Genomic DNA, 72089 nt, shown 5'->3' with positions numbered 1-72089 from the left:
CTCGTGATTTTGACAGTGATTTATGGCACAATAAAATCTTATTATTCGACTTAGGCACAGTGAATTTAATGGTTTTTCCGTGAAAGTGTTCTTGGAATTTCATCGACTTAGGCGAGTATTCGACTTACAAAATTCGACTTGTGAGTGAATTATTACACGTAAGTCAATGGGGAAAAATCGGGACTTTTTAAAATCATCGACTTACGCGATTATTCGACATATGCGATGTCGACTTAGGCGAGTTTAACTGTATGTGTGCGACGATTTCCAGCGCGATCGGCCGAACAGTTTGATACCAAACTTGGCATATTTACATCAAATTTTTGACTTTTGGCAAAATATTTTCCTCCTTCGGTGTAACCATGTATTCAGTGAAGCTATCGTTCTGTTTGAGATTTGATAAGTCATATTTTTACATGATTTTAAGGTGTGAATTTGTGAAGTTGTTCGATGTGTTCGTTGGTGTGTGTGTATCAATACATGCGATATGTATGGTAGCGACATGTGGAGCGACACACATGAAGCTCAACACCACAATGCAAATTGGTCGCCATATTGTATGGTTTGTGTAGCGTTGTGTACTGATGGGAGCTCTTCAGCAAGGTCGCCGCCATTAAACCGCTACATAACACGAAGGCAAGCACGCATGTTGAGTGCAATGCATTGTGTACACCACACAGATCCATGGAGTAGTGAATCTCGCACACTGCGCTGTGCAGGGAAGCGGACGGCCGGGCGATCAGCCAATCAGCGGCCCGGCTATCTTTTCGCAGCTTTCAACGGGGGATAGTTGATCGTGGAGAATCTGGACACGTATTACTCATCACAAGCCGGCAAATTTTACTGTCACAACACACGCATATCACATCGTTTCACATAGGGTCTACTGGCACACTCGTTCACCACAGGAATGTGCCTGAGTCGCCTCCAAAAAAATCCATCTTAAATCCCATAGAACCTACTTCTATTTCGCCATCAAAAATGCAGAATTGACGCAACTTTTCCAAGCGCACACAAATTTTGTCCCATGTTAAAACCAGGGTCGCCAAAAAAGCGCTAAAAATTGAAAAATTATGCTGTTATGTTGCAAGATTTTTTTGCTTATCGCAAGCTCAGTGATCCACAAAAACACAAAAGAAAAACAAATGTCTGTACGTGCCAATGCAGTGAATAAATGTACAGGGCTGAATGCAGGTGCTAAGTCACCAGAATTCAGACATGAACAGGCGCCGCAACGTCCCTGATGATGCAACTTTGCACCAGCAAGGTACTCATTTTTCAGCGGCCTTGTATGTGTATATTGACATAGAACGCGCATTGCGCATGTCCGAATTATGGGGACTTATCAATGTGATAATATTTGGGGATTTTGTAAAATTTTATGATGTATTGAACAAAATCAATATTGAGAAAAAAGTGGTTTGGTATATTTAACATACATTGTTATGACCTTCATAGGTATAATTTTATGTGTATTATTTGAGTTGAACAAATATTGCAGAAAAGCTTAACCCGTCGAGGACGAGTCCCGAGTATACTCGGGCAGGTGTCTAGATAATCTATGGGAAATGCGTGTTGAAGCAAAATCAGTCCGTCCTCAACAGGTTAAGTGTCCGAAAACTTTTACTCTAGTAGTCTAGACTTAGAAATTTGGCAACAGTGTTATATTTTCACGTTTCAGCTTCTCTTCGATATCATTTCAATGCCAATTTGTCCGTAAATAAGGAAATTATTACAGTAATCGATAATCATTTCTGAGTGCATGCAGATTGTGTACGTGTGTACGTGCTCGGCAGAGATGCATGTTCTGCTGAAAATAGCCAGCAAATGTGATGACTTATGTTACCATCGGGGTATGCAAGTTGGCTGGATAGATATAGAGAGCGAGAATTTGTTATTGAAACATTAGCTTTGTGGATTTTTAACTTGGATGTCAATTGGTTACAGAAAAAAATGGACATTCTGCAGTAACACAAGCCACCCGTGATTCAACCACAATGCTGTTCAAAATTCGACCCCCTGCTTACATCCTATAGAAACCTATGTATTTTTGCTCTTGGTCGAACCTTGGTGTAGGTGCCGATTCTGATTTTCCGCTCTGTATCGTGATAGTGACTGGTGTCCTCTCATGCATTTTACAGTTCGCTCATTGTTGCTTCCTTTTCCTTCCCTCCCCCCTCCCCCCCCCCCCCTTAAAAGAGGCTGATACAGGAACGCTTCAAAGCTTGCAACCATGGCAACGTCGCTGTCTCTCTCTGCAAACCAGTCTGCTGCTGCGTCCTCCTCCGTCTCCCTGGAGGCCCACCCATCGGGCCGGCAGGCGGGCATCCTCCCCGTCTCGGCCCAGATGCTGGCAGCCTCCAACGGGGCCCCCTCGGGCCCGGCTCGGCAGGACACCGCCCCCAGCCGTGGTGCCGTGCCGACCTCTGGTGGTGGAGACAACGCCACCGAGGGGCCCACACAGCAGGTGAATCATCCATTCCAATATTCCATGCACTCATAAAATAACTCATGCTGACAATATTGGGTAAAAGAATATGACATACCATGAACTGTAAGTACCATATCACTTAAACCTGGATTCATTAAAAAGTTTGTTACTTAAATGGTAGTTATTGCAAACTTATTTGCTTGGTTAATGTGATAGCATTTATCATAGTACCCATTTGGGCAAGTGGGAAGTAAGTTTGTAAAGGCCTGCCACTTAATCTGGATTCGTTGTGCCTGAAGTTGAACAGATTGCTAAGTGTCTAAACGCTAGTTTTGACTGAAGAGTCCATGACCTCTCTCCCCTCCCCCAATTTTTCCCCGCAGGATCCCTCTTGCAACATGGCAAATACCAAAGAGAAGACTCCGATGTGCCTGCTGAATGAGCTGGCACGCTTCAACAAGCTGCAGCCCAAGTACGAGCTGACCAACGAGCGGGGGCCGCCCCACGAGAAGATCTTCACCGTCTGCCTGACCCTGGGCACCCAGACCTACGAAGCCTCGGGCCCGAGCATCAAGAAGGCCCAGCACGCCGCCGCGGCCCAGGCCCTCGAAAAGTGTGGCTTGCCCCATCCCATCCCCAGAGTGAGTTCTGTTGCTGGTTCTAGGACTATGACCTGTATCACTTTGCCACCCCTTTTCTTGATTGTAATTTGTCCCCTTCATGAAATTAAAGGACAAGTCCACCTTCATATACATATGGATTGAGTGAATGCAACAATATTAGTAGAACACATCAGTGAAAGTTTGGGGAAAATCCGACAATCCGTTCAGAAGTTATGAATTTTTAAAGCATCTGCGCAATTGCTGCTGAATGAGGAGACTAGTACAGTGTATGATGTCACATGCATACAACGGTATAAGGAAAATAAAAAGAGAATTTCACAAAACTTTGTTTTTTGAATAAAGTGCACATTTCTTCGACTCGTTACATATGTTAAGGGAAATATTATTCCCCTTGCCTTCTGAAAGAGAGATGTCGAGTGTTCTTTTGTTATGCGAGAAAAGTGAAAATATGTTGAATTTTCTTTATACTTTCTTTGTATCGTTGTACTCATGTGACATCACAAGCTATAGTAGTCTCCTCATCCAGCCATGACTGAGCAGAAACTTCAAAAATTCATAACTTTTGAACGGATTGTCCGATTTTCTTCAAACTCTCAGTGATGTGCTCTACTAATATTGCTGCATTCACTCAACCCACATGTCTATGAAGGTGAACTTGTCCTTTAAGAGGACACTAGTCAAAAAAGTAACCAAGTATGTCTTACTCACCAGCAAACTACTGCTGCAAACTGGCAGCAGTAACCCTTTCAGTCTTTTGCCAAGCGTGCAATTCCCAATGCATGCAGTGATACACCGACCAACAATAATGCACATTACATTCTTGTTACCACATTATGAGATGTGCAGGCACAGTTGACTTGTCTTGCATTCGCCACTGTAGCGTAGCTTAACCTCGATTCTAGACCGCCATACATCTGAAAGAAAAACTCTGTGTGTTCTGAGTGTAACAAATTGTGTGCACCATAGAAGCTCTGCTGACAATTACCTGTGTCTTACCATGTTATCGCACTTGAATCTCCCATGCAAAAACCAGTATGGTTTGAATACAAGTAGAATGTGTTACACATGTGTTTTGTGAGGTTTGTCCATTCATGGATAAACTGTAATTTCTTTGACTTGTTTTGATATTGATCTGTTAGATTTTGAAATGAAATGCAATCTAGGGATATACTTTACCATAATACTTCTCACATTGTCTCATAAAGACTTTTCCTGCAGCTGCAGCAGTAGATAGATAGAAAAATAGAGAGAGATAGTATTAGAGGTGAAGGGAAAAGAAATACTTGCATTGCCTCTCGTCTTTTATTTATCTGCAAGCAGAACAATCCCCCCAAATTCAAGAGAAGGAATATGAGCCCCAATGCCGACGCCATGACTCCCACCGTTAAGCTCAACAGCCTGGCCATGAAGACGGGCAAACACGTACACTACATCCCCCTCAACCCCCTACCCCCTCATCCCTACTATGGCGGCTACCGGGGGCCGCGCAACCAGCACCACAGGATGCCACACCCAAACCAAGGCATGCCCCGCATGGCGCCGGGGTTGCTCCCTCCGTCGTCCCAGCAGAACCAAGGGCCCCACCCCCATCCGGAGCCAGGGCCATCGTTCCATCCCCCGGGCCCACCTGCCATGGCCCCACCACCCATGCAGCAACAACAACAGCAGCATGGTAAGAGATTAGATCACTAAATCATTCATCCATTCATTCATTATCTCCGCCAAGGGAGGAGGTTATGTTTTCGTTACAGTTGGTTAGTTTGTTCGTTCGTTAGTTATTTAGTTAGTTTGTTAGTTAGTTAGTTAGTTTGTCCGTGTGCAAAATAACTCAAAAAGTAGTTAACGGATTGGGATGAAACTTGCAGGAAAGGTTGAGAATGACACAAGTAACAAACGATTAACTTTTGGTAGTGATCCTAGAATTTTGGGGGAATTTATGAAGGATTTTTGATATTTTGGCAGGTAGGGTCAATGAACTTGGGAGTTCAGGCTGCGCGTATTTGAGGTTTGCCTGCGCGCACTAAAGTGCGTGCTCTAGTTTCTGCTGGGGTGAGGCGCGCCATGCAGCTGAGGGTTTATGACGTAACAAAGGCTTCTATATTGGGAAATCAGGCAACTTTCAGCACACAATGCTATAAGTACGTATGGGTGGAAATCCATGGAAGAACAAGATCAGTGGTGAAAATGATTTGCATGCTTGGTGGAGGTCTGTGCTCTCAGAGTGCTTCTCTAGTTTATTCATTCATTCATTCATTCATTCATTCATTTATTTATCATTCACTCATTCATTCATTCATTCATTCATTTATCATCCATTTATCCATTCATTCAGTCATTTTCATTCGTTCATTGGTTTAGTCATGTTAAGAATCAAACTGGTAGAATGAAAGTTCATTCATCTGTCGGTCATTTATTTGTATGTTCATTCATTCAGTCATCCATCCATTAATCCAACCAACTATTCTGAATGTCATTCTTTTATTTATTTATTTTTTTCATTCATGGTTTCACTTAAACTGCTGAAATAAGAGCTTGCTATTCTTTATTTGATTGATCAGCAAGAGAATCAGAGTTCATCATTTCACAGGAAAATAGTGAAATGAACCTGAAGAATATGTATCATTAGAAAAGAGGGGAAAATATTTAAAATGACGCAATGTATGCATGCCATGAGTTACCTTCCCTGTTAGGTTGAGTATGATAGGCAGTCATGAACAAAAGAGTAAGCATTTTTTGTGCAAACAAAGATTGTGATGATATCTGTGTCACCGGTTTAAAACATAGGTCAGGGGTCAGCTAATGCCACACAGCCCAGGGGTTTGTCTGCCCAGGGACAGGGGGGAATGAAGGAACAGGGGCAGGTTCAGACACAGCCACCACAGCCAACTCCGCAACAAGCCCCGCAACAATCTCCGCAACAGCCACCACCACCACAGCAGCAGCAGCAGGGCGGGGCCCCGCCTGTCCAGCCTCCCAGCCCCAGTGGACTGCCGCAGCAGCCACAACAACCACAACAATCGCAGCAACTACAGCAACAGCAGCAGCAGCAGCACCAAGTCCCTCCCCACCACCAGCACCAACAAGGTGGCCACCCCTACGCCAACCACCACCACCGGCCCTACTTCCCCCGGTACGTTTAGTAGTCAGTGTAACTAACAAATAGCAACGGAACTTTGGAAGATGGATCTCAGATCCCTATGGTGACCTGCTCATGAGTGATGGTATCCCTTAGCAACAGAACACCAACTAGGGGCCATATGGCTATCATGGAAGACTGCTCTTCCGAGTGATGAGCACTTTTTAACTAAAGCTAACTTTGTTTTTCTTCAGATATTTCATGTCTTGATGGCCTTTTGACATTTGTTTTTCTCCTTACAAGTGATCTGCCATAGGTAGTGGAGGAAAATGCAGACATTTCTGCCAAATTGTGTGATTCTTAGCTTCCTCTATGATTAGGAAGACATTTGTTGTGAGACATTGAGCTGCAACTTCCATTCCTGTGAATTCCCTTCATTTGGAATATTTGTCCTTTCACTCCCATGTGAATAGATCCCTATGAATGACGTACAGCAAATGTAATGTTAGCCTCATGATTGTAGTGCTACTGCTTAAAGGGTGTGTACAGTTATGGTTGAGGCGAGAATTTAGCTTTTAACGTTTTGCGAGATATTCAGAAACCACTCTATGAGATGTCAAAGAGCATGCAATTCTAAGGGGTATCAAAAGTTTTTTTTGATGAAATTCGGTTTTGAAATGGCTGAGATATCCCAAAACAAGGTGAAACAAAGAGATCCTAATAAAAGGTGTGGCCTGTCGCCTTTTATTATTGTCACATTTTTGGGTATCTCAGCCATTTGAAAAACTATTTTTATCAAATAAACGAATTTTTCTTAAAATTACATGCTCTTTCATATTTTATAAGAGGTTTCTCATTATCTCACTTAGGAATGTTCAAAACATGAATCCCCACCTCAACCAGTACTGTACAGTCCCTTTAACCGCTGAATCTGAATCGTATGGTGATGCAACGACTGTCAAATTGTCTGTTTATTTATTCTGAATTACTGAACTGCTCAAAGAAAGAACATGGATAGTTTCTTATTGTATCATGCGCTCTATGTTGATGCAATTTACTGTTACAGATACCCGCGGCCATTCACCCACTTTGTCAAAGTCACTGTTGGTGACCGTGAGTTTGTCGGTGAAGGGAAGAACCAGAAAGCGGCCCGCCAAAATGCCGCCTTCAAGGCGCTGGGCTCCCTCGAGAATGAGCCCTCGTTGGTCAAGATTGACCAGGCCACCACGACCAACGTCCCCATCGATGGCAATGGGGACACAACCAGCGGGGACGAGAACAACGTGAAATCTGACATCAGTCTGGTCTATGAAGCGGCCAATGTCCACGACCTGAATGTCGTCTTCAAGGTAAAGCAAAATTAGAAATGTCCAGTGCACATGCCCGATAAGAATGCATTTAAAAGTCGAATTGATTTTGTGATGCAGCTTCATAAATGGAGATACTCAGCGCATCTGAGTTACAGAATAACTACTGAATGCGCCGAATATGTTGAATATTTCTAATATATTGTTACTGTCTGGACAAACCCAAGAAATTCAAAATTCAAGAGAGTTCCCCCAATATGGTATTCTGAGGCATACTTCAAAAGGATCGTATAGTTTTGATTGAGCCTTAACTTCAGGTTTTTATCATTTTTTGGTGAGATAGTGAGAAACCTCTTATGAAATATGAAAGAGCATGTAATTCCAAGAGGGATTCAATGTTTATTTGATGATAATTGTTTTTGGTTTTTTTAATGGCCGAGATATCCAAAACAGAGCGAACCTAATAAAGTGTGGGACCCACATTCTATTACGATCGTTTTGTTTTACTTTGTTTTTGGATGTATTTCATAAATGTTTTCTTGGTGTCTCGCTAAAAAATTAAAGCCCAATTTTCATCTCCACCAATAATGTACCATCCCTTTAAATCAGCCTTTTGTGAAAGTTAGTGGGATTTGTAAAGCAGGGTCACATTATGATCTGCTCCAACTGACCTCTTGTGTTTACATGCCCCATACCTCCTAACCCATTTCTTTTCCTCCACTCTTCCCCATCCCAACCCATTTCTTATCATCCCTTGACCCCCTCAAACCCATTTCCTTTCCTCCCACCTCCCCACCCATTTCCTCACCCCCCCCCCCCCACCCCACCCCCCAGGTGCTGGAGGAGAGTGGTCAGCCCCACCTCAAGATCTTCAAGATCCAGTGCTGCGTCGGCGACTTTCTCACCGAGGCCGAGGGGTCGTCCAAGAAGGCGGCCAAGCGCCGGGCCGCCGAGCTCATGATACCCAAGCTGAAGGCGCTCCCCGCGGTGCCGACCAAGGTGCCGGTGCGCCACCGCATGCACCCCCAGTGGGCCGGCCAGAGCAAGAAGAAGAAGCCCAAGTCCCTGCAGAAAACTCCCCCGCAGGACCCCAACTTTGGGGCCCCAGGATTACACCCTGTCAGCAGACTTGTCCAGATTCTCCAGGTATTCATTCAACCAAGTCATATACATGTGAATAGTAAGACAGACAGGTCAGCCGATTTAAGGAAATTGTGAGGTAGCCAGGGGACTGTGTGAAAGGTAATAGTTCAAAGGTCAAAGTTCAGTATGTGTTCCCATGTTCTTTTGAAGATAGAGAAACTTGAGAAGAGATTTTTTTTAATCAATCCTTGTACTCTCAATAGGTCTCACCTGGTGGGGACAGTGAGGAGAGATCTTTTATTTTTATTTATTTTTATTTATTTTTATTTACAACTTACCGTCCACATTGCTATCTTAGCTGTCCCCATGCTACAAGGGCAATCAGGATTTTGTGTGAGTCCTACCATTTGACACCAGAGTTCGCACATGTGCACATTATGAACACAACGGGTCACTCTTCCCTCAAATTTTGTCCCTGGACCCAACAAGCTCGGACTCAACGAGCTCAAGTCTGAGGGCAGAGTCCTGCAGCACATGACTTTGCAGGACGTAGTGTGAACTCCAGGACTAGTGTGAACTTGCAGGACCTGTGCTGCTGGACCCAGTGTGAATGCAGTGAATATGAGATGACGGTAGGAAAGAGAAGGAAATTGTGCCTTGTTTATCATCAGAATGTCAAAGTTTTCTGTTGCTGATCTCTTTCCATATTTTCGTTTTCATCTCTTCTTACTGTTCTGCCATTGTAGGCTAAGAATGAGAGGGAGCCAGAGTTTTCTGTGGTGGAGGAGCGGCCGTATAACGAGAGGGCGGGTCACCACGTGATGCGCAGACGGGAATTCACCATCCAGGTATGTCCGTCTGGACAGACACCTTATCTTCTTTCTCTTGTCTTCCTCTCATTCTGTGTTCATGAGACCTCCTAGAGTAGTTTCCATTGTAAAGAATTTCTGATCATTTCCCAATCCCAGTCACATTTTCAGCTACACATTTTCAAGCCTCTTATTTCCCAATGAAAAGTGATATATTCAAGGATTGATTCCATAACTACAAACCCACTGAGAAATCGCGAGGTCTGTTGCTGTGTTACTTGCCATGACGCGAGTCATAGTTTACTACACATTAAGTTCATCACCTTGAAAATTGACCTCGCTATGTCAGCACCAATCTTCCCTTGTTAGTTTGGTACCTTCAGTTTTGATTAACGTGTTCGAGCAAATGAGGGCCTAATGACTTAACCTCATTAGGTGATGCACTCTTGGCCTATCATCCATTTATAGAAGTTGATTGTTGGTACATTCAAGCACAATTCTCTTGAAGATGACAACAATGTTTCTGATGACTATGAGAATGATGGGTGATGACCTTGCTTAAGTCGACCTTGCATAAGTCAAAGGTCTTTTCAGTTCCTCTTTTCGAAATATTCTATTGATTTTAATCCTTCATAAGTCAAATTTTCTTGACGTCTGAGCTGTTTCTTCAGTACAGACAGATTCGACGTGTAGGCAAGGTTGACTGTAATTAGCATTTGATAACTTTTTGTGTGCTATATGTTTTTGTTGCCTAGGTGACTGCCTCCTCCAAGACGGCCACCGGTAAGGGGAAGACAAAGAAGGAAGCCAAGAAGCAGGCGGCAGAGAACATGTTGAAGGAGCTGGGGTACGCCCCCACACCGAGAGAGACCAACGGGATGCTGACATCCAACGCCCAGCCGTCCAAGTCCGCTCTCAAGACCGGTGCCAAGGTTTGTGTCCTGCTTCCTGCTGGTTTTCACAACAGATAAAAGTCCTCCATGTTTCAAATTTGAAGAGAAACCTTGTTGTTGTTGTTTGTTTGTTTGTTTGTTTGTTTGTTTGGTTTTTTTTGGGGGGGGGGGCAGAGTGGTGGTAATTGCACAGCTGACCTGGTGTGTCCACAATAGAAATTCACAGCAAAATCTTATGAAAAGTAGCAAATATGTGGTTGGCAAATATGATAACAGTGATGATGGTGATGATGGTGATGATGGTGATGATGGTGATGATGGTGGTGATGATGATGATGGTGATGATGGTGATGATGATGATGATGATGGTGATGGTTATGATGGTGATGATGGTGATGATTATGATGATGGTGATGGTAATGATGATGGTGATGATGATGGTAATGGTGATGATGATGATGATGATGATTGTAAAATGATGATAGTAAGGGTAATAATGATAATAATTAGTATGGTGGTAGTGATTATTTTGATGGAATCATATGAGTGAAGGTAGTTATGTTACAGTCCATCAAAGAAAATCATAAATGTATGATAAAAGTGCATGTACTCTAATAAATCTATCATCAAATGGAAAGACCATGCAGTGTTCAGTATCAATAGATTTTGCAGGGAAAGTTCAGAGATGGTTATGTGTCTTTTTTGTTCTTGTTTGATCTGCACAGATAACTGAAGAATCTGACAGGAAAGTCACCTTCAAGGAAGATAAGCAGAAACAAGGTAAGGAAGGTACTCTCACCTAACAGTCCTTGCGAAAGAAGGATGAAGGCATGTTGGACTATTAATAATTGTTTGCATGCAAGCAGTCCAACCAATCTATTCAAAGTTTACTATGACAATGTGCTTTTATCAGGAATACCAGATTGTAGGCATTAGTCTGAATTCAGGCCCTGGTAGATTTACATTTCATACCTTTTCATGTACAAAACACTTCGTTGTAGGTGATTCTCAGGTCTTGTCTTTCATTGTATCTTTTTTTGTGTAAATGTAGGTTTTAGTTTTGATAGAAGAAAAGTTGTTTTGTTTTGTTTTTTCCAGGATGAACTGAACAGAATTGATGTAATATGAAAGGAAAAGTTGTGAAGAGGATTTATCTGTGAAGGAATTCACATTTTTTCCATGTCAACAGAGTATATAATTTTCACAAATGAAAAATTCTCTTGTGCTTTTGTTTTCACAAACACCACCAAAAAACAAACAAACAAGCAAACAAATAAACACACAAACAAATAAGCAAACACAAGCATTTGCTGATATCCACGTGACTACAAGACATGTCATTCATGTCCATCTTTTTGCGATCTTCTACAGCATCAAAGAAGGAAGAAATCAAGGAGGCCAGCCAGCCGACCAGTAACAACGCTGGAGGCAAACTCGGGCCGGGCCTGCTGCCCATGATGCCAGGCATGAACCAGTCATCTCAGATGTTCCCTGCCAACTCTACCCAGCCCGGAGGCCACAAGCTGCCAGCACAGAGTTAGTCTCTCTACCTCGCTCTCTTGTTTTATAAACCATCAAATACCGTAACCCTCATTTTGTTTGTTTTGCTGCGGTGTCTGTATAGTGTGAAATTTACTACAGGGTAATCTTGTTATAAGGAGAACATGAAAACCATGAAAATCAACTTGATATATTAGGTTTCTCATTATATCACAGTACTGAAACAAAAATACATTTAAGTAAGGAATTTGGACTTGCAGTATCACGTTGTTATGAGAGGTTCTGTAGTATCCAGCCTCTTTATAACGAGGTTCAATTGTACTTGTTGGTTTTCTGTCATTAAATAAGAGTAGATCATATCTCTCTGTCATTTGACCTTGTCACTTTTCAGAAAGTGTTTCTGTTGGTTGCAAAATGATTACATCCTCTTAATTTGCTGAATCTGTAACTGATTTATAGTTGGCTACACAAGATAGAAGAAGATAAAAGGTCCCTTTTTTTTTTTTTTTTTTTTTTTTTTTAGTATGCAAAGTTTTGTGAATTTCTTTCTGATTTTGTACACATGTCATGAATTTGGCCAGTTCCATCTAATTAGTATATTGCAGAGTGCATTACAGTGGACTCCCGTTGTAATGAAGTTCTCGGGACCAGTAGTTTTCTTTCGTTATATATTGAAATTTTGTTATAACTAACAAGTAAACAATAAATAACATAGAGCTGATAATGTTGGAGCCTAAATTTTTAATTTGTCGTAACCGGAATTTTGTTATAACCGTGTTCCCATGACAACGGGAGTGCATTGTACCAGCTGTGTTCACTAGCACCCTTTACATTTGTAAATCTCTCAGCATGTGATCCATCCATCCCCAGGTCTGAACCGAGCCCCGGGAGCCCCCGTGATCGGCACCAACCTGAAGGTGTCGCCGAAGAGCCAGGCCCTCACTGACATCGCCCGAGACCTGCTGAGCCTGGGCCACTCGCCCACGGCCGAGGCCCTGCTGAAGGGCACGGCTGGCTCCCACGCCATCCCCATGCTGTCCCGGCCCACCAAGCAGCTGGAGTACCTGGCCAAAGTCAACTCCCTCAGCATCAAGTTCGTCGACTACCCCAAGGTCAGTAGTCAAACCAATAGTTATTGAAGGGATAGTAAAGTATTGGTGGAAATGAGAATTGGGCATTTAAGGTTTTTGCAAAATTCCAAGAAACCACTTATGAAATGCTACAGAACATGCCATTCTAAGACAAATTTGAAGTTTATTGAATGAAAATCAGGTTTTGGAATGGCTGAGACATCCAAAAACGAAGTAACACAAAGCAATCCTAATGAAAGGGGGTCCCACCTTAAGTTTTATTAGGATTGCTCTGTTTTGGATATCTCAGCCATTTCAAAAACAATTTTCATCAGGTAAATGTGGAATCCCTCTTGGATTGACATGTTCTTTCATATTTCACAAGAGTTTTCTCATTATCTCACCTGAAAATGCTAGAAACCTGAAGTTTGGTCTCAACCAAAACTATGCCATGCCTTTAATAAAGGACAAGTTCACCTTCATTAACATAAGGATTGAGAGAATGCAACAATATTAGTAGAACACATCAGTGAAAGTTTGAGGAAAATTGGACAATTGATGCAAAAGATATGAATTTTTAAAATTTTTGTTTTGGAACCGCTGGATGAGGAAACTACTACAGCTTGTGAGTCATATGCGTACAACAGTATAAAGAAAATGTAAAGAAAATTCAACATTTTTTCACTTTTTCGCATAATAAAAGAGCACTTGACTTACCTCTTTCTAAAGGCAGGAGGAATAATATTTCCCATAACATTTGTCGGTAACGAGTCGGGGGAATGTGTACTTTTTTCAAAAGATGAAATTTTGTGAAATTCTCTTTATATTTTCCTTATATTGTTGTACGGATGTGACATCTAAGTTATTCACACACTGCAGTAGTCTTCTCATCCAGCGGTTACTGCACAAAAACTTCAAAAATTCATAACTTTTGAACGGATTGTCCGATTTCAATGATGTGTTCTTTCAATGATGTGTTCTACTAATATTGCTACATTCTCTCAATCCTTATGTTTATGGAGGTGAACTTGTCCTTTAACCTAGAGTTTGATAACCCAGGGCAATTACACCTAGTACTTTATAGAGGTAATGAAGGAGGGTTTGGCTTGTAGTTCTATACAGATTACATGATGAAGTTTCCATGGAGTTTACAGTGAAAAATTCTTATAGAGATTGCTGGAGTATTTCGTTAGAAATTACATTGATTACTTCTCAGGGAGGTTTCATGTAGGCGTTCCCAGTGAAATTATACCGAGTAGTTACCAGGTTGGTTACACCCAGTTGTTCCTAGTCAAATTTCTCCGAACACTTTCTGTGGATAATTCGCTGAATAGTTCTGTCAAAGTTACTGACAAGTGTCCTGAGGAAGGTTTCACCTACAAGTTAATATGTTATTTTTGTGAACATTGTTCTTTTTATGGTCAAATGCTTTTCAAAGTGTGGGAGTTTGATTTTATAATGATGGTTCATGGAAAAGCTTGTTTGGACTGCCTTACTTACCGCAGAAACTCTCTCACTATTTAACTGCTTAAAGCTAAAAGATTGCATTGTCCTTTCATTAACCTTGTCAAACTGGTACAGAAGTTTTCTTTACCCAGGAGATCAGAGGGATTTCAAGTACTTTAACCCTCTCAGAGCCACCATCCCAAAATCCTATTGGTATTGTATAGAAGTATGTGCCGGGGGGGGGGGGGGGGGGGGTTCATAAAGCTGTTCTTAAAGTTACGAACGACTTAGGAACGACTGGTGATCAGTTCTTGTGCTGAATTATGGAAATTCTGATAAGTATAGCACATCAGAACTGATTACCAGTCATTCTTAAGTCGTTCATAACTTTACAAACAGCTTTATGAAACAGGGCCCTGGAAGACTGAGAGAGTCAAGTACTGGTCATGCCTGCCTCACCCTCATGGCCCTTGTGTGTGTTCGATCCCCAGGGTAACAAGGCGGAGTTCCAGAGCATCGTCTCTGTCTTCACAGAGCCCCACTCGGTCTTCAAGGCCTACGGCGCGACGGTCGAGGTGGCCCGCGACAACGCAGCCATCATCGCTCTGCGATCTTTCGCCGGCATCGCGGACGGCAGCGATGGAGGAAAGAAGGGCGGTCAGTAGGGGGCGCACTGCAGCTGCTGACGCACGTTTTCTCTCTCTTTCTTCCATCCCTCCGACTTCTGACACATCGGAAAAAAGAACAAGAAACCGCCACTAAAGATGGCGTGTAGTTGATTTCCCCATGTGGATTGAAGTATTCTACAAAGTGTTTTAATTGGTTCAAATTGATGATTTTATTAACATTTAGAATTGCACTACATTTTACTTTTGTTCCCCCTTTTTAGTGTAAATGCTTTATGAAGAATTTTGCATGCAAGCATTAGAAAGCAGTGGACAGATGACATCAAAATCAGATGTCATTTCTTCCTTTGCTGTAGATGATAAATGTGTAGTCTTAAAGCCGAACCCAAGGACACAGATTGTGCCGATTCGGTGAATTGGAGTGACTGCTACAATTTGAAATCGCGCTGAGGGATTTGCGGAGAAACGCAAATTGAGGGGGAAAAAGGTGTGCGACCATTTGGACCGAGCAGTAGTCTACTGTTTGCATGTGACTTCGTAGCTATTTACAAATCTAGTAAAGCATCTGTGTAGTGTGGTATTGTGAATATTGTGAGGACGAAAACCTTTGTAGTTCAAAAAAAGGCGCAAAACTGGATGGTCAATGGATGTTGTAGACATGATAACATAGAATCAGGTATGTTATGTTGGGGTTTCTTTGCGAGAGTGATGTCACTGTGGCAGCCTACGTTTGCATCACCTACCGTTGGACATCGCTAAAGATTAGATGAGATGTTGGGTGCACATGAATATTATACTCATTTTATGGCTGGAGTACGTAGAAGTTTATTAGCATACGACTTTCAGAATTGGATGTGAATTCCAGTGCTTAGTGGTTGTACAAAAATAGTTCAAGGAACAAGAGATTGAAAGTTGAATCCAACTAGTGTACAGTAGAAGTGTTACGACCATGTAAGCCATTCTTACTGTTTGATGTTTTTGATTTTCAAACTTCATTGTTGGTCTTTAGCGGATAGTGCTGAAAAGTAAGCAGGGTGATTTGATTAGGCTAAAGATCAATCTTGAATACGTTTTTGAAAACTTTTGGGATGGTCTTTTGATCCTTGTCCTATTTATGAAAAAAAAAAAAAAACCAGAAAGAGACAGAATGATATGTTGTCTGTTGTTGCTTCTAGAATTTTATTCTCAGCAAACTTGCTTGTTCCTAGACTTTGGCATGATGTCACCAAAAGAGCAGCAGTAAGTGCTTGTAAGTTTAACAAGTAGGGAGCCAAAGTGTGAATATAGCATTAAAGTTATGTTCATCTGTCGCTCTCTACAAAAGCAGGACCTTAGCCAGGCAAACCTATTGTGTGCACACTGTCAGAATGCACACGTGATAGTTCTAAGGACCTTGTCATTGACATATTCACATTACCACACTTGCTTTTAAATCTGAGGTTTTAAGTAAAATGTACTGAAGAGGCGGCTTTGGGAAAAATAAAATACAAAAAGCTGTTGCAGGATCTATAAATGCAAGGAGAGGGCCCTGCCATTGCTTTTTTATTTTCCTTTTAATGATTTTCTTTTTTAATTTACATTTTTATTAATGTGAGGGAAGAATTAACCTTTGTTCCATTTTGTAAAAATACATTAATCTCTTTCAATGAAATAGAAAAACAAGTAAACAAGTTTCCTGCTCAAATTTAGTTGCGCATGCATGCAAGACCATGTCTTGATGGAGACTTGATGTCTTTGGAGAAATGTGGAAAATCATTTCTCAGATAGAACTGAAGGTTAAACTAGTATTCTTGTGGATCAAGCAAAGTTGGGTAGTATCTCTATTTCTCTTCAACTGTAGTAAGTAATGAAAAATCTACAAATTTAATTTCTGAGAGAGAAGTAATAACCAAAGTGAAGCAAAGGTTAGTAAGGTGTGATAAAATCATCAATTTGCTTTGTGACAGAGATATATAATGTGTTATGGATTACTATAAGTGCTCTGTCAATGAGTGTATTATGAGCTCTTATTGTAGTTTCCTTCCCAATAAGCATTATTTCTTGTTCAATGGGATTTGGTGCTTGTTTTTTTTTTTTTTTGTTACTAAGCCAAAGGTTATGAGTATAAATGTGGTAGAGCTGTATATTGTGAAAGATTATCGCTGGTAGACAAGGAAAGAGAAACTGCACTTTGAGCTTACTGTGTTGGAAACAAGCACCAAATGTGATTTGGAAGCAGTAAATGTCTTTACAGTATGAAATATTTTTGTACGTTTCATCTTGTGCGCGAATATCAGGGCGAATGTGTCACCCACTCGCGCGCGCACGCTCAGAACAAGCTGTGATTGCAACTCAGAAAATTGCAAAAAATAATGATTTTGTTTTTCATCATTTTGTAGCATCTGCTGTTCAAACCAGTATAATTTTGATGGGAGGAGAGTCTGTTTTCATGTTGTTTTGGTGATTTTACTCAGTCCGAATTATTGCTACTCTGCGTTTCTGAGAAAGACCTTACAGCAAGGTAACAGGTAAATGATATAAACCATTTATCAAAGAACTGGATAGGACAGAAGTTCAGTCTTTTAAGCTACCATTATAGTAATTTCTTCAGTGTTTTCTGTGGCGTGATTTGGGACTGGAGTTTATTAAGTCATGCTAGGCTTGCCAGCATTTCAAACTGAGGTTCAACTGTATCTTTGAAATGTCCCCCCTGCCACCCCACCACATAATGACGTGTGACTCTGTTTATAATTAACCCCCTCAAACCCATATAAGAATAATGGATCATCATCGACATTGCGTACAAGATTCCCAACAAGATTACCAAATACTTTTGAGGGAGTTAAGTATTCCACGGCTGCCCAATGTGAATGACCCTCACCACTGCACTCTAGGCATGGATGTGGTTAAGATTTTTCATTCATTGTTGCATTAAAGGTAAAATGTGGCTGCCAAGGAGTTATGTGGGTTGCGGCTCAGCCGATCACCTTTCCTTTAAAAAAAAAACAAGAAGAAGTTGGAAATGGTTATTATGCACCTTGTCACCCATCATTATATTTCTTAATGCCTTGCGGCAAGATCTGTACTATATTAGACATATCAGTTTTGTTATTGAACCGTCCCATTTCTTTTATATGCCTGCCTGCGAATTTACTCTTTGGAACAAAAAAAAAAACAAACAAAAAAAGATCTTTTCTTCAGCTCACAGAGAGAGTATAACACTGATGAGAGTTTATTGAACACTGATTTCATTCTGTATTTTGTGAATTTTGTGTCCCAGGCTCTCCTCTTTTCTTTTCTTTTTTTCATGTAGGAATTCATTTGCAAGTTTCCTACATACTCTTTTAGAGGTACTTGCCGCTTTTCTCAACCTTTTCATATGTGTTTTATATTTCCTTCCGATACATTGCCGAGGGTAGGAATTGTAGCGCATTGTGTCACCAAGATTTAATGTTTAAAGTTCTGCATTCATTTGCTTCAGTTTGTAGATGTCTACATTTAGTCATTATGAAGGTGATTCAAATTTATTGAGGCAGAAGAGGTATTTGTTACCAGTATTTAAGATCATTTGTGATCTGTCTTGAACATGGAAACTTGATTTGTGTTAGGACAGCTTGACGTATTTATAGCAATCTTGTGTTTACAGTGCCATTATGTTCTCTTAAAGTTCATGTTGGTATTGGATCCTTGCATTTCTGTCAGTATTTGAACAAAATAAAGATTGCTACTTGGAGAGAAACTCTTCAAAAGTACAAAATAATGGCTTCTGGTTGCTCTCTGTGCAAGATTCCTGTGAGAAATTTGTTTTATGACGCTGGAAAGAAGTCACAATTTTCCACTGATACACTATGATAAACAAAACATTAAAGGACAAGTTCACCTTCATAAACATAAGGATTGAGAGAATACAACAATATTAGTAGAACACATCAGTGAAAGTTTGAGGAAAATTGGACAATTGATGCAAAAGTTATGAATTTTTAAAATTTTTGTGGTCGAACCGCTGGATGAGGAGACAACTACAGCTTGCGAGTCATATGCGTACAACAGTATAAAGAAAATGTAAAGAAAATTCAACATATTTTCACTTTTTTAGCATAATAAAAGAGCACTTGACTTGCCTCTTTCTAAAGGCAGGGGGAATAATATTACCCATAACATTTGTCGGTAACGAGTCGTGGGAATGTGTACTTTTTTCAAAAGATGAAATTTTGTGAAATTCTCTTTGTATTTTCCTTATATTGTTGTACGCATGTGACATCTAAGTTATTCACACACTGCAGTAGTCTTCTCATCCAGCGGTGACTGCACAAAAACTTCAAACATTCATAACTTTTGAACGGATTGTCCGATTTTCCTCAAACTTTCAATGATGTGTTCTACTAATATTGCTACATTCTCTCAATCCTTATGTTTATGAAGGTGAACTTGTCCTTTAACTTGAAGTAGTGATGCACTGGTGAAAAACCACAAAACTACTTTCAACAACAACAGATGAACATGTATGTCTTCATCATCCCAGCATATTTGTTCCAACAGAGAATTCACAGCTTAACGGAAGTAAGACCACAGATTCTGTAAAATGTGGATGACACAAGGCACAAATCTGGATTCCTCTGATAAATTCGTTCTGACACTAGAAAGTTGTCACAATTTGGAACTTGGAATTTGGACTTGGGAATGTGATACAGCAGATTTTCCAGTGAATGTGACAGTTATGAGTTTCCTATACAAATGCTTTTGCACACAAAGGCATACACACACACACACACACACACACACACACGCTCCCTCTCTCTCTCTGACACACACACATACACACAAGCATCACATGAAATGCCATCTGCAGAACCTACAAGAACAGACCCAATCAATAAAACAAGACCCACACAATATCATGCATTTGAACCCATACATAGGTACCATTTTAATAGAATGCTTTCCAATATACATACTAGAGATTCCGTTGCAGCCATGATAATTGAAAATGAGGTATCAAAATTCTGTACATGAGACAGAGTTCTTCTCTCCTCCAGAAATAACATGTCCCTGAAGACAAAACATGAACTAAATCTCATTTTCAGTTGTTTTAAAATACTACTGAGCAGGTGCCCAAAGTTTCATCCACAAAGTGGTATTCTGCCATTGGTGTGGGCACTTTTCTGATCACCTATTTTGAAGAAAGGGATGTTCCGTAAAATGACACAATTTGCTTTCATAAAGTGTCAACTGAAGAGATTATTTTAAATGACTGGTTGATGGTATAGCAGAGATGGCCAAATCACCAAATTTATTAAGCAGACGTTTCTATTTGTAGTTCATTTTCTTTCTTTTTTTTGTGATTGGTAATAACATGGGTAAAGTACATTCACACATTTCACCTGATTATACTATAATCATGCTCCATAATGTCTCCTCAGCATTTTTAATGGGATGGTATAGTATTGGTTGAGGTAAGGATTCAGCCTTTAACTTTTTGCAGGATAGAAACCACATTATGAAATTTTTGAGAGTATAGGCTCCTACAATTCTAGAGGAATTCACAGTTCATTTGATGAAAATCAGTTTTGAAATGGCCGAGACATCCAAAAACAAATTAAAACAAAACAATCCTCCCAAAAGGTGGGATGAGGTGGGTCCCACATTTTATGAGAATTGCTTTGTTTTTGATATCTCAGTCATTTCAAAACTAATCTTCATCAAATAAACTTTTAATTCCTCTCCAGAATTTTATGCTCTCTCATATTTTATAAGTCTCTAATTGTCTAGAAAAATTATCAAAAAACATTGAAAACCTCAATCTTCGTCTCAACTGAAACTGTACCATCCCTTTAAGCACATTAAAACCAACCCTACGTCTAAATGTAACCATTCAAAAGCTCTTAAGTCGAGTCTATTGAGTTGGGTCAATGAAATGCATGATGCCCATGTATGTAACAGAGGTATCAGCTTTTCCATTTCACAATGAAGATCATTTCAAATGCGGTTCAGTTTTGCTGTATCGAGATGAACTTCGTCCCCTGCTATAGCGATGCATGTTTGCTTGAATCAGAAATCTTTCACGGATTTGCTGCACTCCAAATTGCACTACAAATTAATTACCTTTGTTACATAGACATCATAATTCCTATAACTTTGGCAATGAATTATCCAGTCACATTGACAAACCAATCACTTTAACAAATATTGGTATTGATGAGGCATTTCTAGTACTCTCCATTAACAGCTACATACTTTGATATGTTTTGTACATCCCAAGAAGTATTTTCTCGAATTCACATATCCACTATGATTGGCACATAATATCGTATTTCAAGATGTTTTTTTTTTTCTTCAATCTGATGCCTGATGGTACAATTTTTGAGATGGAAAAAAAAGACTGCAAAGTGGTAGGTAGTTGGATGTACATGTAAATTTTTGATTCAATATACAATATATTATCTTTAATACACACTTCACTTATTTGCTGTTTGTGCGACAAATTTCCATACACTGTGATTTTCATTACATATTCACATTAGCCCTACATAAACCAAAACATTACAAAGTTAAATGTAACTGAAACCAGAAAACAGAACACAGGTTGGTCACCAAACAAAACAAAGAAATTCAAGTCACAAGGCAGAATCATTATATTGTGGCCAATGTGGCACACACAATGTATCCCCTACTGGGACAGGTCATACTCGTGAAGATCTCATTATGCTGGAAGAAATGGTAAAACAAAACAGGACAGGAACTTTAATTTGGCATAACAGGCATGTAAAGCTATCTGAATATTCAGTGCTGAAAATCAGAAATGGCAGTCTCATAGTCTGAAATTTCCGATACCACTTTCACAAATTTCCAAGGCAGAAGACACCAGTTGCCAGGTCATTCAAAGTACAGTGGAAACTCAGTATAACAAGATTCTTGGGACCAAGACAATTTGTTCTTCGTATCAGATACTTTGTTATATGATCAATAGACAATAATCAATACAAGACAAAGGAAATAAATTCATTACGACCGGAAAAAATTTGTTTGCTATATCAGGAATTTTGTCACATCAGATCTCTTTATATGGAGTTCCCACTGTAATGATAAAACTACATAAATTCACACAAGTCTGTTCGGCACTTGGATTGCAGCATATAATGGTCTGCTCACAACACAACACAAATTTTACCTTGGGTACAAGTGTGTTTACATTGATATATTTTCCACCTTGTTGCAGCAAACAAGACAAGAAGTGTTCCTACTGCACTGCCTTCCTGATATGCTAAAGAGGAAAAAACAACTACTGGTATAAAGCATTTCATTGCAAAGTTGGTTCAATACACTGGGAGTCAAATTTGACAGTTTCTTCAAATTTGACAGTTTCTTCAAACAAACTTAGTTAGATGCTACTTATGATAGTTACGATATTTTGAAGTTTTACGGAAGTTTTTATCCATCATAAAATTACTTCCATTCTCCCCATCTGATTTTATGCTATTTAGATTCTACTTGGAAGCAGAATAGCACTTGAAGGCACTGTATAATACTTAATCTCCATTGAGAATGACAAGGGCGTTGACTACATGTTCGGCCTATAGCTCATCATCCTTATCAGCTGCGATGGTTAATAACTAAACAACAACCGTACCATTCTCACTGGACAAGATTGATGAATATAGATTATTCTTCAACATCAAAATAGTATCTGCAGTTAATGTGTGTTCTGCTTTTGAAACCGATTTCATTTCATGCCTTGCAACATGAATTGAATACGTACAATACTATTTCAGGAGCATTATTTTCAGCACATCACAGATATAAATGATACTAGCTGCATAATTTTAGAATAATTTCAGTTTCAATTTTATCATGATGGACTTTCAATGAAAAATAGGTGATTGTTAGGCCTTCCCAAAGTCCAGTGGTGTTAGATTTTGCCATTCTTACATTCACAAGCTATGTTATCATTCCACAGGATTTTTTGATCCCTTCCAGTTTTCTGCACAATAGAAATGTCCTTTATTGTTATTATTATTATTATTATTTTTATTATTATTATTATTATTATTATTATTATTATTATTATTATTATTATTATTATTATTATTATTATTATTATTATTATTATTATTATTATGATTCTTTGCTCTGCAGGAAAGACAATACAGTGCTCACCCATTAATCGGAAACCGATTTAGCGGGAACCCTGCTTAAGTGCAACACAACTTGATGCAACAAAATTTTCACACATTATTTCCACACTTACTCAGAACCAGGAACCACTTTATTCGGGACAAATCAGGCTGAAACACTTCCACTGTCCGTTCATAAATGTCTAAAAATGATAAGTAACTCCTTAGAAATAATTGCAGGGATTTCATTTCCTTACAGAAGGATTATTTTTTTAACCAGTTCCCATTAGATTATGCTGACTGCAGACTAAACATTAAGCAGTGATGAGCATTGTACTCCTATTTACATTACATCTCAAGTAGTATACTACATTATATATCAGATACAGATATCTGAATTCTATGAAAGAGTTACTGTGACAAGTACCCCCCCCCCCCCCCCCCCCCCCCCCGGGCCTATTAACATTGCTCTGTTCAAAAATTCTTTGCATTTGCTGACGATCCACAATGTCAATGAAATTATCATACATCATCGGCTGTAAGAGCATATTCTTTAGGAGGATGACACGAAAGAAAATAAAGGAAGGAAAAAAGAAAAACAAAAAAAAAAACTTTGCTCAGCCTAGTCTTCCTTCAAGGCAGAGATTGATGCTAGATAGGCTGTGCGCTGGGGTTTGTCATCAGCAGGACGGTTGTAGGGCGTCCACACTGGCTCCCCAACAAAGAGCCGCTTGGCCAAGACATAGTTCTGCAAAATCAAGAGAAAAAGATGGTAACTGTAGAAGAAACATTTGTAAAGATATAAAAGGCATTATTTACCATTTGCACATGAAACAAAAACCTAGCTTCAGTGCTTCAAAATAGCTCTAAAGTGTGAATTAGAGATAGAAACAACCAATGTAAAAGTTTATAATCAATGTTAAGTATGGCTAAATATACAAAATGTGAATGATAGTTATGATAAAAGTGTTTCTAGACTGAACAGTCTGCAGTTATGGTTTAGTAAGGAAAATAGTTATACCTCCTTATATTTCAGGCTTTACTGCCAAATTTTTATATGGTAGAATGTTTTGTGATGCAGCTGACCTACACATATATGCATCAATGTGATAAGTCAAACATTTTTTTTTTTAAATCACTGCTCCTAATGGTAAACTGTACCTTTAAACACTTAAAATTTTATTCTCTTTGATTATAGATAAAGAAACAAATCTGTGTGTGTGTATTATATCCTAATATACTGCATATTACACACATACATTGCTCCATGGGGGGGGGGGGGGGGTCTCAAATGGGATAGAATCACTAAAAAAAAAAAGCACCCACAATATTACCATGGCAACCTGAACTCAGCATCAATTTGACTGAACCACAGTAGGTTTGTATTGTCTAATCCACTCTTTTCTTTTCATATAAATGCTTTGTAGTAATTGCTGCAACTTTTTTTTCTTTTTCTTTTTTTTTGGGGGGGGGGTGCAGGGAGGTGATAAGTTGCATTTTTATCAATTTGGTATCAGTGATATTGTTAGTGTTATAAATTCAACATTTATCAGACATCCAGGAAAAACTGTTTCTGGAAGAGCTAATGCACTGTTTTGGTAAAGACTAAAAGACTGACAAATTGATGCATCCAACAATAAAGGTGATGAACAAATGAACAAAAGAATATATGCCGATGCTTTATGACTACATAAGCAATTAGGAATTATGAGATGGAAAAAAAAAATAACTACAAAGAAATAAACAAATACAAAATACAAATGAAAGAATGTATGCATGTATATATATGTAGGTATACAGGTGTGTACTGTATGTATGTATGTACATATGCATGTATGCATGCATGTAGGTATACAGGTGCATACTGTATGTCATGTACATAGATATATATGTATACATTAGGCAGGTATGCATGCATGTATCCATTCATATCAATAGATAAATGATAAACTAGTTAAGCTAAGCAGCTCATTGCTACCCATACACACATGCTTAAACTTGCCCACTTTCCCAATATATGTCTACGTCTACGTCATCAGCTTCAAGCTGCACGGCACCTCGTGTGAGTACAGCACGCGCTTCAGTGCGCAGATGCCAACCTCAAATACAAGCAATTTGAACTCCCAAGTTTATTGGCAACCCTATATCTGCTCAAAGATAAACAAGGCAAGTGCCAAAATGTGTCTTGCCCATTCGTGTAGAAGAAATTAATGTTTTTTCTAACTCCCGGAAGTTCATTGACCCCACCTATGACCTCTGACCTTGTGGTGACCTTCAACTCCCCAAGGGACATTTACCAGCCAAGTTTGGTCACAAACGGACATATGGATCAAAAGTTATGAGCCATAATCGAAACGCGCCATAACTTAACATTTGGCCCTAAAGTTCATTGATCCCTGTCTGTGACCTTTGACCTTGTGATGACCTTCAACTCCGCGAGGGACATCTACCATCCAAGTTTGGTAACAAACAGACATAGGGATCAAAAGTTATGAGCCATAATCAAAACGCCCCGTTGACCCCTGTGTGACCTTTGACCTTGTGGTGAACTTCAACTCCCCAAGGGACATCTACCATCCAAGTTTGGTCACAAACGGACATTGTATACTTCAAAAGTTATGAGCCATAATCGAAACGTGTCGTAAAAACTTAACATTGGGCCCTTAAGTTCATTGACCCCTGCCTGTGACCTTTGACCTTGAGGTGACCTTCATGTTTGGTTAAATGTGTAACTTTGTATAACCACTCTTCCCGCCAAGTTTGATTGAAATTGAAGTCCTCAGTAGAGAGTTATTAAAGTTTTTGTAGCGTTATGGACGGACGACGGACGGACAGACGACGGACGACGGACGACGGACGGACAGACGACGGACGGACAGACGGACGGACAGACGCCACAGGTGATTCCTTAGTCTCCCCGCACCTCCGGTGGGCTCAACAAAAATCCTTCAAAACTTTATAGAAATTCCTGGATCACTCCGAAAATTTAGTCATCTGTTCTTTGTGTCAGAACCAACCTTATATCTGTAAGATTCATCCCAATCCATTCACAACTTTTTGAGTTATTTTGCACACAGACTATTAACAAACAAATGCTGACATAAAAACATGACGTCCTTGGCGGACGTAACAAAGTAAATGAATCATCACTCAAATTCAGCCGCCAACTCACATTGGTGTCAAGTGTGAAGCGGTGGTAGATGCCGGCCGGCAGAACAAAGAGATCTCCCTTGGTGAACGCAATGCGCACCCAGCGCTCCTTGAAGTCGCGGAAGTCGAAGTAGCCGCTGCCATCAACGCAGAACCGGATCTCCTCATCAAGGTGGAGGTGTTCCTTGAAGAAAGCCTTGATCTGGGAGAGACGAGTGGGGTACCTCATTTGATTTTTGGCACTGAATCAACTCCTCCAATTACTATGATCATATTGAAGATGATTGAATCGAGAAGGATATTCAGACTTTAGAGAGAATGAAAACAAAGAGAAGATTTCATTTAATCTAATTCATTCATTCATTCATTCATTCATTCATTCATTCATTCATTCATTCATTCATTCATTCATTCATTCATTCATTCATTCATTCATTCATTCATTCATTCATTCATTCATTCATTCATTCATTCATTCATTCATTCATTCATTCATTCATTCATTCATTCATTCATTCATTCATTCATTCATTCATTCAAGGAGAATGAAAACCAAGTACATAAATGAGTGAACACAGCAATATTTGTTTAACACATCAGTCAAGGACATACCTATGAATCTTTAAAGTTTTGATGCTGTCATTGCGGATGAGAGGACTTCAGTGCATTGTGAGCTTGTTTATGGTAAAATGATGTAAAGAAAATTCAACATATTTTCACTTTTCTAGCATAATGAGAGCATTTGACTTACCTCCTCCAAAAATTAGGGAGAATAACATTATCTGCAATATGCCAGTAACAAATGGAGGGAATGTGTACTTATGATAATAGTCACATTTTGTGGAATTAAATTGTTCTGTATATAATTTTCTTTATATTTAACTTTCTTAATAACAAGTAGTCTTATCATCCAGCAATGGCTGCACCAAAGCTGTAAAAAATGTGTAACTTAATTTGCACAAACTGATTTTCCTCAAGCTTTCACTGATGTGTTCTACTTGTATTGCTGCCTTCAATGAATCCACACTTGTATATCAGGGTTTCATTCTCCTCAAACACTAATTCCCATTATCACCATCACATTACATCTAGGACAACTGAATCAAGTCAGATATTCAGACTTAAAAAAAAAACAAAAAAAAAAACAAAACAATACTGAAGCAAGCAGCCGACTGGATTGTTTTGGTCTGCTCTTGAAAAAAAAACTTTCAGACACACACATCACATCATCTACCTACAAATTGTATAGCGTACAATTTCTCCCCTTGCTATCAACTATACATACAATTCAATATACATTTATCTTGCTCAAGGTAGTTTTGGCCAAAGCATGGTTTCCTCTACACCTTGAAAAATTGCAGTCATATCCACTCTATCTGTGCATTTTGACGTCACCTTCTCATATATCTAATAGAATTATGTGAGCCGGACATCCATAAAATCTGCCAAACGGTGTTTCCTAGAATGGGTTTTATGTAACAAGGTCTAGAGCAGGAGGGACGGTCAGGTGAAGTGGTCAAACGTAAAAGGTTGATTATCCCCTGAGAAGGACAACCAGTAAAAATACATGAAAGCAGAAAGTATGAAATTTTCACTTCGTCATGTGCCCCGCATCTGTGGGGTAGTTGGGTAACCATCAGGCGAAGCTGGTCTGAAGTCTGAAGTGGACAACGGAGGGAGGAAAGTGGAATTTGAAAGTATGATGGGCTTCCATGCATTCATTACCTTTTCCTCGTAGTTTGGTAGCTTTTCCTTGGAGATGCAGACCTCATCTTCGTAGGTGTACCCACGCTCCTTCTTCAACTGATTGTACGTCTCATTCTTTTCATAGTTGTCTGTTTCCAGCTGAAAGGAGAATTGGAAATACAAGGGAACTTCATTATAACAAGCTGCTTGGGATCCCAAGAATTGTCCTCATTGTATCCAGTGCCTCGATATTGGAGGGATACATGTAAAAAGCAATAGACTACAGAAGCACTCTGAGATCACAGACCTCCGCCAAACAGCTAATTTCTACTACTGATCTTATTTTTCCATAAGAGATCAGTGATTTCCATCCACATGTATGTGTGCTGAAAGTCGCCCGATTTCCCAATATAGCTGCACGGTGTGCCTCACCCTAGCAGAAACTAGAGCACACACTTTAGTGCGTGTATGAAAACCTAAAAATTATGTTTAGTCCATGTATAAAAACCTAAAAGTTATGCAGCTTGAACTCCAAAGTTCATTGAACCTACCTGCCAAAATATTGAAAATCCTTCATAAAATCCACAAAAACTGCCGGATCACTACCAAAATCTAATCATCTGTTACTTGTGTCATTCTCAACCTTTCCTGTAAGTTTCATCCAAATCCGTTCACAACTTTTTGAGTTATTTTGCACACGGACAAACCAACGTCGAAGAAAACATGACCTCCTCCCTTGTCAGACGTAAATATGAAAGACATGGGACCACATCCTACCTCAAGCAAGATGCCCCTCTCTCCTCGTTTGTGGTTAACACCACATACCAAAGTAGGGATTGACAGTAACTTTTTTTTTTCTCAGGTGGCCCATCAAGGCCAAGCCAAAAACATCTTTATATGTGGCCTGAAAACGAAATGTAGCAGCCTAAAATACTATAAAAAAAAAAACCCCTAAATTTCACATTCCATTTTATTTGCCTGATTGGGCCAAACAGAGATAACCTCTATTTGAAGTTTGATGGCCCATCATCAATTTTTAGTGGCACCAGGCCACAGGGCAACTGCTAATGTTGAGCTGTGCTAAATAGGTTTTGTATCATTCCTCCTACGTGGCCACTCTCATTTTGGGAACTCTTGCCACTGTAGTAAACTAGTTAGAATTAGTCAGAAAAGTAAAGGTAAAAATCTTGAGAGGCGATGACATCATCAACTCACTCAGTTGCATTATATTCAGAATGTTCAAGAACTGTTTTTTTAACGTCAATGGTAAAACTTAACGGCTTCACAACTTCTGTAATGTTTATCATATTTTGATCAAATTTTCACTGTTGGGGTTTTGAAGGGGAGCTAAATCTGGAAGCTATTTTCTTAGATGTGCATACAATATCATGGTCTTGCCAAGTTAATCTTTAGTCAAGTATCACACCAATGTATTTCACAGTCTGAACCTGATTAATTTGTACACTGTCCACCATAATGTTACCTTTGGGTGTGTTAAGGGCAGGCCGTAGGGGAGAGACAAGTGAAAACTGTGTTTTGTTAATTTTCAAAGAAAGATTATTTTCACTCAACAAATTCTTTGCTTTTGATGGGTTTTTGCTTTTAATAATAATAAGGTCTTATCTACCCAGGGTAACCTCTTCAGTGTTGCCACTGCTCTACCAGAGGGCCCTGCCATTATTATTACCCCAGCATTGCCAGGTACCCATTTATACACCTGGGTCGAGAGGGGCATGGTGGGTAAAACATCTTGTCCAAGGACGTAAGCGCTGGGCGGGATTCGAACTCGGGTCCTCCGATAGGGAGTCGGGAGTCTCATCCACTATGCCACAGCGCTCCCACATGGAGACCTCCAAATGATTTTCAGACTTTAGCACTTGAACAACCATAAACTAGTTATACTGAGTGCTGAGTTTCAGAATTTATGATAGGCATGAAGAATAAGAATGTTTTCAAAATTTATTTACACATTGCTATGAACAAAGATGATGACATGGCATCCTCACTATAAGAATGCACGAGTTGGGACTCACGGAAGCAGAACAAAAGAAGAAAGCATGCATAGATTATACATAGGCGGATTTGTTAAAATCAAGCGGTATTGTAGTGGAATTACACTATTACATAAATTTCTGAAATATGTGAGCCTCCTACACATCACATTATCATTGTTCAGTGTAATTTGTTTTTAAAGGTTTTTCAAAGTATTGTTTCTCTGCTCAAGGATCACAATAAATTCCACAAATCTATACATGGAGCTGTCGATTTATGCACTACATGATGTGAAATTATGAAAATCGTCTAGAATGCCCCTTTAATTACACTTGGGTCTGAAGTGAGCATATTTACATTGTACATGACTGTCTCACTTAACATCACGAATCAACATCATGCACTATACATTGCCCCCAATGAGGGTGACATTGACACAACCATGTGACATACTCTGTTGTGAATGGCAAATATTCCTTTTTTTCTGCTTTTCTGTGGGGGGAGGGCCTGGAAACGCCACGATATGCATGATGATGCAATATCACGACTACCCAATTTTACCATGTTCTCAGCTAACACATGGAGGCCCTCGTACAGCTGAAAGTTAAATGTTTGTAATTCTGTCCTATTTATTCAGCTGTAACTTCACACCAGAAATATGGGTTATGTGTGGGCACTCTTAAAGAAGAGCTTACCACAAGCACATCATGGAGAACCTAGTTTCATGACATGGCAGCCTTTGTATAATTTAAAGGGAATAAACAATGAATATGTGGATTATGCAAATCGGCAATACAATAGAACACAAAGTTTTGCAAAGTGTGAGAAAAAAAAAATCCATTCAAAAGCTTTAAATAGCTATCAAGAGTTTTGGTGCTGCAATTACTAGATATGACGGCTCAATAGTTTTCATGTCAGAAGTGGAAATATAGATACATTGTAATTCTACTTTATATTTTCAATTTTCTAGCAAAATGAAAGAAAACTTGTCTTTCCCCCATCAGATGGCAGGGGAAATCATATTATCATTAACACAATTTGTTACAAGTCTAATTAGACTTGTGTACTTTTCAGAGAGAATGAAATTCTCTTTATATAATATCTATATCATTCCTTGAATACAGGTGTGTACAAATGTACATGTACATGTATTACAAAACAAATTGTTGCAACCTATTCATCACTTTTATGGCAAATTTGTACAAATTATATAAAACAAATAAAAAATTCATAACTTTGGAATGGATCGTTCCCTAATTTTCCCCAGACTTCACTGTTGTGTGCTACTAAACCTGCATTTACCGAACCCACACAGTTGTAATATATGTTTAGGGGTAAATTCCCCTTTAATATTGTATGAGTTGGTGTGATTCCCTATTGTTATCCTACCATCCCTATGCCTTGCCTTCCCCCGTACAGTAAGTACAAAGAGCAAGGTGCATCTCTTACATTCATTTGATAAAAGAAAAACCCCTCCAATTCTTCAGACCATTATCTTGCTTTGTAGTTCAGTCCTATTACAAAGCAAAATGTAAAATAAACAAAGCAAAAAATTCAAAACCTTTGACTGTAACTGGGGCAATGCAACTGCACCTCCACAAAAAATCTCGGTCACTGTGACACAGCAACTTTTCTAGCATGAAAAGCTTTGCCTGTCAAGTACAAGTGGAATGTTAGTTGTGTAATGACAGCCTTGTTGACACGTCTTTCCAAACCACACTGTATACTCCCTTATCTGTAGAAGAGTTAATATACACATGTATATATATTTTTCTTTTTGGCAATGTGTTGTGTGGCTCTGAGTGTTTCTTCTTCTTCTTCTTCTTTTCGGAAAAAAAAAATTAAGAAGGTGTGTGCCCTTACTGTTTATAAAATGTGCATTTATTTTTTTTTTTCTTTTTGTATTCATATGACAATTTGTAGCATTATAACCGTAATAGTTGTGTTATACAGAATGTTTGAATGTAATGTAATTTTTTTTTTACATACGCTTTTGTATATGTTATTATCCTGTCTATTTTACTGTATAATCTTTGTATATCTGTGTAATTCGACTTTTAGTCGCCGACTCAGATTTTATTTGAATAAAGACCTTTTAATCAATCAATCAATCAATCAATCAATCAATCAATCAATCAATCAATCAATCAACCAATCAATCAATCAATCAAGTGATGCATTTAGAAAATTTGCATCTAAAAAAAAAAAGAACAAAATGTAAAAACTGGCCCTCAATTCGGTTCCCACCCACCCCTTGGATCCACCACGGATAAATAACACTTGGAAGCACATCTTCAATATGTGCAGGTCTCTCTGACCCGACTTTTATTTGAAATGTGTTTGTTCTGGTCAAATCTACTCATGGTCAGGAAAGGAAAAAACTCATTGCAGGCTGGTCTGACCTGACCTCTTTTTGAAATGTGTTTGTTTCATTACAAAGGAGATTGGGGGGGGGGGGCCCTGGGGGCCCCCTGGGTAGGGCATGGTGCCCATTTTAATAAAATGAGATCCTAACCCCCTAGGGATGCTACCTGCCAGGTTTGGTAAAAAATCGGACTTGGGGTTTTCAAGAAGAAGATGAAAATGTAAAAAGTTTACACACGACGACGTACATCGCACGACTGACGACGCATGACGGACAACGGACGCCGGACGAAGAGCGATCGCAATAGCTCACTTGAGCCTTCGGCTCAGGTGAGCTAAAAAAAAAAAACTGCATGTGATTAGCTGACCCATATAATATACAAACATGCATACCTTTAAGTAGATTATGAATTATGTCAGTTACTGTAAGTTAACAAATCAGGACAATTTTGAACAAAAAGAAGGTATGAACAATAACAATACAAACAAGAGACCCGCGGGTCTAGCGCTCACCTGAGTATCGCAGGTTCACCTTTCACGCAGTCACTAATCTAAATTACACACAGCTCTACCAAAATTTGACCAGGCATTCCCAAATTCGGACCCCCCCCCCCCCCCACTCATACAATGTAGTATCAATTTTAGCTCTATCATTTCTGGTTCTATTGAAGAGCACTTTTTTCAAGATTCCTTAATTCCCTGGTGGAGCATGGTGCCCATTTTAACAAATTGAGATCCCAACCCCCTAGGGATGCTACATTGTACCTGCCAAGTTTGGTGAACATCCATCACAAGGTTTTCAAGAAGAAGATAGAAATGTACAATTTAGGCCCCAATTTGGACCCCCCCCCCCCCCGCCCGCAAAAGGGGGGGGGGGGGGGCACCCCTGGATCTGCTATGAACAAACATGAAACTACAGTCATTAATGTACTAACTCATAGTATTAACTTAGCTCTATCACTTCTGATTCTAGAGAAGATTTTTAAAGATTCCTTCATTTTGGGAGGTTTTGATCCCTTGGGGCCCTCCAGGTGGGACATGGTGCCCATTTGAAGAATTTGAGATCCTACGCCCCTTATGATGCTACCTGCCAAGTTTGGTAAAAATGGGTCATGGGGATCTCAAGAAGAAGATAAAGATGTACAATTTAGGCCCCATTAGGACCCCTCCACACCCCCTCCCCTGGGTCCCAAGGGGGCACTCCTGATTCCACCACGAACAAGCTTGAAACTACAGTCATCGATGTACTAACTCATAACATTAACTTAGCTTTACTTCTGGTTCTAGAGAAGAAGATTTTTAAAGATTCCTTCATTTTTTAGGGGGGGGGGTGGGCCCCCTGGGTGTGGCATGGTGCCCATTTTATAAAATTGAGATCCTAACCACCTAGGGATACTACCTGCCAAGTTTGGTGAAAATTGGTCTTGGGGTTTTCAAGAAGAAGATGAAAATGTAAAAAGTTTACGCACGATGCACCACTGACGCCGGACGAAGACCGATCGCAATAGCTCACTTGAGCCTATGGCTCAGGTGAGCTAAAAACCCATTTGCCTTGAATCAGCTATGTGTCACATAGTCTTCCAAAAGGAGTTTTTTTTATATTTGAATTCAAAATTATTCATGAATTTTAACATTAGGGATCAAATACCAAGCATACAGACCCTAATATAGAACTGAAGTTTTAAAAATTTACTTTTTTAATTGTCCAAACTGGATTTGGGAAGAGTGTTTGTTTTGGAATTCATCACAGATTCGTAGATAAAGTGGGTATGATTTATTTTCTGTGGTAAGTACAGTGTAGTAAACTATTGAATTTAAAATCTTAACTTTTCCAAAGTCTTTTTTTTTTTCTTTAGCTTGAGCAGAGAACCTTCTCTTTCTAAGTTTTCATCAGGCCCCATTATGCCTCAAAACTGAGCAACAACTGCATTATACTTGATTATCTCTCTCTATATATATATACACTGTACAATGTATATATATATATATATATATATATATATATATATATATATATATATATATATTTATATATCAGTCAGATTTACTGGTCAATATCCCAATAGAAATTTAGCTTCCATTCTTTTTTAGCTTGTTACATTATATCACATGGAGATGCATATATATATATATATATATATATATATATATATATACACACATATTATATTCACAGGCGCGGTGGAGCACCCCAATTTGCATCTCATTATCGCCCCGTTCTATTTGAATTCCCAACGGGCATCCACGGCTGCCCGAAACTGTGTGCATGAAAAAGTCAAATCTTTACCTTCTCCTTGTGCAGCTATGCGTGCCGCTAGTGAACTCAAACTTCCCACACTATCTAAGTTTTTAAAAACCTTCCTTTTGATGAAAAAATTATGCAATTTGCTGCACTAGAACTTGAGATATCAAAGCGTTTTGAAAATCACCTCTCGCAAAACATGCTCTCTGTTTTTTTCCGACTGGACTATGGCCGGGCTCCAATGTGTCCGAAATTGGCAACATAAGTTTATCAGGCCTCAATCCATATATGGTGAAAGTTTTCGCTTGGTTCCACCTGTACTTTTTGAGAAATCAACTTGTTTCTACAGGGTTTGGAATAGAAAATTGTAGTCAGTGAAACAATTGAAAATGACGTCATTTCTTTTCCCGTAATATTGGGCATGCGTGTTACGTGAGATTCAGGATTTCGTGCTCATTGTTGGTTTGCATGTGACGCAGTCAATTTTGCTGAGTGTCGCACGGCGGTGTGACTGCTGAGCTGCTGCCGCGCACGCTGCATGCAGCAAAGCGTTGTGTGTGCTGTGACATGCAACGCTACAGTCACGTGATTATATATACATGGGACCGACCTGTACGCTTTGCGTTCGTGTCATTTTTGACATCACCTTCTGTTTTTTTCCGACACAACCATGGCCGGGAATATTGCGGTATGACATTTAAAATGCAAGCAGATAAATAAATTTCGGTGTACTTTGTTCGAATGGCGCTTTGATTCCGCAATCACACTTCGTGAATTTTAGGATGATTTTCGAGGCATATTTTTGGTAATTTTGCTCGCCAGGTTTTCGCTAAAATATCACATTTTATCATTGTCAAATCCTTTAATATGTTATATGTGCATATTCGGACATGTTTTCAAATTCAAACTAACTCAATTTTAATCCGAAAATAGGTTTCCTTAAATTGTTATTAGCTTGAGAAGTTGTTTACTTTTTCTCAACTACGCGAGTACATGTTGTTAACTTTATGCAAATGAGGCTCGGCTGCCGATGGATTTCTGCGAGATAATTGGGGTGCTCCACCGCGCCTGTTCAAAGAGGAAAAATACACTATTTGTATAAAAATAGTGTACAATGTATAGAAAGCGAAAAGAAAATCCCTACACAATGTTCCAAAAACAAAAACAAAAATCAGATAAGAAATATATGTTAGATAAATGACATTTTGAAATTTCTCATTTTTTTTTCCAGAAAACATTTGACCTGTCCTTGGAATGTCAAAGGAGTGTGTTGATGATGTCATTTACACGTACGGTATATACAGTGCGTAAAATGAAATTCAGAAAAAAAAGCAAATACAGGTAATATTATATTCCCAGACCAAAATATATCAAAGTTAACATTTTATCTTGTTATTTTGGATGGTATTTTATATTTTATACAGTTGAAATGAGAGATTTTTGTTATTTTTGTATATGAGATGAATACAAAATGGTGAGAGCATCCCATCATCAACTTGCACGCTGATTTGAATATTTGTAATGACTGGTCAAGAAGTGTTAAAAAAAGAGGAAATTTCAGAATGTCATAATGTCTCATTTGTTATCCAATATTGACCGTTTCCTGTACTGGTCTTTCGGGATTTTTTTTTCTCTTTCCTATGAAATCGATAACCATAATTCTAGAGTTCTTTGACAAAAAATACATTTGCAATTTTTTTCTCTCTCATGAAATGAATTTACGAAATAATTAGATAATTCTGAACCATTGACAGAACACAGGACATGCATGAAACATAAATCTATTCTCTAATTTTTTTTTTCATTATGTGCATCATTCTTTTATTCCAGTGATTTAACAATTTTAACATGGGTTTAAATGAAAAAAAAAAACAACAAATCATCGAACATCATGCATTCTTTCGTACAGTGTACTACAGTGTACGTTGAATGAACTCATTGAATGAATATGTATTGTAACTTCTCAGCTTGAATTTTCCCCTTTTTTTCCATACAGAAGATATGCTTGTATAATAATGTGTGCTACGTTTTATTCACACTTTCAAGTCAGTCTATAGGTATATGCTTGTACATTACCATCGCTATAATACATAAATAAAGGGTGTAATCATAACACTTTTATGTAAGTAACAATTTCAATATGAAGCTATAATTGAATGAATGAGTCTTATTAATTAATTAAAGTGTTAATAATGAGTGTTTTAACAAACCACTTTACCTTTTGAAAATGCCATGGGGAGCACTGGAATAAACCCCAATGACCATATGGATGGAACTGAAAGGGTTAATTCTAGTTTTTCATTAACCAATCCGTTATGCCTTAAAGAAGAAAGTTACTCTAATATTCTATCAATTCATGAGGATGAAAAAGAAAAATCCAGCAGAACAGCGCAAAAAATCATCAAAACAAGATAAAAGATATGGAAGTTACGACATTCATAGATTTCAAAAATTTTCAGAAATACTTCTTGACCAATCATTATGAATGAATGAATGAATGAATGAATGAATGAAAATGAACGAATATTCAGAGTAGTCAAATGTATTGGTCTGTATGCTAATGCATAGAAATTTAGCTTTTATTTTTTTGAAGTGAAAACATAGTTCTGGTAAGGGTTTGAGAACCAGTCTTGCACCATTTCATATTCGCTTGCAATATATCGAAAGAGTCTACCAAGAATTAAACTTATACCTGGCTGACACGATTTGCCGGGATGATGAGTTGTATCGCAGTATTTTGAGATAAAAAATAAAAGTCTGTATACCCGTACCGACTTTTATCCCAGACGGATCTATATCAACTTGGTCTCAGGGACAACTCAGCCCTATAATTTCAGACAATTTATACGCAGTTTGTGATCGCCATATTCTATACAAAGGGGCATGTTCATTTTGTAGGCACACCACAGAGGTTCTTTGATGCGCGCGTTGTATCAACTCGGCACATTTAACTGCGACCAGTAAGAACGCGAAGCGCTCCCATAGTACAACACTGGAGCTGTACAATCCAGCCGCAGAGGGACAACTCATCCTGGCCGCCATCAAAGTGAGGCCGTTGTCCACGAGTCCGAGTTAGCCTGACCCCGATCGGGTAAGTTCTGAGATGCGAACCTTTTTGGTTAATATTTTGCATTTTCGTCGTTACCCAATGATCGAATATCTTCTTTAATAAATATTCCACACATTTCTCAGGCATACGGGTACAATTTGGAGCAAAATTTGACAATTTTGCAGGCGTACCAGAACTATGTTTTGCCTTTAACTTGTTATACACAATTATTATTATTTACACACACACACAATCGAACAGTAACTTTAAGCAAGTGATATGACTGAAAGAAATAGAAAGACAGGAGGAATTTGCCATTTTAAAGAAAAAAAAAAGTATCTTTGAAAGTTTAAATTAACAATAATTTTGAACCAGGCATTGACAGTGCACAGCACAGGGCATGCATGAAACAGAATTATACCCTCCCTCATGAATTTCATTTTAGGCTCGCAATTCCGTAATTCCTTTATTCCAAATAGGCCTCTAATGTAATGAACATTCGACATACTAAGTATTCGAATATCGTGCATTTTACTACTCTAAGCCTGTTTAACATCGGCTCATGAATATCCATATCGGGTATCTAGAATTCACAAATTTTCCATACGCATAAAACTGTATTATCATATGTGCTACGTTTTACCATTCCCGATCACAACAAGGTTGTTGGCGCATGCGCTTTATGCGCTGTAAAAAGCACTACGCTACGGCAATGCATACAAAGTTCGCCGCGAGGACCGAAAAACTCAAACACAATCTTTCACTGGACTCTTACAGAAAATCATATTGTAAATCAATGCCCGCGCTAATGATTGTAAGTATATCGGCTAACAGACTGGCTCCAAATTTTAGCGTAAAACCATGTATTTTGGTCTCTGGTCTCCCGGACACTAAGCCATATAACACTAAACAGACGAGTCCTCGAAAGCTAGCCTTGCGACCCCGACAAGTACGCGGGTAGCCCTGACCATGGCGAACGAACATCGCATAATCGTCAACATAAATTTCCACCCCTCACGAGCGAGCGATCCACTTACATTCCAGAAAAGAATACCGTGTTTCTCCAAAAACTCGGCCGTGACGTATTCCGGAGGATTCTTATGGTGTGTCTCACGCTGATCGGCGTCCGAATCATCCATGAACCAGGCTTTGACACCCATTTTGTTAAATACTCTCTGGTACGACTTGCCACGTTCACTGCGTACAACTCGTGTTATGTTTCGGATGTTCTCGTAGAAAAGTACATGTAGTGTATGGACAAGCTGCATGGATACTGGAGTATGATGCGCGATCAATGAGTACTGTACCTGCCAGTTGTTGCTTTGGGGTCAAGGTTTACACGTTACACACAAAAAAATACACGCAGTTACCAAAGAGATCTTTCTCCTACACTCCTATCGATAGGATATGGATCATGACTTGCGCCCCCGCGGGTGTAAGGATTGTAATGAGATGTACACAAGTGCATTATGCGTACATTGTACTGCCGAACCTACCTAAGCGACCACCTGTCTATGGCGTCCACCTGCCCCAAACGGCCACTAAACAAATTCATGAGAGAAGAAAACCCATGAGAATGTTAAAGACCCGGGTCCAGTTCTATCAAAAGATAAAATCGATTTTAAATTTCCTTACCACACAGGCTGCCATAGACTTACAGTTGAAATCAACTATATAATCAATTTTAACTGTTCATAAAACAGGGCCCCGGTCTCAGGGGTCACGGCACCATAGGGTTTTGGGGTGTGAAAAAAAAACAAAAACAAAAACGGGGGAAATTGGGCGAAAAAAAAATCGGATAAAAATCACAACACCAAGACTTCAAGGTTCCATCCTTATAGATTCTTTCAAACAGGAGGGATACCATTGACCTTGTTGACTTCTAGCCCTCCTCCCCAACCCCCCCTCCCCATCCCCGTCCGGAGGGCCCCCCTCCATGCACTTGTCGATAGGCTTATTCCCCCCCCCCCCCCTTCTCCCTTACTGATGCATGACCGCTGCAGTTAGATTTGATTGCAGGACTTTGCAGGACTTTCAGGAGTATTTCAAGATTGTAACTGGATGGTTTTCAGCAATGCCGCATTCTCAGCACACTGGCGTACCTTTCACGCTCAACAACCACACGATGACACTTTGAAGAACTTCAAAGCAGACAGTGATGTACAATGTACAAAGATGGTCATTTATTGTCTTATATGAAGTTCACAAGTTCACAAGCGCGGTACAAGAGAGTGGGTATCTCCCACTCAATGAGTGACCGATGAATACACGAATGCTCGAATCAACTAACTTCAAAGAACAAAATCATTCTATCTATAATGATTCTGAGGGTGCAGCACATGGTGCTATGGAAAATTTTGTCTAACACCACCTAGCAACAACATAATGAATATAATAGCACTTGCATGCTCCACCTCTTAATAATTTATGCAAACCATCATCCAATCAGTTGTCGGTTACATGGCTTTAGGCCATGATCATGCATGTTCAAAAGTGACCACCAGGCTGACCACTATAAGACTATAGTCTACTTTGTCTTAACGACTGTCCACTACCACCTGGCTGGTCATGATGGAAAATCCTATATATGAGTATGTGTGGTGCTTCTCCCTCCTCCCTGGGACTAGCATCCTTCCCAAAACTTTCCATATATTGAAGTTTCCCCAGACTCGACATTTCTTATATATTTACTTGTAACAGTTTGTACTGGGGGAAACAGCCGAAACTTTCCACAAATTTCCAAAGACTCAACATTTTCTTTGTTGTTCTTTATATTATTGTTTGCGAACTCAACATTTTCTTTGTAGTTCTTTATATTATAGTTTGCGAACTCAACAATTTCTTTGTATCTCTTCATAATGGTTTGCAAAGGAGAAGACAGTTTTCTGCTGAATGATCACCTTTTATACCACAGAGCCAATATGGCGGCTGCAATATTGATGCACTAACTATATGCTGTACAATAATTAAATGACATCCTTTCAAATGGCCGATATTCAATATTATCAATTTGTGATGAATGTGTAACACAGGATTGATCCACTTGCTCTGTCACAAAGATTAAGATACTTATTGCAGGGAGGTGACTTCCGTCTCCTTGCTAATAACTGGATGATATTATGATCCATTACACTCGGCTCTAATATAGGTACATGTCTCAAGATCGACAACGTAATTCTTCATCGAATGAATGCTCGCTGCGTTGGCCTACAATACATAATAAAGGCCTATACAATTAGGAACATTTTTAAGTACAATACAATCTTACTATGTAGAGTTATGAGATTCTTATTTCCTGGTAAGGTGAAGACAATCAATGCATAGGTGATATGAACCGAACTCACAAAAAGAAATCAAGAAATGTAGATTTACACACCATTCTATCAGCGTGCGGAAGTTACAATTTGTGGGTCAGTGCACTGAGTGTTTTACATTATACACGTATCATCAGGAATCTATACGAGAACAAGAAAGACGAATCTTTTCATTTCAGTAGCAATCATAATACTTTTTAAAAGCATGCAGAGCGGAACTATAGCTGGTAGAAAAATGGGTGGAAATCAGAGATAAAGAATTTTCACCGCTAGTTTGAATGGTCGGTGAGATACGAGGGTCAGACCAACGTATTATGTTCCTTGTCTGCCGAAATAAAGACCTCAATCATGCCTATTCATTCGAGAATTATTCAAATACTGGGAGAAGGTAGCATTTGACTCTGAGTACAATGTCATTGTGCTATGTACGTTGTGTGCGTTTTTTTTTTTTTTTTAACTCTACCACGTCCTCGTCCCCTTTTGTATCTACAATGTATTTTGCTTAAGGAAAATTTGTAGCCCATCAGTTATATCAATATTATGATCCATAGGGAGGCTTAGTCGTATCAACTCGTTGTGACGAATGATATAAAGTAAAGTAGAGGACAAAGTTAAATATACAACACATAAAGATTCGTTATTTTTGTGCTGTTTGTTTGTTTGTTTTTATTTCCGTCATCATATAAAAATACACACATTACAAGTTGCATATACATTGCATATGCTTACAGAAGAAACGGGGGATTGCCTGTTCAGTCATATTATCAAAATATGTGTGTGTGTGTGTGTGTTTTAAATGCATCACACTTTCATGGATATCAATTATCGTAATCTATATTAGATTTGTCAGGTTTCTTTGCCTCAAGTCATGTGACAGCGTTTCAACTCTCAGACTATAGGCTTACTGAACATAGAGCACTGGAAGCTAAGGGTTTGGGATATTTTACTTCCGGCGAGTGATGTCCGGTAGGTCTTTATAGTGTATGCACCTTATGACACTGCCTAATTGGTATAGGCGCGGTCTCTCCCTCTCTTTTTTCAATTATTGATGGCTATAGGGAGGTGATGACTGTCTTTATTCGGAACCTGTCAGATGTATGCAATTGTTTCCACAAAGACAGGGAGAGTGTGCAGTAAAAAGCTCAATATCAAGACACACAGAACAATATTCTCTCTCACCGGGTCTTCCTCTCTCTCTCTCTCTCTCTCTCTCCCTCTCATTTTCTGCGGACAAAGCAAAGTCTGTTCTCTTTCTGTTCGAAGTATGTTCAATGTACATTAAGTTTGCTACACACGGCATTAGATTTAATCTACAGCTTATCTATACGAGTTGAGTATACTGTACATAATATATTGTTATAATTTTTCCCTCGTGATTCTTTTCGCTACTTCGACGATGTACATGTTTATTGCATTTGACCGGTAGATGGCGCTAATTCACGAAGCTGTCACGACGAAAGAGATAACTTTGCGGACACCGTCAATTTACTATCTTATACAAAATGTAGTAGTACACTAACTTTGTACTGATTCGCAGCGTATCTCATGAAGTTAATATTGCCACTGGTTTCAAGTTGACTTTCAAATCATATCTAGTCGCACATTCGCCAATTCCCCAACTGCCTGCATGCTAAACACATTTACCCAGCCGCTGATCAAAAATCATAAACGAATTATCATTTTCATTGTTACATTATCAACATCAAACGACTGTTGAGGGAAATGGTGTATAAAAACTAAACCAAATCAAGCAAAACAATTGAATTGATTTGATTTTTACCCGTTACAGTCACCGATTGTGGAGTGTTTACTCACTATAGACCCTTTGTAGACTTTTGCCGCAACGAAATCATAATTCATCTTTGTGGTATATGCATAGGAGTTTAAATACAAAGCAGGTATATCTCTTTTTATCAGCCTGGTATTTATTAGATTGACTCTGCTGAAAAACAAAGAAAATCATCAAAGTATTTGCTAACATGGATTTTGTTGTGTAAGAGGTGCAGTGTCATTGAGAAGATTGGTTTTTCATGTAATCATCTTTCTTTAAAGAATGCGAAAATGGCGTTATAAGAGAGAGCGAGAAAGAAAGAGACAGACAGATTATGATGTAACAATTCAGAGTGTTTTAGAATGTTAAGTGGAACTCATTGGTAAAAAGTGGCCGAGAGAAGAAATTATAAAGAAGACGAGTCTTTGAAAGCGCGGTTAGATTGTATAATTTGTTTAATTTATGAACTATATGCAAGACATTTCAGATAAAACACATCGCTTGAATATAAACTAAATGATTACAAAGAATACAATATTCACCAATTACAAGCGAAAATATAAATACATGGAAAGTAAAAAACAAAAGTGAGTATATTACCAACAATTTTGTCTCTCTTAATCAAACCTGAATGCGTCTGTTGAAACTGAAGCTTGAAGTAGAAGTATAAAGAATATACTAAGAAATATAAAATAACATCAGTTTGTAACCAATTGTACAAAAATCTGAATCGATTTGAAGTATGTCATTTTTCTTATTTCAGTATGCACTAGTGGACCAACCAAGGATCGCTTCGAAGCCCTCTTCGATAAAACTTATCGATGTGTATGTTGGTGCGTTTATTTTCATAATATTTTGCATTTCACGATATCACGCCTATATTGATTTTAATCTGATATCCATTGTCTTATTGAAGACATAGCTACTGGATTTGTTGAAGTCAGTTCGGTACATCAGTTTCAGGGGCGGATCCAGGAATTCCGTGAAGAGGGGCGCCTTTACAAAATTAAAGGGGGTGCACGCACCCCTCCCCCTTTTTTATTTTTATTGTCGGGACTCATGAAGTGGCCCCAATTCATTCGCTTCCCTTTGGGGTACGCGTGAAAATCGCGGATAGCACCGGCCAGCGAAAACAGTAATATGTAATAATTATTATAATATAGGAGCCGCGTATATAACGCTCTGGGCATTTACATGGTCAATGCAGGGAGGTGGCCAGGGCCTCGTTTTATCAAAAGATAAAATCTATTTCAAATTTCCTTACCACACAGGCTGCCATAGACTTAGAGTTGAAATGAACTATAATAATCAATTTAAACTCTTCATAAACCAGGGCCCCGGTCAATGCGAGGCACTGTGTCATGTTAATGTGCAATGGTCAAGTTTATAATAATCACACATTAAGAAATATGATCCGCTGGAATGGCTTTTGCATACTCGTCACAGCAATAATGTATTATTCAATAAGGGAATCAGTTATGATAGGTTGATGATGATACACGAAAGTGATTCGACAAGACACAGGCCTACGCTCCTGATAAACCTGTCAAAAGCGCAGTTTAGCCTGCACGATAACGGTGAATAGCGAGATTCTTCTGTGGAATTATAGTTTGTGTGCTTTGTTTTTTAAGAAAATCCCCAACAAGCCTAAACACAAACGGATCATGACACTTATTCACCGATGGAATCCCTCTCATTTACTCACTTGTACTATCGATTAATCAAACAATACTTTTGATAAAGTCACATAGTTCTTCCTCCCTCATCCATCTATTCATCTATTCGATCGTTCTTTCAGTCACTCCTATAGCTTTGTTGAAATTTTGTTTACAATTTTGTCTGTCAACCCGCCATATTCAAGGTACTTACAGCCATGTCTTTAATCGTAATTATTCCGAAATCATCCCTAGGTCTTACTGCCAACGACGATGGAGACAAAGTCCTCGTAGGCGATGTTGATCACGCCAGTTTTTGTCTTATCCCTCCGCCGAAACTCGTCCGTGAGGTACCTGATGAGCGCGCTGATCTGCATGTAGCCGTCCAGCTTCAACTCGGAGTGGTTGACGGGGTCGAATCGCGCCACGGCCATCTGGCAGAAGGCGGGTGAGAAGCGGTACCCCTGCTGGTTCAGAGCTGAGAGTTGCAAAGGGGAAACCAGATAAATCCGTCAGTAGTACATCTTTCACATGCCCTCAATTAACTATAATACGGATATAAACACCCCCAGTCATCTACAGTAGTAAACATTATTACAACAATAGGCCTTCGGAGAAGTTCGCATTAGAAATTTTGCAACAAATGCACTCCAATAGACATGATACAGGTCAATTTGGGTGACCGATAGATAACCTTTCACAACGGCATTTTCTTTAAAATCACTATTAATCTTTAAACACATGTATGTTTTAAAACGTGGGAAACTTTTCTCTTCTGTATCCTTCCGATGTATATGAATGCCGATTTCGCCTCGCGCAATGACGTATTAGTTCCGCATTGACGGTCCGACGGATGTCGGCCTATATTGTATATAACATTTTTCCGTCCATAGAATGTTCATTATAATTATCAAAAACATAAGGGTGTGGTTCATGTTTTATGCGTTTAGAGATATAGTTAACTCAGTGATGAGGGTTTGTCTTATGAAATATGAACAATGTGAACTATCTAATGTATGTATGTATGTATGTATAGGCGGAAACAGAAAAAAACAATGAAACGGGGCAAAGAAAGATAGACATTTGCATTACACGAGAACGAGACACTTGACTGTCTCATCATTTTAAAGGCAACGTATGAGTTTATATAGAAGAACAAAATATCATGAATTATTCATTTTTTTTTTCTAAAGCTAAAATCATCAGTGTCATCTGAATTGTTTGATACACTCATCATCACCGAGTACAGTTTTTTTTTTTTTCATATAGAGCTTCAACAGGATGGCTGAATTACAACTTGTTTGTAATTTTTGCCAACCACAAGTACTCAATGCAATTTTCAGTTTTACGGAAGCACAAAGAAGACTGTATATGGACGTAACAATCAAGTCACTTTTGATGCTGAATGTAGTATTGTCGGACGTACTGTATTTTCTTGATGATGAATTTATATATTTATAATCATGCATGCTTGTGAGAATGTTAGCTTGCCTTTATTTTCATTTCATTTTTCCATTAACGGAAATCAAACAAACGAACAAGCAAGAGTCATTGATGCATGCGTAGTAGCCTGTGAACACTTTACCCATTATATCGCTGAAAAAAAAATCATCTGATTGGAATGACAGCTGCATGGATAAGATTTCATTTTGTCACAATAAGTTGCAATTTACCTGTTAGATTAGACTTTCGCCTACTGGATCTATAGGCTTCTTCAGATCGCTGTGAGAGAGTTGATTTCCAACAACTCTCTCACAACGATCGATCTGAATAAGCCTACACAGATTCAGTAGGCGAAAGTCTAATCTAACAGGTAAATTGCCACTGATTGTGACAGATGAACTTTTACCCAATTAGCCATTATACCTTGTTGGAATTCCGTCGCATTTATGCCACCAGATTTGTCCGCGTCGAATCCCTCGAACACTCGCTTCCATTGCTGGATGTAGTTCCAGAGGGCGGCAAACTCGCTCATGTTGATTGTTCCGGTTTTGTCTTGATCAAAGATGCCTTTATGAATTTAATACGATAGAATATGATTAGAATGATACAAACTATGTTCCGATTTTAGAATTCATTCATATTTCCAGTTTCCAGCTTGGGTGTATCCCGAGTCCCGCCCTCTCTAATGCCGTTTAACTGCCCGTGGCGAGAAATTTTGTTTTCCGGACATTGTCCTGACTCGGTCGGGGTAAATAAGGTCTGTTAAAACACGACTTTAGATGGAAGAGGACTCTGGATGCCAAGTCAAAGAGGTGATTTTTTTTAAAAACCACCCATGTGTCGGGGACTTTTGATAGTATGCACAATACTGTGGGGTTTTCTGCCAATCTGCCCTCAAGACACACAAAGGGTTAAAGGTATATATCATGAATCATCACCTATCATGTGTCTACAGGTTGCCTCGTCGAACGTGGTCCAGTTGGCATTCGTCAGGGCCTGCTGCAACTCCTTAGCCGTCACTTGCCCGGAGTTATCCTGGTCCACGGCCGTGAACCACGAGCAGAGCTCCGGGTCCATGCCCGGAGGAACTCCACCCGGAGCTCCCGGTGCGCCTCCTGGAGCCCCATGGGCGGGGTGGTAGGCCCCAGGGGGTGCGGCTCCGGGGGCGCCCTGCTGGTACGCACCTGGTGGCTGAGCAGCGCCCGCTGCGCCGTAGCCTGTCAACGTATCAGGAAAGTATAGAATCATACAGACTTTAGTCGGAAAACGAGTTAACTCCACTGTTGTTTATTTGAGATACACGTATTTGCAATTAAATCTGCTAAACACAGAAAATGAGAAGAAAATATGGGATATTTCTATTCATAATTTCAATGATAGTCCTTGTATAAGTAACAAGTTAGTGAAGTAAATAGACCTATTACTGGAAATTAATGTTTTATTCTGCTCTACCCGGTAATGGACTCACCTTAAAATGTTTGAAAATGATGCCTTCACCCTTTTTAGAAAGTATTATAGGCCCTACATTTAGGTCCAAACGTCTACTATATATAAGAGACATATTAGAACCCTTTTGCCAAGGTCTCGTGTCACTTTTGATTATTTAGTTTATTTAATATAATTATATTATATTATTATATCCTATTAGCAGCAGCAAACTAATAGCTTGCGATTTTGCAGTAAACAGTGAAGCAGGCGTGATCACGAGGTGCCGATAAGCCTGATGAAATGTGAGGCCTTTGCAAAAGGCTAATACTACAATTAATATTCAATGAGCCACAAGCTTATAAGGAAGGTCATGAACATACAATGTAACTCATTTTATAACTCTAGCGGATTAAGTAAAGTATAATAAATGAAAAACAGTCACTGATATCTTGAACATCGTGTAACAGCACTAAAAGAGAGAGAGAAAAAAAAAAGAGGAGATAACAGATCGGTTTAAAACGCCGACGATGCTCGAAAATTATTAATAATCACTCTTCGATGCGTGTTGTATCTACTCATCTCAGTAGGCCCACATTATTTGAAATCCCCTTTGTTACACACTAATCGCAGTATCAGGCCAGACTTAGTTTCCTACACCCAGGATATAGCGATTACATCACAGTGCTTTCTGCAAAGTTACAGCATGGAGCTAAGGATCGAGGTATAGTATCTCCATACATGGTTGCAGATGGAATCTAACCTGATATAATAATAGTCAATCCTGCCATGTGTATATACACACAACGCGTTCTTGTAACTAGATGTTCGCACATTCTGTGATAGTTTAATTAACAATGAAGCAGTACATGTGCACACTATCAATTAGACATGACGCGAGGGCATGTTAATCATTAACGTATGGTCCATAATCGCATTCAGACACTGTTTACACAAAACTCCAATGGCGTCGCTGTATACACCATGTGTGTACTAAGAAATTAAATGTGAGCAAAATTCTGATGTTGATTTCTAGTCGGCCCCACAAACTGCAATCTTAACGCACCTGTCTAGGAGGTGGCGAGTATGGGGAAATCGTGCAAGTATGCATGTCTACTCTAAACATTTTGCTAATGTTCCGCCTCACGTCACTTTCAGAACGTCAGCCAAAATAACCTTAATGTAGCTCTGCGCTCCACACTTCTTTTTTTGAGTTAAAGAAGAAATAAGCACGTCCTTCTCTGCGTAAAGAAACATGATGCGATTCTCATATTTCTGATAGTTTTATGGATAGTACACTGAGGTATCTTTACACTCACTCCCATCCCCATCCCCAGTGATTACAATGTACACAGGGATTAATATCTACCACTATATGAAATTACCGGCATTAAACTCACCTGGTTGTTGCCCATACGGTTGCTGTGGTGGAGGAGCATGGCCGGGGTAACCTTGACCTGGTGCAGGTGCCTGGCCCCCGTACCCCTGGGGCGTTTGACCAGCGTATGCTGGATTGGGCGCTTGTTGGCCGGGAAAGCCTTGTCCCTGAGGTGGGGGCGCCTGTCCCTGAGGCGGCGGGAACTGTCCCGGATAGCCCTGTCCCGCTGGTGCACCAGGATACCCCTGAGGTGGTGCACTTGCTCCCGGTGCTGGCCCGCCCATGGGAGGTGCCCCGGGCCCTTGACCGTACTGGAGGGGCATCATATAACTATCATTTAATATTATGACATCGCTGATGTTATTTACAGAGGCCGATCCTCTACTTTGTAACTTTAGCCATTAATTAACATGAAAATAATGGTGTCGACGCTAATGAAGAATGCTTGAACAATGATTAAGACGATAATCGTATAACCACAATCATAATATGATAATAGCAATGCTCATCATCCACATTAATGTTATTCATAATTACTGATATTCCATTATCAATTTTTCGGGCTATTTTTTCCACCAATTGTCTGCTATTCCAGTATACGATTACGGAGAAAAGAACCATAATAGGCATGTTAGGCAATTAGGTAGCCATGATTCCCGACGTAAATTACCTGAAAATGAATCAAGACTTCCTCAAGAAACGCATATCTATATCCCGTAAATTTAGTGATACTTGCCTGCCCGGGTGCTCCTGGATAAGCCATAATGATTCCGAATTTCCTCCTTTCTTTCCAGATAAAATTACGCTCAATGTTGTCCTCAGAGAACACAGTTTGAGAGACGAAATGCTCTTCGCCGCGAACAACACGAAAGCGTCAAGTGGGGCGCACACCACGGACTCAGCGACTATAAATGTACCGTTGTGAAGTCCAAAGTTCAAGCCGCGAGATGACTTCCAGCGGTGGAAGTATAATAATTCCTGCCTAATTTATGTCTACGAGAGAAGAGACGTCAGACCTGATGTGGACAGAATAATTATACAAAATATTCCGAGAAGGTACACAAACGTCAGAGTTTGTTCGAATCTCAAACTAGCATACGCTATCGTGTCATAAGCGTCACGTCTAATTTTAGCACCGAGTATAGGTGGCAGCCCAACAGTAAGAGATAAACATACAGCATAATCAATCTTAATCCTGCATAGAGTTATTTCCGATATGTACGATGTACTTACGTTTTTCCTTGTGAGTTCTGAGAATTGCAGTCAGAAAATGAGAACAGTCATGGTAATACCAATTTGTGCTAATAATGATACTCCTAAGAATATCATTACAGCATTGAAGATAGAACAATCTTGGAAATCAGCAATATTCTAAAATGTTAAAGTTTATGAGAATTTTGAAGACCCTCTGCTCGTTGACGAAAAATGCTAGTATTGCGCTAAATATTCCCTATTTTCCTATATTAACAAAAGATATAGCTTTTGTCTTTTGTGGATGTAAATGCATACAGCGAGATATATGAAGACGTTTACAAAACATCTAGTCACCTTGCTAGTTATTCTGTACTTCTTTCATAAATTACTACGACTAGAAACGGCTGTAGGCCTATACTAGCAATAAATGGCAATTTGGAATTCATCAAGTTCAAATAACATCAATGAAAGAAATAAAAGATATCAATACAAAATACAAATATACATATATGTATTCTCTTGAAGTATATGAAGTATTAGTTCAAATAGTTATTTGACGCAATGAACATAAAAATGCAATGACGTGAAAATCTTACAAAGTGGACGTCATTACTGTCATATATAATTATACATTCCCTGACGTCTCAAAGTTCAAGAGAATTCCATTTATGTATACTCGGGGTCTAGCCTTTGACCTTATACAAAACGCAGACCAATAAGTGTGTCAAGGACAAAACAAGCAAACCATCTCACGAACAAGAAGAAAACCGAAACATAATCGGTAAATATATTTGAGAAAACGCGTGATCTCTAATCCAAAGTTGGTACATAACAACACACTTACTATGCAGGTGAGACTGTGCCAACGATGTGGATTCGGACGTGATGACGTCACATTCAAACTTCTCCGCACGGTAAATCATTATCACTTCCGTTTTCGCCCGAGGTTTCGAGGAAAAGCTACAGTACAATATACTATACCAACCCTCCTTTGAGAAGGGATGCCTAATTTACACTTTGTAGGACCTATCGACATGCTAATAATTTTCTTGCAGAAGACAAAGTTAATATAGAAAATCTTTTGCGTAGCATAATATCAGATATATTGAATTCCTGGGTGCTGGTATAAACTGGGGAAGGATAGTGTTTCAGGGTTTTTCTTCCCCCTTCATTTTGACGTACACGGACAAAGACTACCCTCTCCCAATTTTCTCCGTTATCAGGACAATAACCATAATCTCCATGATATATCTAGGGTTGCAAATTGGACGAGAAATTAAAGAAGACTGCAGTGCAAGACATTTGTATATGAATTTGGAACAGTGCACTCCCGTTATACCGATCACGGATATGCTGAAATTCCGTAACAAAGAAGTAAAAAATCAGGTCCCAAAATAATAATCTACAACCGTAAATATCTTGGTTCGATACTTCATTGTTTGGTTATGACAACATTTCGATGTAACGAAAGAAAATCGCCAGTCTCGACGATTTCGTCATAACGGGAGTGCACTGTACATGGTCTGTTTCTCAAACATTGCAGGAATCCCAAAATGTATGTACAGTAGGCCTACATATTGCATTATACACATGTAGTCCTGAAATGGACGATATGATTCAATTTGCCTGCATGGTGATTCTCATGTTAAACAGCTGGCCAAATTAGCGTAATGATTGCACATTACACTGACAGTATACTCGTGACAGTGAATTCGTTATGAAGATGTTAACAATGCACTCCAGTTATAATGAACACGGTTATAACAAAATTTCGGTTACAACCAAGTAAAATTAGGGCCGCAACGTTATCCACTCTATGTATTTTCATTGTTTATTTGTTCGGTTATAACAAAATTTTGATATCATGAAACAAAACTGTGGGTCCCGAGAACTTCCTATAACGGGAGTCCACTGTACCATCAACAATACTGTATTTGCTTTTGAATAATCTGTACGGGGTATCAAATACCAGGTTTCAAATGACCCTTTGGAACTTCTGGCTCCTTCCAATTTCTGACTGATTTTATTGTATCTATTTCGTCAAATTCTTATATTGTACACAATGCATGTATTACTCTTTTTATTACTACACACACACACACACACACACACACACACACACACAAAACAATGAATAAATCAAACAAAGAAATTAGAATAACAGAGTGTGTCACAAGTTGAATATTATAATTTCAAAGTTTTGTATGTATGAACAATTTCCTACATACAGTTGTATCATCACTCGATCACAATATGGAGCTAAGTAGACAGAGAAACAATGACAACATTCTTACAAATCCATGGTGCTGTTTTAATAATGTCATATTTGTATCTTTGTCTTTTTTTTACAGTGTAATAGAAAATACACTGTATACAGTCAAACCTCTCCTATCCGGCCTCCCTTTATCTGGATCTCTCTATTATCCGGGTGCGATCTTGCTGTGATTTTTTTTTTCTTCAATTCAATTATTATTGAGGAAAGAAGGATTTCGAACTCAAAACAAAATTCCTACAAAAACTCACATGAATTACACATTACATATTATTCCCAACATAATCAGCATACATTCACATCAAATTTTCATTGAAATAACATGCATTCTAGAAAAAAAAATAACATCAGTGCATTGCTACAATTGGGTAGGTAGCTGCGTGTACCAAACATTGAGTCTTCCATATCTGGCCAAATCCCTTATCCGGCTGAGTGCCGGTCCCAACGAGAGGTCGGACTGTATTGTGTTTTCTTCAAGGAAGACATGTGCTGACATAATGATTTGTATAACTCACACTGAGCTCATTTTCTGGGTTATGAGACAAGAAAAGTTGAAATCCATCAAAGTTTCAATTAATCATAGCTTTAAGTCTTGATGGCTGAGTGCCGGTCCCAACGAGAGGTCGGACTGTATTGTGTTTTCTAACAAGGAAGACATGTGCTGACATGATGATTTGTATAACCCACACTGAGCTCATTTTCTGGGTTATATGAGACCAGAAAAGTTGAAATCCATCAAAGTTTCAATTAGTTGCTCATTTTCTGGGTTATGAGTTTCAATCAGTTGCTCATTTTCTGGGTTATGAGACCAGAAAAGTTGAAATCCATCAAAGTTTCAATTAATCATAGCTTCAAGTCTTGATGGCGCTGCTACATTCTCTTACCATAGCTACAAGTGTTGCTCTGTATGTGAGGACAACATTGACATATTGCACATGAGACCCCAAGTGGGATATGACAAGGAATTTTGGTGTTGAAGTTATCATTGCAAACAGAACCAGGGAGGATGATTATGCTGGTATAGCAGATATGGAAGCCAGAGCTTGATCAAAATTTTATCCTCGACATTACAATCTTCTTGTTTCAGTTTACAGTTTAAGTTTAGAGGATTTAGCAATGGAATAAAACATATACTCACATATATAATTTATTACATAAAGAGACAGCTCAGAGAGAGCCAAAAGATATCATTAGACTAACGAAACAGTTGCATAATTTTCTGCTCCCCCTTTGTCTTCTCGAAAACCAAACAACTTGACAACAAAGAAGAGACAAAATTGTACATGCTCATACACACACATACAAATACAGCATACATAGATACACATATAAAGGACCCTATTGTACAAAATATCCAATACATTGTATATATACAAATGTACAGAGAGACTATCACTCGTATAGTACATGATACCCATTTCCAATATGTACATGCACACACAAAAAGTCATGTATACTGTCCCGTTGGACATGACATCTCCAACTGCGCTTTCTCGATTGTCATCTTCAGACATGCCTCCGTAGACAGCATACATACGTACTTCAGAATAAGAACACTTTGGATGATATATACGCAAGTCTCACATAAGCTGACATGCACAGGACTGAAGAAAGTCTATTGACTCATGCAGAAGTCAACAAAGTAAAAACATAAGAGAGGAGTAATATCCTAAACTTTTTCACTGCGTCACTTTAAACTCAATATGGTGGTTCACATGACAACTTCAATGAGGTACCATATTTCTATAATCTGCAACATTTTTATTGTTGTTGTTGTTGTTTTTTGTAATGAGGTTTTGTTGAATCAGCGTTGAAGTGACACTGCACTAGCTCTTTATATATATCATGACTGGTGTCTATAACAATTTCAGCCATTCTTGTGGTCTCTTCCTTTCAAGCATGTTTTTGTTGTCTCTGCTTTCTGCCATTATCAGTTGCTAAAAGTGAGTCCATTGTGTTCTTGAAGAGGAGAGAAATAATTTGGTTTAAAATGACTCATGAGAACACACATACATGGTGTGAAATGTAGATTTATATAATTGTCATACTACAGGATTCTTAGTGAAGACAGGCTGGAAATATCATTACTCTGTATTTCGTTTTATACACACAGCATGAAATGTGCATTAGCCAGAAATGTGTTCTGCTTTTTGTACGCATCTTGACTGTCACGAACTACAGCATAGAACGATGACGCTTTTCCTGAGGTATAGACATGTCTCCAACCAAGTCCTCTTCATGAAAACTGTCATTCAGCTCCTCTCTCTTCTGCACAGCATAATCGCCAAGTGCTGAAAGATATGCAGAATGTGCAAGCATCAAGAGTTTTGCGCTTGCGGATGACCTCTGTCCGCTCACTGTATCGATTGAAATCTTCCTGACAGTTTTAAAACTAAATGTTGTCTTTTGTTGATGACCGTCAGTCAAACTCATCATCGCTACTGGAGTCTCCACCGGCCATAGCTGGCAGCTGAGAAGTCTTGTCAGATGAGCAACCAGGCACATTGTCCTCCTCCTCCTCCTCTTCCTCCTCCTCCTCTTTGGCTGCATCCTCCTGGAGTGTACTCCTGATCTCCGTTGGCTGCTCCCCGTCGTCCATCATCTGACAGAAGTTCTTGTACTGTCGGAACAAAAGCAATGTAACACCATGTTTACAATAAAAATATATCAATGACAATATCAACTAGAAATGTCGCTTTGGCGACTGGTATGCCTCCGCCATAATGCATGATTTTCCCAATAGGTCTAGATAGTACATGTGGACAATGTGTAATTACATTTTCACAAAATTGGCAAAATATTGAAATGACAAGTTTGTCACAAATGTGTTGAATGTTCACCTTCCTTGACCTAGGTTTAATTGGATGAACAGGAGAGCATGTATCTAGGGATTTAAGGACTTTAACTCGACTTTGACCCATTCATACATTTAGGCATTGAGTAATTTTCAAGGTACAGGTGTGGAGAAAAAGTGCAATTTCTGAATTGAATAGTAAATTGTTATCATTTTCATCTGGCCCTTGACCCTAAAATTCATAAGATAATCACTTTCAGGTAGAACATGCATAATATGTACTAAGTTTCAAGATAACTTGAGCCACTTCCGAGATATGGAGGAAAAAGTTAGTTCAGCACTTTCACTTGATCTTTGACCTTTTGACCTTTGAGGCAAAAAAAGAAGACAAAAAAACTTTCCAGAGAATTTCTATTAGGTTACACATGTATGCATACACCAAGTGTAAAAAAAAATAACCCTGCTGGCATTGCATGATAGGAGGGAAATAGTAAAATTTTGAAGTGTTGCACTTGACCTTTGACCCCTGACCTTTGACTCCATGAACCCTACATTCTCTAGATAATCACTTCCAGTCAGTATATGTATATGCTATGTTCCATGAAGATACCTTGAACAATTTTCCAAGGTATTGAGAAAAAAAACAGTTTTAATATTTTTACTTGACCTTTTGACCTTTGACCTCATGACCCAAACTTTCACCAGAGAATCTTAATTGGGTAATACATGTATACACTAAGTTTCAAGAAAATATCTTCAGGCATTCAATAGATATGGTGGAAATAGTGAAATTTTATGTATTTGACCCTGACCTTTTGACCTTTGACCTTTGACCTCATGACCCAAACTTTTACCAGAGAATCTTAATTGGGTAATACATGTATACACTAAGTTTCAAGAAAATATCTTCAGGCATTCAATAGATATGGTGGAAATAGTGAAATTTTATGTATTTGACCTTGACCTTTTGACCTTTGACCTTGAGCATGTGCACCCAAAAGTTGATAGGCACAACTTCACCCCCTAATACACATACATGCCAAGTTTCATTAGGATACCTCAACGAGTTTTGATAGTTACCTTGTCCACAAAATTCATTACAGACGGACGGAAGGACGGACGGACGGACGGAAGGACGGACGGACGGACGGACGGAAGGACGGACGGACGGACGGACGGACGGACGGACAACCCGAAAACATAATGCCTCCGGCACCACTTCGTGGCGGAGGCATAAAAATATCACAGTTACACACACGCAAAAAAAGCAGAATAACTGCTGCAGCAGAATCCTTTGAATTATCACAACCACAGCTCCCATAGCTGACTTAGTAGTCTATGGCCATACACTTGCTCTTGACAAAATTACATCAGACTTGTTGATTACTTTGGAAATCAACACAAAATTTTTAAATGTCATTCTCCTATAAAACATTCTCTTATTTCATTCTTTATAATGTTCAACAGATAACTGAATTTCCCCTTTTCTTCATTAAAGTGCAGTCCTACTTGAGATGCGTAAAAAGACTAGTTAGAAGGCATGATACAGTACATGTTGTTGGGTTTGTCAACAACTGTAGCTTCTGGTAAGAGCACACTTATTATACTTGGAAGAGGTATGTAGGTAGCTGTACAACTTATTTTCCCACAATGATGTTGTATAGCACAGAATCAAGTTCTTCATCATGGCAGTGGTATGTACCATGTTGACTTTGGTATTGCATGTTTTAGGGTTTGCCCAAGCACAATGTATAGAAACATGAAAAGTCACCCTAAGTGTGATATGATCTGTCGAGTATATTGCAAAAGCAAACACGATTCATGTATTTAATCATTTCAAGTGGGCTATGGGCAATGAGATTTATATTAAAAAATCTTACCAGTAATGACAGCTAATTTTCAGGAACAAAAGATTCCATTCCAAAGTATGAGGCACAAACATTTTGCCAAAAGATTGTATTTTGGTGGTCAGAAAAAGAAAAAAATATTGTTATGCCATTTACAACGATTTTATATCAAGATAAAAATAGATATATCAGGATATTAACAGTTCAATGTATATATAACGTTGGTGTAACAACGTCTTTTCCGTGTCAGAAGCCATTACTAGTCATTGCAGCATAGAGATCTATTTACCTGTTCCAGCTTTTCGCGCAGCCGCAAGATTTGCTTTTCCTTAGCTGCCACTGTTTCTTCCAGGAGTTGGTACTTCTGCTTCTTACGCGCCCGACACTCCCTTGCACTCTGTCTGCTCCTCTCCAGCTTGGCATTCCTGTCAACCCTAGAGGGCCTCCTTCCTCGCTTGCCACCCGCTGACTGAATCCGCCGCAGACGCCCGCTGCTCCTCCCAGGCTGGTCAACTCCCTAAAAAAGAAAAATGTCACATTACAATGTATATCAATATGCAGGAAGGCTTTTCTTACTCTCTTGTTTAGCTGGGCTGGGGTAGGCCAACATCAACAAAGCAAATATCATGCATTTAGTGTGGGCTACAATGTACACTGTACTACTATTACAAAACTTAGTGCAGTGTTAGAATAGATTTTCTCACACCATGCCATCCCAAAAGATCCATGCACATGCGTATACTAACACAGCCCTGTCGCTGTTGCACGGCGTCTGGTCGGGCACCGGGCTCACCGGCCAACCTAGCCCCGGAGGCGTGATTCTTTTAGACGGCACAGATTGGGGAAACTAAAAATCTATCGGGGACCCTATCCCTAAACCTAACCCTAATCCTAATCCTAACGCGCCCCGGAGACCCGCCGCTCTACACGTTGGGGCTGGTTGCAGTTACGGCCAACCATGCATGAAATACACACAGACCAACGTACACAGTGTACAACGCAACAGTGCAAACTAAACAGTCACAAACACACAAACACAGGAGTCATATGATTACACTTGTACTACGCTACATCATTAGTTGCAATATGTGGGACCATGCTTTACGGATTTGACGTTGAAGACTTCTACGAAACGCGTCGACGAACAAGCAGAAGGTGAAACTTACTTCCTCTTGGTTTTTCTTCGAAGCGTCGCCACCCCCGTCGTCTAACGAATATTCTGGTTTAGTCATAATGACTTACTTTGCTGAAATACAACGGAGGAAACTTGAGTCGGTATGAAAGGAGATTAGTTTCCGGTCAATGTTTGTAAACATTCCGTGACGCATACATCCGATCAATACACCGATACCGCCGGAACAAGTTATCGATAGTTTTAATGAATCGGTACGCGTGACTCGATCATGCATGCAGAACTTTGGCGGGCAAGGAAGACTTATGTTTGGGGAGCCCGGCTTGCGTAAGGGTCAGGTTGTATTGAACAACCCATGTCTCCTATGAAGTTTGATATGTACGCATTGTATGATGTGTATCGGTATGACATTTGTAATGAACGCAAGTTTCTTATCTGTTTTATGCAGTGACAATACGCACGGTATACAAATAGATGGAAGATTAATTCGGTCTCTGATTTAAGACATTTCTAAGTTAATGCCCCCAGTTGTGGAATGTCCTTTCATGTATTTCGAGTTTCATCATGTCCGGGCGTGTCGTCCTATGTGTGAGTCCGGTTATTATAGTTTGTGGGTTTATGCTATTACGTTAATCAGTTATGTTTTGTGCTGGATTTAGGGGCGTAGGGAGATAGCATGGAGGAAAATGTAGGTGGTAATAATAAGCACACCTTTGTGCAAGGGAGGCGTGGTTTTATGGACTTGGATTTTTTTTTTTTTTTTTTTTTTTAATTTGTGCGAGTGTATAAGGTTTAGGTTTAGTGTATACGACACACGGGTAGTGGGGACATTATGCACATCGGTGAGTAGGGTGATGATTAGTTTTGGGTTGTGGTTATTGTTTTTAAGCTGTAGGGATAATGCTGGCATGTGATGAAGGGCATTATAAATAAGTTTTGAGAGGATTTTTTTTTTCTCTTCTTTCTTTTTTTTTTTCTTGTTGGTAAGAATTTAAAATATGAATGGAGGGGTTTTTTTTAACGTAATGTAGTGCGGGGGAGGAGGAGAGGCTGCTGGAGGGTACTGAGCTTCATTGGTGTCAGTACGTGGATTGTAGGGTTATATTTCTTTTTATTGGGGAGCCAGGTGGGAATTGGTTAGATAGGGTAGGTTTTGCTGGGTAGGTATAAGGGTTAGGGACGAGTGCGGTTTTTTTTTCTCTTCTTCGTTTGTGGGGTTTTTATCACTCTTTGGTTACCAGGGGGCATTTCGTGGTGGATGGTGAAATGCACATCAAATTCTCCCGTCAGTAATCTGAGATTCACTTTTTTGTGTGTATATGGCGCATAATAGAGAGGGGAAAAGTAGTTATGTTTCTTTAAATGTAAAGGGATTAAGAGAAAAGGGTAAAAGGCAGAGAATTTTTGCTTGGTGTAAGGAGAAAGGGGCAGATTTTGTATTTTTACAAGAAACATATAGTACAAGAGATGTAGAAGATAAATGGACATCGGAATGGAACGGTCAATGTGTTTATAGTCATGGAACCTCCCATAGTAAAGGAGTTTTGATTTTGGTTAATTCGTTAGTAAAATTGGAAATGAAAAAGGTGGTAAGTGATGTAGAAGGTAGATATATATTGATGTATTGTAATTTGAAAGGGTTAAGATTGATTTTATGTAATGTGTATTTTCCTGTTAGGGGAAAAGAAAAAGAGCAAATACAAATGATAAAGAAGTTAGAGGGACAATTGAGGGAAATGAATAGAGAGGGTGTATCTGTTATAATGGGAGGGGATTTTAATATGATCCGTAATGAAGAGTGTGATTATGTTGGTAGAAATAAGTCAATTTGTCAGAGTAGGTTTAATTTGGAAATGGATAATTTTATGGAAGTATGGAATTTAGTAGATATTTGGAGGAAGAGAAATCCAACAAAAAAGCAATTTACATATAGACAGAAAGTACCATTTATGCAAAGTCGATTGGATTATTGGTTAATTTCAGAAGATTTAGTAGACTTTGTGGTTAAATGTGAAATTATGTCTTCAATTGCTCCGGACCATTCTGCAATAGGGTTAGGGTTTTTGGATATCCGGGAAAATCAAATAAGAAATAGAAGTTCTTACTGGAAATTTAATAACAGTTTATGTAATGATATGGTTTATGTTCAGCAAATGAAGGAAGAAATTTTGAAATTAAAGAGAGATTTACAGGAAGAGATTCAGGATAAAAGAGTACTTTGGGATTTTTTGAAATGGAAAATTCGTCAATTTACACAAACGTACTCTAAGAAAATGTCTAAAAATAGAAAGGAAAGTAGAGAAAAATTGGAAAGAGAGGTAGCAGAGTTGGAGGATAGTTTGATTTCTCAGCCAAATCAAGAAGTATGTAAGAGACTTGAAGAAAAAAAAGGGAATTACAGGTTAGTTATGATTATGATAAGGAAGGAGTTAAGATTCGCTCCCGCGCCTCTTGGTATGAAGGAGGAGAAAGAGATGTGAGATATTTTACGCAATTAATGGAGTCAAATAGAAGAAAAACTAATATACAAAAATTGATTAATGAAAAGGGGGATATCATTTATGATGAAACTGGTATAATTAATGAAATTAAGGATTTTTATAGTAGATTGTATGCTAAATCAGATGTAGTTTTGAATTCAGATCATGTGTTTTTTTCTGAGGACTTGCCCAGGTTATCTGAGGAGTCCAAAGATTATTGTGAAGGGTTAATAGTAGAAAGGGAGTGTATACAAGTGTTGGAAAAAATGAAACTGAATAAATCACCAGGGAATGATGGGCTAACGGTTGAATTTTATAGAATATTTTGGCCGGTTATCGGACAATTAGTAGTAGAAGCTTTAAATGAAGCGTATCATAATGGGGAATTATCGGCTTCCCAAAGACAAGCAATGATTATTTTAATTGCAAAAGAAGGTAAAGATGTTTTGCAGATTAAGAATTATAGACCTATTTCTTTATTAAATGTGGATTATAAAATTCTTTCTAAAGTTTTAACAATGAGAATTACAGAGGTTTTAGAGGAAATTATAATGGAAGATCAATTGGGATTTTTGAAAGGTAGATATATAGGGGAAGCAATACGTATTATTGATGACATGATTTTCCATACTTCCCACTTTAAGTTACCAGGCTATTTGGTTGCAATTGATTTCGAAAAAGCCTTTGATTCCGTTGCTCACAGTTTTTTACAACAGGCCTTGTTATATTTTGGTTTTGGACCTGTATTCCGAAAATGGATTTCTACTCTTTATAATAATGCTCTTAGCTGTGTTTTTAACGGGGGTAAGTCGACAGGGTATTTTAAGATAGAAAAGGGGGTTCGACAAGGGGATCCACTGTCACCCTATCTGTTTATTTTATGTATAGAAGTGTTAGCGCATTCGATAAGAAAAGACAAGGAGATTTCAGGGTTATGTTTTGGAGGGAATGAAGTTAGACAAGTGCTTTATGCGGATGATATTACATTTTTGGTACAAGATCTTGAGTCAATCAAGAGGATCGAATTTATTTTTGATTGTTTTCAACGGGTCTCTGGACTTAAACTTAATAAAGATAAGATAAAAGTGTTGGAATTGGGAAGTAGTAAAGATAGTGCTTATGATTTTTCTTTTGGACAAAAAGTGACGGAGTTAAAGATTTTAGGGGTATATTTTACTTTGGATCCAGAGGTGAAAGAAAAATTGAATTATAAAGAAATACTTAGTAAAATAAAGAAATTATTAATATGGTGGAAGCAACGAGATTTGACATTAGTTGGTAAAATTCAGTTATTGAAGACTTTTATTTATTCTAAATTGATATATGTGGGGTCTTTAACTCCTTTGCCAGAATGGGTATATAAAGAACTGGATTTGGTTGTTTGGGAATTTATTTGGCAAGGGAAACCAAAAATTAAAAAAACTGTGTTGGTATTAGATTATGAACGCGGGGGAGTAAAATTTATGCATTTTTCATCATTAATCGACGCTCAAAGAGTAATGTGGGTTAAAAGGTTATTTTATGGTAAACAAGAAATGAAATGGAAACAATATTTTCAGTTTGTTACTAAACATATTGGAGGTAAATTTATATTTTGTTGTAACTATTTTATTTATCTTTTGAATTTGTCTATACCGGAATTTTACAGGGATCTGTTGAAAACATGGGTGAAAACAAGGGATTTCAGAGGTAATTATAATCAAATAAGGAAGGAAGTTTTGTTTAATAATAAAATGATTCGTATTGAGGGAAAATGCAGTTTTGATGAAAAATTGTTTGCAACTGATTGACAAATTGCCCTACAATTGTTTTTGAAAAAATGTTTTAGATTGGAACATATAATGGATAGGAATGGTAAATTATTTTCGGTTGAATATTTTTATAATAAAGGATTTAATTATTTGAATATTTTGAGTATTCAAAAGATATATGATGCGCTTCCGGTTGGTTGGAAAAGGAATACAGAGAACACAGAGATAGAGAAGAATACAAATGTAGATGAAATGACTTTTATAAGAAACGGGAAGGAAATTCCTCTGGAAAAGATTACCTCTAAGGACATTTATGTTGAATTAGTGAAGAAAGTAAGTGATGATTCTTCGGTGATAGAAAAAATGAGAAATTTATATTTTTGTGATTTTTCTAATAGAGATATAAAATGTATTTTTAGTAGGATAAGAAGTAGCACTTTGAGTTCTGCTTTGAGGGATTTCCAATATAGATTATTGCATGGAATAGTATACACAAATCATCAATTATTTCAGTTTAAGTTCGTAAATGATAATTTATGTTCTTTTTGTCATAATGAGGAAGAGACGTATAATCATATATTTTATACATGTGATTTTGCTAGGAAAGTTTGGGGAAAATGTAGTACTTTCTTTGAATATGTGGATCTGCAACAGTTGAGTTGGGAAGAGATCTTTTTTGGTATAGAGCTACCAGATAAAGGAAAAGCTCAGTTAGTTAACCATGTTATAATTTTGGTGAAGAAATTGCTTTTTTTAGGAAGGGAAAATAAGACACCCCCAACGGAATATTTCATTAAAAGGTCTATAGAGCAGGATAGGTTAGAAGAAGAAAAATTAGCAGTTATACGTAATACGTTGTCAATACATTTACGAAAGTGGGAAAACTGGAAAAAGAATTGAGAATTTGCTTTACGTTTTAACAGAGTATGGTCTGCCGCACATCCACCACGAAAGGCCTTTTCCACGCACTCGTATTAAGTGTTATAATCTAAGTCAGGACACTCAGGTTTCAGTTGCTTTTGAGGTTTAGTTGTGATGGGGGTTCTGGAAGGGGGAGGGGGGATGGGGTGGGTAAGTAAGAGGGAGAATGGACGGGGGTATTGAGTAGGGGGGTGGCTAGGGGGGTTGTTTTTGTTTTGTTTTTTTAACAAAAAACTTCAATCAATGGATATTGATAATGTAGGTTGGATTGTATGAAAGCTGAAAAGAAATATTTTTGGGGTATTTGATTCAGTTAATAGAAATTACTATGTAATGAAAGAAAAACATTGTTAAGAGATTGATAGAATTAGTAATGTAAAATTAGAAAAGAAGAGATGTTTATATGGATTGTATATATTGATTGTGAAAAAAAATGTACCAGAGTGTATCAAAACATGTTAAACCGATGTAAAGTTTTGGTATCAGTGTTGCATCCAAGGTTGAAAAGGACTATAAAATTGGTCCGGAGATTTTTGTATCAATTTATTTGTATATTATGTTTCCATTGATGAAGAATAAAATATTCTTTAAAACAAAAAGAACTCCGGATGATTTCAGACTTGGTCTTTGACATTTAAAGAACTATTCTTTTTTCAAAATGTATAACAAATCGGCGCTAGTGTACTTTCGCACCTGTTTGTCAAATGACCTCCAAACATGCACACACTCACCCTAGTTATTCAGTAACCTAAATACTTGCATCTGAGTGAGATTCAAGTCCAATAGAATTTCACTATTTTTGTCACTTATCTACTTCTCGGAATAATCTCAATCGCAGCTACTCGCTCGGCGATAACTGCGTTGCACAGGAGCACTACCGAGCAGACAGCGCAGCACGATGTACAAAACACACGTACAGCAGCAAGCACCGCGATTTATCTGAAAGTAGCTATCTCACAGTGACCACGGCAAGTTCTTCTATGGTGTCTTTAAAAAGAAAATACTTTTTCCACCTTTCTCTTGGCTTAGTTCAAATGAGTCGCGGTATAGCGATTAGGATTGCGGTTGGTCATATCGTGTGTGTGTGTTTGTGTGTGTGCTTTGTGTTATATACAAAATTCTTGATTTATGTTAATTTACCGTGATGTTGAATCAGGGTAAATCAAGAATTTTGTATTTGATATTGACAATGTAGAATTTATGTTGCTATAAATTAGTATAATTATTAGTGTTATTTTGCAAAGAAATAATTTGTATATTGTTTCTATGAAAAAGAAAGAAAAATAAAAGATTAACAAAGACAAAAAAGTGTGTGTGTGTGTATGTATGTTAATTGGTGTGAATGAAAGAAGATTTTGAAAATGTGGTGATAAGACAAGGGTGAAGAATATAAGGGAAAGGCTATTAGAAATGGGGGAAAGGAAATAAAAGAGAAGATACACTGTATTCAAAGAGTTAAACCAAAAAAAAAAATGAAACAAAAGGTTTACAAAATAGAGTGTTCAATAAAAGATGGAAGCTTCCATCTTTTATTGAACACTCTATTTTGAGAAGAAAGAAGAGAAACTTGCATCATAAAGGAAAGCAAGGGAGAGATGGATAAGTTTGAAAAGAAAAGAGGAAAGCAATTACTATACAGAAATACAAATTGAATACAACAAAAAAGATGAATCAATCCTGGATGAAAGCAAAGATGAATATGAAGGCAAGAAAGAATTATACTGATTGAAGAGGAAATAAAGGGAAAAAAGAATCATAAGAACGACATGTAAGGAAAAGATTGGAGAGGATAGAAAAGAAAGACCCTTGTAATTGGAGGGAAAATTAAGCCATGAAGGAAACAAAAAATAGGCAGAAAGTAGATCTATACAGTTAAAAAGAAATTGAAAAAGATAGAGAAGAGAGAAATAAAAAAGAAATGATTGCTAGGATTGAAGGGGAATATTAAAATTCTACCTGAAAATAAAAGAAGAAAAGAAAGAGAAAGATACAAGTGGCAGCATACACTCGCGCACACACTCAACCGCTGCCATATTAATTAAAGCTACAACCGCTAACGGAAAACTTGGCCGAGGACAAGGAAAAAAAATAGCTTTTCAACGACACCATAGAAAAAGCCGCTGTGTTGCTACATTCAGACCAATTCGTAACTGTGCTTGTGCACAGAGTAGCAATTCCAGCGATAGCGATCAATATTTTGCAACGATTTTCCGACACTTGTAAACGTTAAAAGTGTAAAAACTTGATTTATATTCGACTTTGGAGACTCAGATGGAAGTAATCTAGGTTACTGAATAACCAGGGTGAGTTTGTGCTTGTTTGGAGGTCGTTTGACAAACAGGTGCGAAAGTACACTAGCGCCAACAAATCATAACGAGACATGAAAACTCGTCACATTGAGGACGAGTTAGGTGATACGCTTGTGGTCATCAGATGGCGGTCATCTGTGATCGACAAGAAACGAATGTGATATAGGCACCTTGAAGTTATATTGAGCGTGCATGCGAAACTGTTTCTGTAACCACTCGGCCACGGGTCATCCACGGAAATGGTAAGACAAAAAACAACAACAATGTATAGATATAACAGGGGGAAAGTCAATGCCCACTCAACACAAAAAAGAGGGATATGGCGTGTGTGTGTGTGTCTGTGTGTGTGTATAGGTGCGTTTATATACGAACGTGATTTTTACATAGACGAATATGTAATACAAAATTGAAGAAAAAAAAAAACAGTAAAATAGCTAAGTATATTGTTTCGTGATCTTGTGAGGTTCGAACCCGCAACCTTACGTCTCTGAGACGTCGCCTTTAACCACTCGGCCATACGTCTCGACGAGAAAATATGGGGAACGTTATGGACTTGAAAGACAGTTGTTCAATATATAACACATTCATCGTACGTTGTCAGTTTGCTATTGACATGACGATCTATCGTACGAATATGAGGCAGATATTAGTACCTGTATGAAATTATTATAGGCATGGTTATCAAATTCCCCTAAAATTTCCTTATAATTGCCTTATTTTTACACACAGTTATGCTATCCCTTTAAACTCGTCACAGTTTAATTAGAATCATTAACATCATACATCAGTACCATATTCAGTTCCATAGCTGATCACGTTTGCTAATTAATTAAGATTATTTGTCTAGAATGTGTCATATGGCCAACCTGTATACACACGTATATACACACACAATGCTAAATGCATGTATCAAACATCTGTAACACAACTTTGAACTAACCGTAGGAATTATCGCTGCACTTATCATCCATACTTTTTATCACTATCTGAAACTCCACAAAAACCACTAATTGACAAATAATCATCAATACAGAAGACTGACTTAAAGGAACAATGCAAATACCTTTTTTACAATGTATAGCTTGTTACATGTGTAAATCAGCACAAAGTAACCACGACTACATTGTGTTACTGAATTGGTATGAACAAATTTCATTTTGTTACAATATACTATATCAGTTTAAAAAGCCCAGCCTCCAAAATTTTGCAGCAGTCGAAGTAATGCAGTCTCCAACGCAAAACAAAGGTATACTGTGTGAGTGTGTGCGTATAGGTGTGTTTACATGCAAATGTGATTTCTACATGGACGAAAAGCCCAGCCTGCAAAATTTTGCAGCAGTCGAAGTAATGCAGTCTCCAACGCAAAACAAAGGTATACTGTGTGAGTGTGTGCGTATAGGTGTGTTTACATGCAAATGTGATTTCTACATGGACGAAGGTGTAGTACTCCATTGAAGAAAAAAAAAGTAAAAAAAATAATAATTATTTTCTTTCGTGCTCTTGTGAGGATCGAACCCGTACGTGTGCAACCTCACGTTTCTGAGACGACGCCTCTAACCACTCGGCCATATGTCTCGACGAGAAAATTAGAGGAACGTAAACTTATGTACGTGAAAGACGAATCAGGAATCATTTCGTCCGCATTCCATTCTCATTTTCAGTTTTAAATTGCAAAATTGTCAACCTCATGAGGAGATTTCAAAGAATAAAATGCATGATTACTGCAGCTTATTGTCACAGCTACAACATACTTAAGTTTCAGAGGAAATGAAGCAAAATCAGCTGAGATAAAGGTGCTTAAACGTTGTCAAGTCAATGCATGGTTTCTAAAAAAATCACCTCCCATAGACATAACACGTAAACTTGTCCGATTTTGCGTCTTTACATTTAAACACAATTTAAAGCATGATGACGTCATCAAGTTTCAAATCTATGACATGGACTTGAAAGGTAAATGTTCAAAGTACAACATATCTGAATTTGGGATAATATTGAGCTTAAACAACAGAGATACGAGCAAATGAATGTCAGAAACAGTACCTTAAAAAAATCAATTCCACTTTTTTGATTTCAGATGATGATATGATGACGTCATAATGTATTCATGGAGATATTGATACTTGAAACGTTATTTCCAATTCATATGTTTTTGTAATATGCAATAAAAACATAGGGTAACCAGACGTTTTAAAGAGCTATGGCGAAATAAACAAAGACATGTTTTTCGCTATATTTGCACATAGACGCGCACACGAAATTTCAACTTTGACGCCAACGCATTCCTTTGTTATAGGTCAAAATTGATCGGAAATCAAAGGATATTATTGCTTAATGTATCAGGAATCCAAATCTGTCAAAAAATGTGCATTTTCATTTTGTCTACGCGCACTACGCGCGAAAATGTGCGGACGGACGCGAACGCGCGAAACGCTTAAAATTGTCTGAAACTTCGAGATTTCCCATTGGTAAGTTGTTTTGAGCCTTTTAAAAGTTTGACGCGCGCGTACGCGCCCGTAATAATGTCCTAGGTAATTAGCATTAGAATGTAAGATAGAGCGTGACCTGAACTTAATGTCCACCGAAAATGATACAGAAATGACCTTTAGTTATGAAGTTATGATCGATCATGTAACATGGTCCGAAAATCACAAAATGGCGCCTAGATGACGTCATAGATATGTTACTGTCATGAAAACCTTATTGTGGCTAGATTTTGTCATGAGACATGTTCCCTGAAAATGTCATGTTATTCCGTAATGTCATTCTTGAGATATTGATGACACAAAATTGTCCAGAAAGAAAGAAGAACGAGACATGAAAACTCGTCACATTGAGGACGAGTTAGGTGATACGCTTGTGGTCATCAGATGACGGTCATCTGTGATCGACAAAGAAAAGAATGTGATATAGGCACCTTGAAGTTATATTGAGCGTGCATGCGAAACCGTTTCTGTAACCACTCGGCCACGGGACATCCCCGGAAATGGTAAGACAAAAAAAAAAAACAACAATGTATAGATATAACAGGGGGAAAGTCAATGCCCACTCAACTAACGTGGCCTGGTGAACATCTATTGCATTGCTAGACGGAGAAGCGGCCCTGTAACGACTGAGGTCACTATGCCATTTCTGGCAACTTGGGAAAAATACGTCCCGCAGACATAAAACCTATAATCGGCTGGTTTTGATACCTTGCCTTTAATCACAATTTTCAGTGCAATGACGTCATCAAATTACAAAACAATAACATCGTCTTGAAAGACAATTGTTCAAAGTACAACACCTCAGTCGTCGTCATTACATACTATGATCGGTTTGACAAAGTCAACCTGCAAAATGTTGCTGCAGTCGAAGCAATGTGGTCTCCAACACACAAAAAAGAGGGATATGGCGTGTGTGTGTGTCTGTGTGTGTATATAGGTGCGTTTATATACGAACATGATTTCTACATGGACGAATATGTAATACAAAATTGAAGAAAAAAAAGTAAAATAAAAAAAAAATGTTTCGTGATCTTGTGGGGTTCGAACCCGCAATCTCACGTCTCTGAGACGGCGCCTTTAACCACTCGGCCATACGTCTCGACGAGAAAATATGGGGAACGTAAACTTATGTATGTGAAAGATACATGGGGAATCGTTTTGTCCACATTCCATTTTCATTTTCAGTTTTAAACTGCAAAATTGTCAATCTGATGAGGAGATTTCAAAGAATAAAATGCATGATTACTGCAGCTTATTGTCTCAGCTACAACATATTAAAGTTTCAGAGGAAATGAAGCAAAATCAGCTGAGATAAAGGTGCTTAAACGTTGTTAAGTCAATTGATGCTTTAAAAAAAAAATCACCTCCCATAGACAATACACGTAAACTTGTCCGATTTTGCGTCTTTACCTTTAATCACAATTTAAGGTATGATGACGTCATCAAATATCAAAAGCATGACATGGACTTAAAAGGCAAATGTTCAAAGTACAACATATCTGAATTTGGGATAATATTGAGCTTAAACAACAGAGATACGAGCAAATGAATGTCAGAAACAGTACCTTAAAAAAATTAATTCCACTTTTTTGATTTCAGATGACGATATGATGACGTCATATTGTAATTATGGAAATAATGGTACTTGAAACGTTATTTTCAATTCATATGCTTTTGTAATATGCAATAAAAACATAGGGTCACCTGACGTTTTAAAGAGCTATGGCGAAATAAACAAAGACATGTTTTTTCACTATGTTTGCATATAGATGCGCACGCGAAATTTCAACTTTGACGACAGTGCATTGCTTTGTTATTTGTCAAAATCGATCAGAAATCAATGGATATTGTTACTCAAAGTATCAGGAATCCAGATCAGTCAAAAAATGTGCATTTTCATGTTACTGACGCGCTGTGCGCGCGAAAATGCGCGGACGGACGCGCACGCGCAAATTTGTTTGAAACGCTTAAGATTGTCTGAAACTTCGAGATTTCCCATTGGAAAGTTGTTTTGAGCCTTTTAAATGTTTGACGCGCGCTTACGCGTCCTAGATGACGTCCTAGGTAATTAGCATCAGAGAAAGAAAGATAGAGCGTGACCTGAACTTTATGTCCACAAAAACTGATACAGAAAGGACCTTTAGTTATGAAGTTATGATCGATCATGTAACATGGTCCGAAAATCACAAAATGGCGCCTAGATGACGTCATAGATACGTTACTGTCATGAAAACCTTATTGTGGCTAGATATTGTCATGAGACATGTTGACTGAAAATGTCATGTTACTCCGTAATGTCATTCTTGAGATATTGACGACACAAAATAGGCCAGAAAGAAAGAAGAATAAGAAAAAAGACAGATTTTGACAATCACAATAGGTGATACGCTGATAGCGTATCACCTAATAAAAAGAAATAAAGAGAGATTTTGACAATCACAATAGGTGATACGCTGATAGCGTATCACCTAATGAACAAGGGTGATGACATGACAGATTTACCATAAGAATGCATGCAATGAATCGGCGCTCAAGGAAGCAGAACAAAGAGAGAAAGAGAGAGAGAGAGAGAGAGAGGGGGGGGGGGGGAGAAAGCCATGCATACAATGTAAGTATTCAATAATGGAATAACATTGCCCCATAAAGCCTCTATGTCATCATCCTTGTTCAGCGAGTTTAATTTGTTTTAGGTTTTTTCAGAATAGTGGTTTCTCTGCTCAAAGACCGCAATACATTCTACGAATGTATGCGTGGAGCTGATGTCAAAGTAGACCCTAAGCTACTTATGAAAATCGTCTGTAATCAAGATACACTCAGCACGAGCGCAATTCGTTTTCCTCTTCTAAGGCACAAAAGTAAATATTAATCTTTAATTTGTTTTCATTAAAAAAAAATTAATGAAAATTACACATTCCATCAACTTGATACTGGACATAAAATCTTATTTAAAGGGTAGCAATATTCAACCTGCTTTCTGAAAGCGGTTAGTCAAGTGCTCTTTCATTGTGCTAGAAAAGTGAATTTTGTGGAATTCCTTTTATATTTTATTTATATTGTTGTCCACACATGACGTCATAGCCTCTAGTAGTCTCCTCACCCAGTGGTTCCAACACCAAAACTTTAAGAATTCATAACTTTTGCATCGATTGTCTGATTTTCCTCAAACTTTCACTGATGTGTACTAGTGTTGCTGCTTTCACTCAATCCACATTGCTCTTTAGTCGGGGGCGCAAGGGATTTTTGGTTCAAATTTTTCCAAAAGCACCAAAATTTGGCACACATGTAGCCCAAACCATACTATTTCGATTTTTGATGGGCGCCAAAAAGGGCGCCCTCTTGGGCGGCCATATTGGCAAAATCCAATATGGCCGCCATATAGGTTTAAAGGTCACTTGCATTTGAAAACATAAAAGGGTTACAATCATTTAAAAAGTCAGGTTAAGACCTTTTCTGGGTCAAGGAATTCGAATCTGAAGTTGTTTTTATGGTCTGAAGTCAATTTTTCCTTATAAGGTCATCTTAAGGTCATTTAGGGGTCAAGCCATTGTATTCATAACAGTTTATTGAAAAAAATGGCTTGCCCATGCATAGACAATATTCCAGGAATGCCAGCCTTAGTGATAGAATTGCAGTTGTCGACGGCTGAAAAAAAAAGGCGAATTTCTTGTGAAGGGCGCCCTCCGGGGCGGCATATTTGCAAAATCCAATATGGCTGTCACCTACGTTTAAAGGCCAGTATTAGAAACCTTTAAAGTGTTACAATAATTTGAAAAGTGAGCTTTAGAGGTTTTATGGGTCAAGGAATTCGATTCTGAAGTTGTTTTTATGGTCTGATGTCAACTTTTCCTTATAAGGTCTCCCTAAAGGTTCTTATAAGGTCTCCCTAGATCATAGTTCATGTCACAATCATTCTATTAATTATTTTTACATTACAGGCGCTAAGAGGAAATGTCCTCACCGACTGGTCATATTTGCGGAATTCAATATATTTGCATTTCCTTTAATGACAGCCAAAAGAGCTAGTTAGAATTATGGGTAATGCCCTTTTAAAGAGTTTTCAAGATTTGATTATTGGATTATTATTTTCATCTTCATCTGCAAGGAATGCAATTAAAAACATACGTATATGAGAAATAGAATCTTATTGCTACCGAATATATTAATAGTTTAGCAATAGGGGGGGGGGGGGGGGGCTACTCTCTATATTACCAGCATCCTTGACGTTGCCACTAAAAAGAGAAGTGTTTTTATTTCTCTGTTGCAGTTCAGGGATCCTCAATCACAATAGATATTCATAATTCAGATTTAAATTCAATGGAATAATAATTATGAAGATCACTTCTAATCTGGATGAAAAAAGAAAAAATCTGTCGTGTTTAAGAGAGTTTTTAGTACATCAGGTTGGCATCAATTTGCTATTTTCGAACTTGTGTATCAAAGTTCGATTCTATAGGAATTTTTATGTGCCTCCACAGCTAAATAT

General features: G+C 38.4%; 4 protein-coding genes across 4 annotated transcripts in view; 1 reads left to right on the top strand and 3 right to left on the bottom strand.

The window, feature by feature from the left end:
* Positions 1-18315, top strand: part of LOC140239890 (double-stranded RNA-binding protein Staufen homolog 2-like) — a 20914-nt gene extending 2599 nt beyond the window's left edge. The window contains exons 2-13 of the mRNA XM_072319704.1: positions 2202-2467; positions 2815-3072; positions 4375-4726; positions 5839-6184; positions 7197-7479; positions 8272-8583; positions 9267-9368; positions 10085-10261; positions 10948-11002; positions 11594-11758; positions 12593-12834; positions 14730-18315. Of these exons, the coding sequence (XP_072175805.1) occupies positions 2234-2467; positions 2815-3072; positions 4375-4726; positions 5839-6184; positions 7197-7479; positions 8272-8583; positions 9267-9368; positions 10085-10261; positions 10948-11002; positions 11594-11758; positions 12593-12834; positions 14730-14903 (2700 nt within the window). The 5' untranslated portion in view covers positions 2202-2233 and the 3' untranslated portion in view covers positions 14904-18315. The remainder of the gene's footprint in view (positions 1-2201; positions 2468-2814; positions 3073-4374; positions 4727-5838; positions 6185-7196; positions 7480-8271; positions 8584-9266; positions 9369-10084; positions 10262-10947; positions 11003-11593; positions 11759-12592; positions 12835-14729) is intronic.
* Positions 18316-23413: 5098 nt separating this feature from the next.
* Positions 23414-38675, bottom strand: LOC140239985 (acireductone dioxygenase-like). The gene is made up of 4 exons (XM_072319794.1): positions 38475-38675; positions 27830-27949; positions 26127-26306; positions 23414-23702 (listed from the first exon to the last, which is right to left on the bottom strand). Exons 1-4 carry the CDS (start codon positions 38595-38597, stop codon positions 23577-23579), a joined length of 549 nt encoding a protein of 182 aa, XP_072175895.1. The 5' UTR covers positions 38598-38675; the 3' UTR covers positions 23414-23576.
* A 5753-nt stretch (positions 38676-44428) lies between these two features.
* LOC140240121 (sorcin-like) lies at positions 44429-49222 on the bottom strand. The gene is made up of 5 exons (XM_072319932.1): positions 49160-49222; positions 48446-48734; positions 46559-46837; positions 46044-46187; positions 44429-44655 (listed from the first exon to the last, which is right to left on the bottom strand). Exons 1-5 carry the CDS (start codon positions 49184-49186, stop codon positions 44429-44431), a joined length of 966 nt encoding a protein of 321 aa, XP_072176033.1. The 5' UTR covers positions 49187-49222.
* Positions 49223-51942: 2720 nt separating this feature from the next.
* Positions 51943-57843, bottom strand: LOC140239432 (cAMP-responsive element-binding protein-like 2). The gene is made up of 3 exons (XM_072319271.1): positions 57697-57843; positions 56820-57047; positions 51943-54509 (listed from the first exon to the last, which is right to left on the bottom strand). The coding sequence occupies exons 1-3, from the start codon at positions 57760-57762 to the stop codon at positions 54309-54311; spliced, it is 495 nt and encodes a 164-aa protein (XP_072175372.1). The 5' UTR covers positions 57763-57843; the 3' UTR covers positions 51943-54308.
* Positions 57844-72089: the final 14246 nt, after the last annotated feature.

The sequence above is a fragment of the Diadema setosum genome, chromosome 16, assembly GCF_964275005.1.
Source record: "Diadema setosum chromosome 16, eeDiaSeto1, whole genome shotgun sequence".
NCBI lineage: Eukaryota > Metazoa > Echinodermata > Echinoidea > Diadematoida > Diadematidae > Diadema > Diadema setosum.
This window is presented reverse-complemented; position numbering and strand designations above follow the sequence as displayed.

Excerpts from the sequence above, each read along its gene's own strand:
- LOC140239985 (XM_072319794.1), bottom strand. The coding sequence starts at position 38,597 with ATGGGTGTCAAAGCCTGGTTCATGGATGATTCGGACGCCGATCAGCGT. Across the intron at positions 27,950-38,474 it reads ACGGTATTCTTTTCTGGAAT|CTGGAAACAGACAACTATGA; the intron begins GTAAGTGGATCG and ends TTCTCCTTTCAG. Across the intron at positions 23,703-26,126 it reads GCTTCACACTTGACACCAAT|AACTATGTCTTGGCCAAGCG; the intron begins GTGAGTTGGCGG and ends TTGATTTTGCAG.
- LOC140240121 (XM_072319932.1), bottom strand. The coding sequence starts at position 49,186 with ATGGCTTATCCAGGAGCACCCGGGCAG. Across the intron at positions 48,735-49,159 it reads ATCCAGGAGCACCCGGGCAG|TACGGTCAAGGGCCCGGGGC; the intron begins GCAAGTATCACT and ends ATGCCCCTCCAG. Across the intron at positions 46,838-48,445 it reads ACCGTATGGGCAACAACCAG|GCTACGGCGCAGCGGGCGCT; the intron begins GTGAGTTTAATG and ends ATACGTTGACAG.
- LOC140239432 (XM_072319271.1), bottom strand. The coding sequence starts at position 57,762 with ATGACTAAACCAGAATATTCGTTAGACGACGGGGGTGGCGACGCTTCG. Across the intron at positions 57,048-57,696 it reads CGAAGAAAAACCAAGAGGAA|GGAGTTGACCAGCCTGGGAG; the intron begins GTAAGTTTCACC and ends TTTCTTTTTTAG. Across the intron at positions 54,510-56,819 it reads TGCGCGAAAAGCTGGAACAG|TACAAGAACTTCTGTCAGAT; the intron begins GTAAATAGATCT and ends TTGTTCCGACAG.